The following is a 72089-nucleotide window of genomic DNA, read 5'->3' as shown; positions in this document are numbered from 1 at the left end:
ACCTTTTGCTATTGTATTTTCATCTTGGTTCTTCTGGTTCCTTCTATGGGGCCGAAGCCAATGATCACCTTGTTCTTATGTATTTTCAACAGTGGAGTTTCTACACACCATAGATTAAGGTGTGGAGCTCTGCTGTACCTCGAGTATTAATGCAATTACTATTGTTCTTCTATTCAATTCAGCTTATTCTTGTTCTAAGATATCATTTGTTCCTCAACTTGATGAATGTGATGATCCGTGACACTCATCATCATTCTCACCTATGAACGTGTGCCTGACAACCACCTCCGTTCTACCTTAGATTGAGTGGATATCTCTTGGATTCCTTAATCAGAGTCTTCGTGGTATAAGCTAGAATTGATGGCGGTATTCAAGAGAATCCGGAAGGTCTAAACCTTGTCTGTGGTATTCTGAGTAGGATTCAATGATTGAATGATTATGACGAGCTTCAAACTCCTGAAGGCTGGGCGTTAGTGACAGACGCAAAAGAATCAATGGATTCTATTCCAACCTGATTGAGAACCGACAGATGATTAGCCGTGCTGTGACAGAGCGCATTGAACATTTTCACTAAGAGGACGGGATTATAGCCACTGACAACGGTGATGCCCAACATACAGCTTGCCATGGAAAGGAGTAAGAAGGATTGGATGAAGACAGTAGGAAAGCAGAGAGACGGAAGGGACAAAACATTTCCATACGCTTATCTGAAATTCTCACCAATGAATTACATAAGTATCTCTATCTTTATTTTATGCTTTATTCATAAATCATCTATAACCATTTGAATCTGCCTGACTGAGATTTACAAGATGACCATAGCTTGCTTCATACCAACAATCTCCGTAAGGTTTATTACTTGGACGACCCAGTGCACTTGCTGGTTAGTTGTGCGAAGTTGTGATAAAGAATTGAGATTACAATTGTGCGTATCATGTTGATGGTCCCATTGATGATCACAATTTCATGCACCAAGTTTTTGGCGCCATTGCCGGGGATTGTTTAAGTTTGGACAACTGACGGTTCATCTTGTTGCTTAGATTAGATATTTTTCTTCAGAGTTCTTAAGAATGATTTCTAGAGTTTCAAGGTGATGTTCTTATCATCACCAAAGCTGATTGATTTTCATCAATTTAGCTCTTGAATGTAATGTCCTGCTGAAGCTTGGCTAGCCCTGTCTAATCTTTTTAGGCTGAAGCTTTAGACTAACATTGCATGATTCCTGGAATTCTCATTACGAATTTTGATATCCTTATTTTCTTTTTCCACATAATTTTCAAAAAAAAATCAAAAAAATTACAAATCATAAAAACCAAAAATATTTTATGTTTGAGTCTAGTGTCTCATTTTAAGTTTGGTGTCAATTGCATGTTTCTGTTCTTCTTACATTGTTCATGTGTCTTCATTGATCTTCAAGTTATTCTTGATGATTTACTTGCTCTGATCTTTAAATTCTCTTGTCTTGAGTGTTTTGTTGTTTCTCATATGCATTCTCAATTTGTTAGTGTCAGTAGTATACAAACTTCTAAGTTTGGTGTCTTGCATGCATTGTTTATTTGATCTTAGTTTCATTTTGAGTGTTCCTCATTATTAAAAATCCAAAAAAATTTTAATTTGTGTCTTTTCAAGTCAATAATACAGGGAATTGAAGATTCAGAACATTCAGTAGAGGAATTACACAGAAAAAGCTGGGTGTTCAAAATGCCCAGTGAAGAAGGAAAACTGGTGTTTAAACGCCAGCCAGGGTGCCTGGCTGGGCGTTTAACGCCCAAAAGGGTAGCGTTTTGGGCGTTAAACGCCATAATGTATACCATTCTGGGCGTTTAACGCCAGGATGGCACAAGAGGGAAGATTTTGTTTTTAATGCAAAATTTTTTTCAAGTTTTCAAAATTTTTCAAAATCAAATCTTTTTCAAATCATATCTTCTAAATCATATCTTTTCAAAATTAATTTCTTTCCATTTTTCAAAAATACTTGCTAACAATTAATGATTTGATTCAACATTTCAAGTATGTTGCCTTTTCTATTGAGAAAGGTTTAATGTTTGAATCATATCTTTTCTTGTTAGCCAAGTCATTAATTTTAAAAATCAAATCTTTTTGAATTGTTTTTTTCAAACATATCTTTTCAATCATATCTCTTTAAAACCATGACTTTTCAATCATATCTTTTTAATCACATCATTTTCAAAATAGTTTTCAATCATATCTCTTTGATTACCAATTTCAAAATCTTTTTCAAAATCACTTTATTTCTTTCTCAATCTTAGTTCTCGAAAATCAATTACCATTTTTTCAAAATTTCTTTTAATTAATTCACTTTAATTTTCGAAAATTTCTTCCCCTCTTCTCACATCCTTCTATTTATGGACTAACACTCCTCCTCAATGCACAATTCAAACCCTATCTTTCTAAGTTCGAATTCTTCTACCTCTTCCTTCTATTTTTCTTTTCCTTTGACATCTCAAGAAATCTCTATACTGTGACATAGAGGATTCCATATTTTCTTGTTTTCTTCTCTTTCATATGAGCAGGAGCAAAGACAAAGGCATTCTTGTTGAAGCTGACCCTGAACCTGAAAGGACCTTGAAGCGAAAGCTAAGAGAAGGTAAAGCACAACTCTCTGTAGAGGACCTAACAGAAATCTTCAAACAAGAAGAAGACATGGCAGCCGAAAACAACAACAATGCCAACAATGCAAGGAAGGTGCTGGGTGACTTTACTGCACCTACTCCCGACTTCTATGGGAGAAGTATCTCTATCCTTGCCATTGGAGCAAACAACTTTGAGCTTAAGCCTCAATTAGTTTCTCTAATGCAACAGAATTGCAAGTTCCATGGACTTCTATTGACCAATGGAGTTGACCCTGAGGTCTACAGACTTATGCTATTCCCTTTTGCTGTAAGAGACAGAGCTAGGATATGGTTGGACTCACAACCTAAAGAAAGCCTGAACTCTTGGGAAAAGCTAGTCAATGCCTTCTTGGCAAAGTTCTTTCCATCTCAAAAATTGAGTAAGCTTAGAGTGGAAGTCCAAACCTTCAGACAAAAGGAAGGTGAATCCCTCTATGAAGCTTGGGAAAGATAGAAACAATTGATCAGAAAGTGTCCTTCTGACATGCTTTCTGAATGGAGCATCATAGGTATCTTCTATGATGGTCTGTCTGAACTGTCCAAGATGTCATTAGATAGCTCTGCTGGAGGATCTCTTCATTTGAAGAAGATGCCTGCAGAAGCTCAAGAACTCATTGAAATGGTTGCAAATAACCAATTCATGTACACTTCTGAAAGGAATCCTGTGAACAATGGGATGAATAAGAAGAAAGGAGTTCTTGAGATTGATACTCTGAATGCCATACTGGCTCAGAACAAAATATTGACTCAGCAAGTCAATATGATTTCTCAAAGTCTGTCTGGAATGCAAGCTGCACCAGGCAGTACTAAGGATACTTCATCTGAAGAAGAAGCTTATGATCCTGAAAACCCATCAATGGAAGAGGTGAATTACATGGGAGAATCCTATGAAAACACCTATAATCCTTCATGGAAAAATCATCCAAATCTCTCATGGAAGGATCAATAGAGACCTCAACAAGGTTTCAACAACAATAATGGTGGAAGAAACAGGTTTAGCAATAGCAAGCCTTTTCCATCATCTTCTCAGCAACAGATAGAGAATTCTAAGCAGAGCCACTCTGACTTAGTAACCATGGTCTCTGATCTAATCAAAACCACTCAAAGTTTCATGACTAAAACAAGATCCTCCATTAGAAACTTGGAGGCACAAGTGGGTCAGCTGAGTAAGAAAGTTACCGAACTCCCTCCTAGTACTCTTCCAAGCAATACAGAAGAGAATCCAAAAGGAGAGTGCAAGGCCATCAACATGGCTGAACTTGGAGAGGAGAAAGAGGCAGTGAGCGCCACTGAGGAAGGCCTCAATGGACGTCCACTGGCCTCCAATCAGTTCCCTAATGAGGAACCATGGGAATCTGATGCTCACACTGAGACCATAGAGATTCCATTGGATTTACTTCTGCCATTCATGAGCTCTGATGAGTATTCTTCCTCTGAAGAAGACGAAGATGTCACTAAAGAGCAAGTTGCTAAGTACCTTGGAGCAATCATGAAGCTAAATGACAAGTTATTTGGTAATGAGACTTGGGAGGATGAACCCTCTTTGCTCACCAAAGAACTGGATGACTTGTCTAGGCAGAGATTACCTCAAAAGAGACAGGACCCTGGGAAGTTCTCAATACCTTGTACAGTAGGCACCATGACCTTCAAGAAGGCTCTGTGTGACCTAGGGTCAAGCATAAACCTCATGCCTCTCTCTATGATGGAGAAGCTAGAGATCTTTGAGGTACAAGCTGCAAGAATCTCACTAGAGATGGCAGACAATTCAAGAAACCAAGCTTATGGACTTGTAGAGGATGTTCTGGTAAAAGTTGAAGACCATTACATCCCTGCTGATTTCATAGTCCTAGAGACTGGGAAGTGCATGGATGAATCCATCATCCTTGGCAGACCCTTCCTAGCCACAGCAAAGGCTGTGATTGATGTTGACAGAGGAGAATTGATCATTCAAGTGAATTGATGTTGACAGAGGAGAATTGATCATTCAAGTGAATGAAGAATCCCTTGTGTTTAAGGCTCAAGGATATCCCTCTGTAACCATGGAGAGGAAGCATGAAGAGCTTCTCTCAAAACAGAGTCAAATAGAGCCCCCACAGTCAAACTCTAAGTTTGGTGTTGGGAGGCCACAACCAAACTCTAAGTTTGGTGTTGAACCCCCACATTCAAACTCTAAGTTTGGTGTTGGAAGGTTCCAACATTGCTCTGAGTGTCTGTGAGGCTCCATGAGGGCCCACTATTAAGCTAATGACATTAAAGAAGCGCTTGTTGGGAGGCAACCCAATGTTATATTTATCTATTTTCCTTTGTTATTTTATGTTTTCTATAGGTTGATGATCATGGGAAGTCACAAAATCAATTGAAAAAACAAAAATAGCATGAAAAATAGAAAGAAAAATAGCACACCCTGGAGGAAAACTTGCTGGTGTTTAAACGCCAGTAAGGGCAGCAAATGGGCGTTTAACGCCCATTCTGGCACCATTCTGTGCGTTTAACGCCAGAAAGGGGCACCAGACTGGCGTTAAACGCTAGGAAAGGGCAAGAAGCTGGCGTTAAATGCTAGAAATGGGCACCAGCCCGGCGTTTAATGCCAGAATTGGCAGAAGGAGCATTTTTGCTCGCCACTTGGTGCAGGGATGAATTTTCCTTGACACCTCAGGATCTGTGGACCCCACAGGATCCCCACCTACCCCACCACTCTCTCTCTTCTTCACCCATTCACCAATCACCTCAACACCTCTTCCCCAAAAACCCCTCACCTATCAAATCCCACTATTCTCTTCACCACTCACATCCATCCTTCATAAAACCCCACCTACCTAACCATTCAAATTCAAACCACTTTCCCTTCCAAACCCACCCATAATGGCCAAACCATACACCCCCTCTCCACTCCTATATAAACCCATCTTCACTCATTCATTCTCACACAACCTACACACTACTTCTCCCCTTTGGCCGACACACAAAAGCCACCTCCATCTCCTCTATTTCTTCTTCTTCTACTCTCTTCTTCCTTCTTTTGCTCGAGCACGAAATTGCAATCACACTTTTTCAACTCCGCACAACTAACCAGCAAGTGTACTGGGTCGTCCAAGTAATACCTTGCGTGAGCAAGGGTCGATCCCACAGAGATTGTCGGCTTGAAGCAAGCTATGGTTATCTTGTAAATCTTAGTCAGGATATCAGAAATTATCAGGATTGATTGTGAAAAGCAAAAGAACATGAAATGATTACTTGTTTTGCAGTAATGGAGAATAGGTTGAGGTTTGGAGATGCTCCATCTTCTGAATCTCTGCTTTCCTACTGTCTTCGTCTTCAAACACGCAAGTCTCCTTCCATGGCAAGCTGTATGTAGGGTTTCACCGTTGTCAATGGCTACCTCCCGTCCTCTCAGTGAAAGCGATTGCATATGCTCTGTCACAGCATAGCGGAATTCATCTGTCGGTTCTCAATCAGGCCGGAATAGAATCCAGTGATTCTTTTGCGTCTGTCACTAACGCCCCGCCTTCAGGAGTTTGAAGCACGTCACAGTCATTCAATCATTGAATCCTACTCAGAATACCACAGACAAGGTTTAGACCTTCCGGATTCTCTTGAATGCAGCCATCAATTCTAGCTTATACCACGAAGATTCCGGTTAAAGAATCCAAGAGATAACTACTTAATCTAAGGTAGAACGGAGGTGGTTGTCAGGCACACGTTCATAGTTGAGAATGATGATGATTGTCACGGATCATCACATTCATCCAGATTAAGAACAAGTATTATCTTAGAATGGAAGCAAGCATGATTGAATGAGAAACAGTAGTAATTGCATTAATCCATCAAGACACAGCAGAGCTCCTCACCCCCAACCATGGGGTTTAGAGACTCATGCTGTAGAAAGTACACAAAGAAGGGTGTAAAGTGTCATGAGGTCATAAGGTACAATGTCAAAAGATCCTATTAATAGTAAACTAGTAGCCTAGGGTGTACAGAAATGAGTAAATGACGTAAAAATCCACTTCTGGGTCCACTTGGTGTGTGCTTGGGCTGAGCAATGAGGCATTTTCGTGTAGAGACCTTTTCTGGAGTTAAACGCCAGCTTTCATGCCAGTTTGGGCGTTTAACTCCAAGTTTTATGCCAGTTCCGGCGTTTAACGCTGGAATTTCTGAGGCTGATTTGCCACGCCGGTTTGGGCCATCAAATCTTGGGCAAAGTATGGACTATCATATATTGCTGGAAAGCCCAGGATGTCTACTTTCCAATGCCGTTGAGAGCACGCCAATTGGGCTTCTGTAGCTCCAGAAAATCCACTTCGAGTGCAGGGAGGTCAGAATCCAACAGCATCTGCAGTCCTTTTTGGTCTCGGAATCAGATTTTTGCTCAGGACCCTCAATTTCAGCCAGAAAATACCTGAAATCACAGAAAAACACACAAACTCATAGTAAAGTCCAGAAAAGTGAATTTTAGCTAAAAACGAATAAAAATATACTAAAAACTAACTAGATCATACTAAAAACATACTAAAAACAATGCCAAAAAGCATACAAATTATCCGCTCATCACAACACCAAACTTAAATTGTTGCTTGTCCCCAAGCAACTGAAAATCAAAATAGGATAAAAAGAAGAGAATATACTATAGACTCCAAATTATCAAGGAAACATAGCTCCAATTAGATGAGCGGGACCAGTGGCTTTTTGCCTCCGAACAGTTTTGGCATCTCACTCTATCCCTTGAAGCTCAGAATGATTGGCATCTATAAGAACTCAGAACTCAGATAGTGTTATTGATTCTCTTAGTTGAGCAATATGATTCTTGAACATAGCTAGTGTATGAGTCTTGGCTGTGACCCAAAGCACTCTGTCTTCCAGTATTACCACCGGATACATACATGCCACAGACACATAATTGGGTGAACCTTTTCAGATTGTGACTCAGCTTTGCTAAAGTCCCCAACTAGAGGTGTCCAGGGTTCTTAAGCACACTCTTGTTGCCTTGGATCACAACTTTATTTCTTTCTTTTTCTTTTTCTTTTCTCTTCTCTTTTCTTCTTTTTTTTCGAAATTTTTTTTTGTATCCACTGCTTTTTCTTGCTTCAAGAATCAGTCTAATGATTTTTAGATCCTCAATAACAGTTCTCTTTTTCCTCCTTCTTTCAAGAGCCAACAATTTTTAACATTCTCAAAACAACAAATTCAAGAGACATATGCACTGTTCAAGCATTCATTCAGAAAACAAAAAGTATTGTCACCACATCAAACTAATTCAACTAGTTTCAAGGATAAATTTTGAAATCCTGTACTTCTTGTTCTTTTGTGATTAAAGCTATTTTTTATTTAAGAGAGGTGATGGATTCATAGGACATTCATAGCTTTAAGGCATAGACACTAAGATACTAATGATCATGTAATAAGACACAAACATAGATAAACATAAGCAAAAAAATTCGAAAAATAGAAAATAAAGAACAAGGAGATTAAAGAACGGGTCCACCTTAGTGATGGCGGCTTGTTCTTCCTCTTGAAGATCTTATGGAGTGCTTGAGCTCCTCAATGTCTCTTCCTTGCCTTTGTTGCTCCTCTCTCATGATTCTATGATCTTCTTTAATTTCATGGAGGAGGATAGAATGTTCTTGGTGCTCCACCCTTAGTTGTCCCATGTTGGAACTCAATTCTCCTAGGGAGGTGTTGATTTGCTCCCTATATTTTTGTGGAGGAAAGTGCATCCCTTGAGATGAATCTCTCCATCTCCCATGGCTCGGAGGTGGAAGCTTTTGCCTTCCCCTTTCTCCTTCTAGAGGTTATCCGACCTTAGGTGCCATAAATGGTTATGGAGAAACAAAAAGCAACGCTTTTACCACACCAAACTTAGAAGGTTTGCTTGTCCTCAAGCAAAAGGAGAAAGAAGAGAGAGTGTGGTGGGGTAGGTGGGGATCCTGTGGGGTCCACAGATCCTGAGGTGTCAAGGAAAAGTCATCCCTGCACCAAATGGCATGCAAAAATGCGTTTTTAGCCAATTCTGGCGTTAAACGCCGGGCTGGTGCCCATTTCTGGCGTTTAACGCCAGCTTGGTGCCCATTCCTGGCGTTTAACGCCAGTCTAGTGCCCCTTTCTGGCGTTAAACGCCCAGAATGGTGCCAGACTGGGCGTTAAACGCCCATCTGCTAGCCTCACTGGCGTTTAAACGCCAGCAAGTTCTCCTCCAGGGTGTGCTATTTTTCTTTCTATTTTTCTTTCTGTTTTTGCTTTTTCAATTGATTTTGTGACTTCTCATGATCATCAACCTATAGAAAACATAAAATAACAAAGGAAATTAGATAAAATATAACATTGGGTTGCCTCCCAACAAGCGCTTCTTTAGTGTCAGTAGCTTGACAGTGGGCCCTCATGGAGCCTCATGGAGGCTCAGAGCAAAGTTGGAACCTCCCAACACCAAACTTAGAGTTTGAATGTGGGGGTTCAACACCAAACTTAGAAGTTGGTGGTGGCCTCCCAACACCAAACTTAGAGTTTGACTGTGGGGGCTCTGTTTGACTCTGTTTTGAGAGGAGCTCTTCATGCTTCCTCTCCATGGTTACAGAAGGAGAACCTTTATAGTTTGCACTATCTGCAAGCCACGGAACTTCCTGAATAGCAAACAGTTGCTCATCCGGAAAGGTTTCAGAGATCTCAGTAGGAGGGAGGGATGCTCCTGCTACTGGTTCTATCCGGGACAGGTGATCAGCTACTTGATTCTCTGTCCCTTTTCTGTCTCTTATTTCTATATCAAACTCTTGCAGAAGCAACACCCATCTTATGAGCCTGGGTTTTGAATCCTGCTTTGTGAATAGATATTTAAGAGCAGTATGGTCAGTGTACACAATCACTTTTGATCCCACTAAATAAGATCTGAACTTGTCAATGGCATAAACCACTGCAAGTAACTCCTTTTCTGTGGTTGTGTAGTTCTTCTGTGCATCATTTAGGATACGGCTGCCATAATAAATGACATGCAGAAGCTTACCATGCCTTTGTCCCAATACTGCACCAATGGCATGGTCACTGGCATCACACATTAGTTCAAATGGTAATGTCCAGTCTGGTGCAGAGATGACTGGTGCTGTGTGATGACAAGTCATCATATACCCATTTTTCAAGCTAATTTCACTTGTTTTGTTAGCATTTATGCACTTTCTTGCATCCTAAGTAAGTGATTTGGAATAAAAATGCATAACTTCCTTAAATCAAGCAACCATCATAAATTTAATATTAAATCATGAGGTTTAAGCTAATTTTGATTGCATTTTAACTGATTTATAAGCCTCTTGAATTTAGTGATACTTTGAGTGGTTGTTTGGTTTATTATAGGTGAAGAAAAGAAAAGAAAATGAAAAGCGTGGCCTAAGAAGCGTAACAAAAGAAATGAAAAGCATGGCCAAAGAAGAGAGAAGCGTGCCGCAACTAAGTGGGGGAAGCAACCTTGCCCTCCACAAGGGCAGAATGCCCTCTAGGAGGGCAGCATTAAGTGACCAAGAAGGCATAGGCAACTCTGCCCTGCCCACTCCAAGGGCAGAGCACAAAGTGGTGCCTTGGAACCAAGAGAAGCAAACTCTGCCCTGCCCTTGTGGAGAGCAGAATCGGGCTCCATGAGGAAGAAAATCAACAAGAAAATATCAACTATGCATGCTACAAGGCTCGAGCAAGGGACCATGAGGAAGCCAAAGACTAAGGGTGACTAGCGTGCCAAGAAACCAAGGAAAATTAGTGTGGCGCATGCCTCCGCCCAGTTTCGAACACGGGCCATGAAGGAAGGGTCATTGCCCTGCCCTTGGCGCGGGCAGGGCAGAATCGTGAGTGTGCGCATCAAGAAGCACCAACGCGCGCACCAATTCCTTCCTTGGCACGATCCGTGCGCACCAACTCGTCCCTGGCGCACCAAACCAATCCTGCCCTGCCCTTGGCGCGGGCAGGGCAGCGTTTTTCATTCCTGGCAGCACCATCCGCACGCACAACGCCCCCTGGCAGCACCCAGCGCACGCACAACGCCCCCTGGCAGCACCATCCGCACGCACCTCGTCCCTGGCGCACCACACTTTCCCGCCCTGCCCTTGGCGCGGGCAGGGCAGCCTCTGGCGCATCAGACGCGCACCAAGACGCGCACCACGCAGCACCAAGACGCAACATGGCCGCACCAACTCCAAGCACCAAGCATCAATTTTCTGCCCTGCCCTCCACAAGGGCAGGGCAGCCTCCTGGGAGTGGTTTTTGGGCCAAAATTCAAATTAAAAATTCATTTGAATTCATTTCTTCACCAATCCAAAAGCCCATCCAAATCCCATTATCCAAGAATAGAAAGTGTATAAATAGGACTTAGTTTGATGTAATTAGGACCTTTAGCTACCTTTACTTTGAGCTTTGAATTTTTGCTTTCATTTTGAGCTTTTAACTTTTGTCTTTGAGGTTTCTTGAGAGATTTGTCCGAGCACCAAGAGGATCAAAGGAGAATTGATTGATCTCCTTCCTCACTTCTCTTGGGCAATTCTACTCTTCTGTTTTCTGAGCATTGGGTGTGTGAAATTGGGGAAATTCTGTCCCAATTCCCATTCAAGCTCTTTGCATTTTATTTTCTGCATAATTGAATTTCAATTCTGTTCTTCTACTGCTTTATCTTTAATTTTTTGTCAATTGCTTAGTCAATTCAGATCTGGGAAGGAAATTGGGTTTTAGGCTCTGCTACCTAAGCCCTTGGGATCCTGAGATCATAATTCACTCTTGGTTCTTCTGTGAACCTCTGCTGCATTTTATTTCAATTCTGTTTGAATGTTACTTGCTCCTGATTTAAATTCTGCTCAATCTCTTGCTACAATTTACTTCAGCTTTGTTTAGATCTTGCAATCCCATTCCTCAATTCCCTTTTATATTCAAGTCATTTATCTTTCTTGCCCTTTAAGTTACTGCAATTTAAGTTTCTTGCACTTTAAGTTTCAGTCATTTACTTTCTTGCTCTTTAAGATTCTGCACATTTACAATTCTGTTCTTCAATTTACTGCACTTTTCCCTTCCCCTTTACATTTAATGTCATTTACTTTCTGTTAAACACAAATCACTCAACCAAAACTTGATTCGCTTGACTAAATCAACCACTAAACTAAAATTGCTCAATCCTTCAATCCCTGTGGGATCGACCTCACTCTTGTGAGTTATTATTACTTGATGCGACCCGGTACACTTGCCGGTGAGTTTTGTGTTGGATCGTTTTCCACACATCAAGTTTTTGGCGCCGTTGCCGGGGATTGAAATAGATTGACAATGATTAAGTAAAGTGGAGGTCTAGATTAAGCACTTTTTCTTTTCTGTTATTCTAACTCTTACTAACACACTAACTGTTTGAGAAATTGCCTCTACTAACTCACTAACAATTTATCTCAAATAACTGCACTTAATTCTCAAGTGTGTTGTTGTTTGGTCATCCTGATTGTTTGTATACCACAGGAAATCAAGTTTCTACAGACATAGGGTATCATGACATGAAGCCACCACTCATTGCACTCATCAAGAACAATTGTTCTTATGATGGAAATCCATCAGAGGATCCTCAACAGCATATATCTACTTTCCTGAGAACTTGCAATGCGGTCAAAACTGATGGTCCAGATCAGGATACTTACAAGATCCTGCTATTCCCTTTCTCATTGAAGGGTGAAGCTGCACAATGGTTTGAAACTTTTCCCCAAGGAAGTATTACTAGCTGGAATGATTTGGTCATCAAATTTCTGGCCAAATTCACCTCATCCAAACAGATCATCCAGCTGAAAGAAGAGGGACGTCTATTCACACAAGGGGACGAAGAACCACTCTTCAAGGCTTGGGAAAGATACAAGAAAGCAACTGACAAAGTGGGCTTCCGAGCTTTCTATGAAGGATTAACTCCAGAAACAAGAAAAGCAGTGGACTACTTCTCAGATGGCTTACTCAAAGCAACAACAAATGCTCAAGGAATCACAGACTCCAATGACAAAGGAGTTAACAACCAACATCCATCTGAGAAACCACATAATGCAAGCTCAGAAAAAGAAGTGGCAAATATTGAAAAGGTGAACGCGTTCAAGGACCAAAATAAACAAATGCACCATCAACCACAGCAAAACATAGAGTTGTCTGCTACAGTGAATGCTAAATTTCCACCATGGAGACCTCATTCTTATCTGAGAATGAGGGAGCCTCATCATCAAGAACAAGGAAGTTTCCGCCAGGACAATTCCATGACCACAACCAATCAACATCCCCCACCCACTAATACCACCCAAAGCCAATACCCACAACACAAACACTTCCAAACCCATCTTAATTGGAGAAGGAGTGAGTACCAAAACCACAGACCAAGAGAATTCCATTACAACAACCCGGACTTCATAAACCATCAAAAACACCATTACAGCAATAACAACCACTGTATGCCGCCACCACACTCACCCTTCCTATCTTCAACATGTCATAACCAACCGACCCTACAAGATTCTCAGAGAATCACAAACTTGGAGATCCTAATGGAGAGAATGATGAAACATCAGGAGGAAACAACTAGGAACCAAGAGATGTTAATGAGAGGACTTGAGAAGCAGATAGCTCAAGTGGCAAAGCACTTTGCAGAAATAGGTGAGAAGAAACCAAATACTTTCTTCAAAACCAGTAAGGATAAACCAACCAATAACGAAGATGCTACAAAGAAGGAAGGATGAAAAAGGATCATAGGAGACAATGAAAAAGGAAGTACGAGCCAAGAAAAACACAACAGAGAATTCCTTCAAAGAGAGACAGCGGAGAAAACTAAAGACAAGCAGAAAATCTCCACTGGAAAGTTTTCACTAGGGGATCGAGTGATGATCAATATTCAACCCTTGAAGGTATCCCCACAGTTGTCTGATCACTACACTGTGACTAAGATACTTCCACAAGAGTGCATAGAAGTCATCAAAGAGGAAACAGGAAGGAAATTCATAGTGAAGACAGACAGGCTAAGGCACTGTGATTTCCGACCCCCATGATAAGCAAAAATGAAGATGTCAAGCTAATGACAATAAAAGAGCGCTTGTTGGGAGGCAACCCAACCTGAGGTAGTTTCTTTTCATAGCTTTTCAATAAAAATGTTGAGTAATTGTTATGCATTGCAAGGAGCTAAGTTTGGTGTTGCACACCAAAACAATTTAAGGGAGAATGAAAACTTCTAAGTTTGGTGTTTCACCAAAAATATCAATTAATACATTCTCACCGCTTGCATGATTCTAGCCCCAAGCAATCAACCACATTATTCAATTGTTAAAATTGTTTCCTAGCTTTTATTTCATTCAGCCTTTAGCAAGGATACATGGTTTTAAATATGGTTAACCTGGTACATCTGAGACAGTGGAAAAACAATTAAGTTTGGTGTTCACACACCAAAGCAAATCTTGAGACCACACTCAGTTCATACAAACTAACCATATAATTAAGGGCTTGAGAAGCAAGCAACTTTGAGGATTATGCAGGACATGAATCAACAATTGAAGACACTATGCATTTTGACTCAAAGAGGACATAGCAGAAAGAAAAATCAAAGGGCTGCAACTTCAAAGGTTGTACCTGAATTTAATCCTTACTGCTGTATTATTTCGAACATGGAAATCATTGTATTTCTTGCTAAAGTGTTTATTTAGCTACAAGTGAAATTGTTTGTGAAAAAGATAAATCTGCTTAGTGCTTGTATCCATCACTTAGCTTTAAATATTGCTTTGTTTCCCATATGCTTAAATAAAAGAGTTTGGTTTGAATTGAAAAGTAAAATGTCCAATGTTGCATGAGTATGAATGGAAGTTGGTGGTGGCATATGTGTTTGATTAAATGCATAACTCATGAAATAAGTGTTGCATAATATCATTTTCATCTAATTGTGAGTTAGCTTGCTGTTATGAAAACTCCTATCATTAATGAAACACCCTTGGTAACAAAAACAGAAAGAAAAGGAAGAAAGAAAAAGCCAAAACGGCAAGAAAAACAAAGAATAAAGGTTGGACACCAATGGCTTGAACCTTAGGATAAATGTCTGTGGTGTTCTTGTACTGAGATCTGCTTGGATGAGTAAATTCTAAGGGGTATTTTGAAACCCGGTCACTTAGATCAACTGATTTGGGATGGCCAATTGAAAATCCACAATAAAGAGCAACTCAGATACAAAGCACTTAGTGATCCAAAGAGATGCTGGGCATCAATGATCCTAGGAAGAATTAGTGAGCTAAGTGTCTGTGGTGGAAGGATGTTGAGCAAAAGAAAAGAAAATAAAGCCAAAGGCTATGCTGCAGCATTTGACACCCAATCTATAAGAGAATAACAAGCTTGTTAAAGCATTATAGACCAAGAAGAGTTACCAAGGGAGTAATCAAAAGAAGAGTCTTATAACAGCAAGTTTAGCAAACCTTTGATGCAAAATGTGTATTGTGCAGCAGCAACAATAAATGAGTTTTCATTGTCTGCATAAATGCCCCATAAATCAAGTTCTGCTATCTGCATAATAAGGATATATACACTTGTCTTATTCATTCCATTTTCTCTTAGTTTTGATGCTTGCTTGGGGACAAGCAAGGTTTAAGTTTGGTGTTGTGATGACAAGTCATCATATACCCATTTTTCAAGCTAATTTCACTTGTTTTGTTAGCATTTATGCACTTTCTTGCATCCTAAGTAAGTGATTTGGAATAAAAATGCATAACTTCCTTAAATCAAGCAACCATCATAAATTTAATGTTAAATCATGAGGTTTAAGCTAATTTTGATTGCATTTTAATTGATTTATAAGCCTCTTGAATTTAGTGATACTTTGAGTGGTTGTTTGGTTTATTATAGGTGAAGAAAAGAAAAGAAAATGAAAAGCGTGGCCTAAGAAGCGTAACAAAAGAAATGAAAAGCGTGGCCAAAGAAGAGAGAAGCGTGCCGCAACTAAGTGGGGGAAGCAACCTTGCCCTCCACAAGGGCAGAATGCCCTCTAGGAGGGCAGCATTAAGTGACCAAGAAGGCATAGGCAACTCTGCCCTGCCCACTCCAAGGGCAGAGCACAAAGTGGTGCCTTGGAACCAAGAGAAGCAAACTCTGCCCTGCCCTTGTGGAGAGCAGAATCGGGCTCCATGAGGAAGAAAATCAACAAGAAAATATCAACTATGCATGCTACAAGGCTCGAGCAAGGGACCATGAGGAAGCCAAAGACTAAGGGTGACTAGCGTGCCAAGAAACTAAGGAAAATTAGTGTGGCGCATGCCTCCGCCCAGTTTCAAACACGGGCCATGAAGGAAGGGTCATTGCCCTGCCCTTGGCGCGGGCAGGGCAGAATCGTGAGTGTGCGCATCAAGAAGCACCAACGTGCGCACCAATTCCTTCCTTGGCACGATCCGTGCGCACCAACTCGTCCCTGGCGCACCAAACCGATCCTGCCCTGCCCTTGGCGCGGGCAGGGCAGCGTTTTTCATTCCTGGCAGCACCATCCGCACGCACAACGCCCCCTGGCAGCACCCAGCGCACGCACAACGCCCCCTGGCAGCACCATCCGCACGCACCTCGTCCCTGGCGCACCACACTTTCCCGCCCTGCCCTTGGCGCGGGCAGGGCAGCCTCTGGTGCATCAGACGCGCACCAAGACGCGCACCACGCAGCACCAAGACGCAACATGGCCGCACCAACTCCAAGCACCAAGCATCAATTTTCTGCCCTGCCCTCCACAAGGGCAGGGCAGCCTCCTGGGAGTGGTTTTTGGGCCAAAATTCAAATTAAAAATTCATTTGAATTCATTTCTTCACCAATCCAAAAGCCCATCCAAATCCCATTATCCAAGAATAGAAAGTGTATAAATAGGACTTAGTTTGATGTAATTAGGACCTTTAGCTACCTTTACTTTGAGCTTTGAATTTTTGCTTTCATTTTGAGCTTTTAACTTTTGTCTTTGAGGTTTCTTGAGAGATTTGTCCGAGCACCAAGAGGATCAAAGGAGAATTGATTGATCTCCTTCCTCACTTCTCTTGGGCAATTCTACTCTTCTGTTTTCTGAGCATTGGGTGTGTGAAATTGGGGAAATTCTGTCCCAATTCCCATTCAAGCTCTTTGCATTTTATTTTCTGCATAATTGAATTTCAATTCTGTTCTTCTACTGCTTTATCTTTAATTTTTTGTCAATTGCTTAGTCAATTCAGATCTGGGAAGGAAATTGGGTTTTAGGCTCTGCTACCTAAGCCCTTGGGATCCTGAGATCATAATTCACTCTTGGTTCTTCTGTGAACCTCTGCTGCATTTTATTTCAATTCTGTTTGAATGTTACTTGCTCCTGATTTAAATTCTGCTCAATCTCTTGCTACAATTTACTTCAGCTTTGTTTAGATCTTGCAATCCCATTCCTCAATTCCCTTTTATATTCAAGTCATTTATCTTTCTTGCCCTTTAAGTTACTGCAATTTAAGTTTCTTGCACTTTAAGTTTCAGTCATTTACTTTCTTGCTCTTTAAGATTCTGCACATTTACAATTCTGTTCTTCAATTTACTGCACTTTTCCCTTCCCCTTTACATTTAATGTCATTTACTTTCTGTTAAACACAAATCACTCAACCAAAACTTGATTCGCTTGACTAAATCAACCACTAAACTAAAATTGCTCAATCCTTCAATCCCTGTGGGATCGACCTCACTCTTGTGAGTTATTATTACTTGATGCGACCCGGTACACTTGCCGGTGAGTTTTGTGTTGGATCGTTTTCCACACATCACTGTGACCAGCTTAGCTTTCAAAGTCTCAAACGCCTGCAGATACTCATTATCAAAAATAAATGGAGTGTTAGCAGCTAGCAGATTACTCAGAGGTTTGGCAATTTTTGAAAAATCCCTTATAAACCTTCTGTAGAATCCTGCATGCCCCAGAAAGCTTCTGATTGCCTTAACATTGGCAGGTGGTGGTAATTTTTCAATTACCTCTACCTTTGCCTTATCCACCTCTATTCCCTTGTTTGAAATTTTATGCCCAAGGACAATCCCTTCAGTCACCATAAAGTGACATTTTTCCCAGTTTAAAACTAGGTTGGTCTCTTGACATCTTTTCAGAACAAGTGCTAGATGGTCAAGGCAGGAGCTGAATGAGTCTCCAAATACTGAAAAGTCATCCATAAAGACTTCCAGAAATTTCTCTACCATATCTGAGAAGATAGAGAGCATGCACCTCTGAAAGGTTGCAGGTGCATTGCACAGACCAAAAGGCATCCTTCTATAGGCAAATACTCCAGAAGGACATGTAAATGTTGTTTTCTCTTGGTCCTGAGGATCTACTGCAATTTGGTTGTAACCTGAGTAACCGTCCAAAAAGCAGTAGTATTCATGACCTGCTAGTCTCTCTAGCATCTGGTCTATGAATGGTAAAGGAAAATGATCCTTTCTGGTGACTGTATTGAGCCTTCTGTAGTCAATACACATACGCCACCCTGTAACTGTTCTTGTAGGAACCAGAGCTGTCTTGTGTGTCCTTAGCACTTGAATTAGTGCTTCCTCTTCCTGTGGATTTAAAGCAGAGCTTATGATCACTAGAAAAGTGTCACCTTCTCCCAGAAATGCATATTTCAGGGATGGTGGTAGTGGCTTGAGCTCTGGTTTAGGAGGTTTGTCTTCTTCTTGAGGAATTTTCAGAATTTCTTTTATTTCCTTTAGTTCCTCCAGATCAGGCTGAACATCTTTAAAGATGTCATCTAGCTCTGATTCAAGACTTTCAGTCATATTAACCTCCTCCACCAAAGAGTCAATAATATCAGTTCTCATGCAGTCAGTTGTTGTGTCTGGATGCTGCATAGCTTTGACAACATTCAACTTGAACTCATCCTCATTGACTCTCAGGGTTAATTCCCCTTTTTGGACGTCAATGAGGGTCCGTCCAGTTGCTAGGAAAGGTCTTCCTAGAATGAGAGTTGCACTCTTGTGCTCCTCCATTTCCAGCACTACAAAGTCAGTGGGAAAGGCAAATGGCCCAACCTTGACGATCATATCCTCAATTATGCCTGATGGGTATTTAATGGAGCCATCAGCAAGTTGGAGACATATCCTGGTTGGCTTGACTTCTCCAGTCAAGCCAAGCTTTCTGATAGTGGATGCAGGTATTAGGTTGATACTTGCCCCAAGATCACATAGAGCTTTGTTGGTACAAGTACCCTCTAATGTGCATGGTATTATGAAGCTTCCAGGGTCTTTAAGCTTCTCTGGTAAGCTCTTTAATATGACTGCACTGCATTCTTCAGTGAGAAAAACTTTTTCAGTTTCTCTCCAATCCTTCTTATGACTTAAGATCTCTTTCATGAACTTAGCATAAGAAGGTATTTGCTCAAGTGCCTCTGCAAACGGAATCTTTATTTCAAGAGTCCTTAGATAGTCTGCAAAGCGGGCAAATTGCTTATCCTGTTCAGCTTGACGGAGTTTTTGAGGATAAGGCATCTTGGCTCTATATTCTTCAACCTTAGATGCTGCAGGTTTATTCCTTACAGAAGTGGTTGGAGAAGCCTTTTTAGAGGGGTTACTATCAGCACTCTTAGGTGTCTGATTCCCCATTGGCGTTTGAACGCCAGGGTTGGGTGGAAAATGGGCGTTTAACGCCAACTTTTCCCCCTTTTCTGGCGTTTGAATGCCAGAACTGGGCAAGGAATGGGCGTTTAACGCCAGCTTTCCTCCCCTTTCTGGCGTTTGAACGCCAAAAGTAATCCTCTCTGGGCTCTTACTGTCCTCAGAGGGATTTTGGACAGTGGTTTGGTTATCCTCTGTCAAGTGTTCCTTATTTGGATTTTTGCTACTTTGAGCAGTGTTATTTAATGTCTTCCCACTCCTCAGTTGAACTGCTTGACATTCTTCTGTTATTTGTTTAGATATCTGCTGTTTTGCTTGATTCAACTGCAGTTCCATGTTCTTGTTAGCAACTTTAGTTTCAATGAGCATCTCTTTAAATTCTGCTAACTGTTCTGTCATCAGGAGCAATTGTTGATTAAGCTCAATCATCTGTTCTTGAAGATTAGGATCAGTGGCTACTGCCATGACTTCCTCTTTTGAAGAGAACTCATTGCTAGAGTACAAATATTGATTTCTAGCAACAGTGTCTATAAGCTCTTGAGCTTCTTCAATTGTCTTCCTCATGTGCATAGATCCACCAGCTGAGTGGTCTAAAGACATCTGAGCTTTTTCTGTAAGCCCATAGTAGAAGATGTCTAACTGTACCCACTCTGAAAATATTTCAGAGGGACATTTCCTTAGCATACCTCTATACCTCTCCCAGGCATTATAAAGGGATTCATTATCCTCTTGTTTAAAGCCTTGGATGTCCAGCCTTAGCTGTGTCATCCTCTTTGGAGGGTAAAAATGATTCAGGAATTTGTCTGACAACTGTTTCCATGTCTTTATGCTTGCTGTAGGTTGGTTATTCAACCACCTTTTAGCTTGATCTTTTACAGCAAATGGAAACAGTAATAGTCTGTAGACATCCTGATCCACCTCTTTATCATGTACTGTGTCAGCAATTTGTAAAAACTGTGCCAGAAACTCAGTAGGTTCTTCCTGTGGAAGACCGGAATACTGGCAATTTTGCTGCACTATGATAATGAGTTGAGGATTTAATTCAAAGCTGCTTGCTTTGATGGGAGGTGTACAGATGCTACTCCCATATGCAGCTGTAATGGGGTTAGCATATGACCCCAGAGTCCTTTTGGACTGATTAATCCCACTTAAGTCCATAATGGACAAAAGGGAAATGATAATGATAGCAAGGAGATAAAATTTTTTTTTCTTATTGAATTAACGAAAAAATAGAATAAAACAAAATAAAATTAAAATAAGAATTCGAAAATCAAAAAGAAAATAAGATCAAAGCAAATTGAAAACTGAATCAATTAGTTAATTAAAAAGATTTTGAAAATAGCAATTAGAAAGATATGATTGAAAGTTTTTTTGAAAAAGATTTGATTTTTGAAAAGAGGAAAGAGAAAAACACAAAAAGACACCAAACTTAAAATTTTTAGAAAATCAAACACTAAGTTTTCGAAAATTTTTAAGGGAAAAACACAAAGAGGACACCAAACTTAGAATTTTTATGAATCAAAAGGGACTAAGAACATGCAAATTCGAAAATTAAAAGAAAAACAAAAGCATGCAATTGACACCAAACTTAAAATATGAAACTAGACTCAACTAAAAGACTCTAAACCAACAAAAATAAAAAAAAAGTCCTAATCTAAGCAACAAGACAAGCCGTCAGTTGTCCAAACTCAACAATCCCCGGCAACGGCGCCAAAAACTTGGTGCACGAAATTGCAATCACACTTTTGCAACTCCGCACAACTAACCAGCAAGTGTACTGGGTCGTCCAAGTAATACCTTGCGTGAGCAAGGGTCGATCCCACAGAGATTGTCGGCTTGAAGCAAGCTATGGTTATCTTGTAAATCTTAGTCAGGATATCAGAAATTATCAGGATTGATTGTGAAAAGCAAAAGAACATGAAATGATTACTTGTTTTGCAGTAATGGAGAATAGGTTGAGGTTTGGAGATGCTCCATCTTCTGAATCTCTGCTTTCCTACTGTCTTCTTCTTCAAACACGCAAGTCACCTTCCATGGCAAGCTGTATGTAGGGTTTCACTGTTGTCAATGGCTACCTCCCGTCTTCTCAGTGAAAGCGATTGCATATGCTCTGTCACAGCATAGCGGAATTCATCTGTCGGTTCTCAATCAGGCCGGAATAGAATCCAGTGATTCTTTTGCGTCTGTCACTAACGCCCCGCCTTCAGGAGTTTGAAGCACGTCACAGTCATTCAATCATTGAATCCTACTCAGAATACCACAGACAAGGTTTAGACCTTCCGGATTCTCTTGAATGCAGCCATCAATTCTAGCTTATACCACGAAGATTCCGGTTAAAGAATCCAAGAGATAACTACTTAATCTAAGGTAGAACGGAGGTGGTTGTCAGGCACACGTTCATAGTTGAGAATGATGATGATTGTCACGGATCATCACATTCATCCAGATTAAGAACAAGTATTATCTTAGAATGGAAGCAAGCATGATTGAATGAGAAACAGTAGTAATTGCATTAATCCATCAAGACACAGCAGAGCTCCTCACCCCCAACCATGGGGTTTAGAGACTCATGCTGTAGAAAGTACACAAAGAAGGGTGTAAAGTGTCATGAGGTCATAAGGTACAATGTCAAAAGATCCTATTAATAGTAAACTAGTAGCCTAGGGTGTACAGAAATGAGTAAATGACGTAAAAATCCACTTCTGGGTCCACTTGGTGTGTGCTTGGGCTGAGCAATGAAGCATTTTCGTGTAGAGACCTTTTCTGGAGTTAAACGCCAGCTTTCATGCCAGTTTGGGCGTTTAACTCCAAGTTTTATGCCAGTTCCGGCGTTTAACGCTGGAATTTCTGAGGCTGATTTTCCACGCCGGTTTGGGCCATCAAATCTTGGGCAAAGTATGGACTATCATATATTTCTGGAAAGCCCAGGATGTCTACTTTCCAATGCCATTGAGAGCGCGCCAATTGGGCTTCTGTAGCTCCAGAAAATCCACTTCGAGTGCAGGGAGGTCAGAATCCAACAGCATCTGCAGTCCTTTTTGGTCTCGGAATCAGATTTTTGCTCAGGACCCTCAATTTCAGCCAGAAAATACCTGAAATCACAGAAAAACACACAAACTCATAGTAAAGTCCAGAAAAGTGAATTTTAGCTAAAAACTAATAAAAATATACTAAAAACTAACTAGATCATACTAAAAACATACTAAAAACAATGCCAAAAAGCATACAAATTATCCGCTCATCAACACCCCTACACTAGAAGGGTCAACTTTGATCAAAGGTTGGACCAAGTTCTCATAGACATTTGTGAAGAGGGCGCTCAATGGAAGAGAGATTCAAGAGGGAAGCCGGATCAACTGAGAAGGCATGACCTCAAGCCCATGGCTAGAGGATGGTTGGAGTTTATCCAATGCTCAATCATTCCCACTAGCAACCGGTCCGAAGTCACTATAGATCGGGCTATCATGATTCATAGCATTATGATTGGGGAGGAAGTAGAAGTTCATGAGGTTATATCCCAAGAAATTTATAAGGTGGCGGACAAGTCCTCTACCTTGGCAAGGTTAACCTTCCCTCATCTCATTTGTCACCTCTGTTATTCAGTCGGAATTGACATAGAGGGAGACACCCTCATTGATGAGAACAAGCCCATCACTAAGAAAAGGATGGAGCAAACAAGAGATCCCACTCATGGACATGAGAAGATTCCTCATCATGAAATCCCTGAGATGCCTCAAGGGATGCACTTTCCTCCACAAAACTTTTGGGAGCAAATCAACACCTCCCTAGGAGAATTGAGTTCCAACATGGGACAACTAAGGGTTGAGCACCAAGAACATTGCATCCTCCTCCATGAAATTCGAGAAGATCAAAGAATCATGAGAGAGGAGCAACAAAGGCAAGGAAGAGACATTGATGAGCTCAAGCACTCCATAAGATCTTCAAGAGGAAGAACAAGCCACCGTCACTAAGGTGGACCCGTTCTTTAACTTCCTTGTTCTTTATTTTCCTGTTTTTTGAATTTTTATGCTTATGTTTATCTATGTTTGTGTCTTATGATCATTAGTGCCTTAGTGTCTATGCCTTAAAGTTATGAATATCCTATGAATCCATCACCTTTCTTAAATGAAAAATGTTCTTAATTGAAAAAGAGAAGAATTGCATGAATTTCAGATTTTATAACAGATTAATTATTTTGATGTGGTGGCAATACTTTGACTTCTGAATGTATGCTTGAACAGTGCATATGTCTTTTGAATTTGTTGTTCATGAATGTTGGCTCTTGAAAGAATGATGAAAAAGGAGACATGTTACTGAGGATCTGAAAAATCATAAAAATGATTCTTGAAGCAAGAAAAAGCAGTGAATACAAAAAAAAAGTTGTGATCCAAGGCAAAAAGAGTGTGCTTAAGAACCCTGGACACCTCTAATTGGGGACTCTAGCAAAGCTGAGTCACAATCTAAAAAGGTTCACCCAGTTATGTGTCTGTGGCATGTTTGTATCTGGTGGTAATACTGGAAGACAGAGTGCTTTGGGCCACGGCCAAGACTCATAAAGTAGCTATGTTCAAGAATCATCATACTTAACTAGGAGAATCAATAACACTATCTGGATTCTGAGTTCCTATAGAAGCCAATCATTCTAAATTTCAAAGGATAAAGTGAGATGCCAAAACTGTTCAGAGGCAAAAAGCTAAAGCCCCGCTCATCTAATTAAAACTGATCTTCATAGATTTTTTGGAATTCATTGCATATTCTCTTCTTTTTATCTTATTTGATTTTTAGTTGCTTGGGGACAAGCAACAATTTAAGTTTGGTGTTGTGATGAGCGGATAATTTATACGCTTTTTGGCATTGTTTTTAGTATGTTTTTAGTATGTTTTAGTTAGTTTTTATTATATTTTTATTAGTTTTTAGTTAAAATTCACTTTTCTGGACTTTACTATGAGTTTGTGTGTTTTTTTGTGATTTCAGGTATTTTCTAGCTGAAATTGAGGGACCTGAGCAAAAATCTGATTCAGAGGCTGAAAAGGACTGCAGATGCTGTTAGATTCTGATCTCCCTGCACTCGACGTGGATTTTCTGGAGCTACAGAAGCCCAATTGGCGCGCTCTTAATTGCGTTAGAAAGTAGACATCATGGGCTTTCCACCAATGTATAATAGTCCATACTTTGCCCGAGTTTTGATGGCCCAAACCGGCGTTCCAAATCAGCTCAAGAATTCTGGCGTTTAACGCCAGAACTGGCACAAGAATGGGAGTTAAACGCCCAAACTAGCACAAAAGCTGGCGTTTAACTCCAAGAAAAGTCTCTACATGTGAAAGCTTCAATGCTCAGCCCAAGCACACACGAAGTAAACCCGGAAGTGGATTTTTATGTCATTTACTCATTTCTGTAAACCCTAAGCTACTAGTTCTCTATAAATAAGACCTTTTGCTATTGTATTTTCATCTTGGTTCTTCTGGTTCCCTCTATGGGGCCGAAGCCAATGATCACCTTGTTCTTATGTATTTTCAACGGTGGAGTTTCTACACACCATAGATTAAGGTGTGGAGCTCTGCTGTACCTCGAGTATTAATGCAATTACTATTGTTCTTCTATTCAATTCAACTTATTCTTGTTCTAAGATATCACTTGTTCCTCAACTTGATGAATGTGATGATCCGTGACACTCATCATCATTCTCACCTATGAACGTGTGCCTAACAACCACCTCCGTTCTACCTTAGATTGAGTGGATATCTCTTGGATTCCTTAATCAGAGTCTTCGTGGTATAAGCTAGAATTGATGGCGGCATTCAAGAGAATCCGGAAGGTCTAAACCTTGTCTGTGGTATTCTGAGTAGGATTCAAGGATTGAATGACTGTGATGAGCCTCAAACTCCTGAAGGCTGGGCGTTAGTGACAGATGCAAAAGAATTAATGAATTCTATTCCAACCTGATTGAGAACCGACAGAAGATTAGCCGTGCTGTGACAGAGCGCATTGAACATTTTCACTGAGAGGACGGGATTGTAGTCACTGACAACGGTGATGCCCAACATACATCTTGCCATGGAAAGGAGTAAGAAGGATTGGATGAAGACAGTAGGAAAGCAGAGAGACGGAAGGGACAAAGCATCTCCATACGCTTATCTGAAATTCTCACCAATGAATTACATAAGTATCTCTATCTTTATTTTATGCTTTATTCATAAATCATCTATAACCATTTGAATCTGCCTGACTGAGATTTACAAGATGACCATAGCTTGCTTCATACCAACAATCTCCGTGGGATCGACCCTTACTCGCGTAAGGTTTATTACTTGGATGACCCAGTGCACTTGCTGGTTAGTTGTGCGAAGTTGTGATAAAGAGTTGAGATTACAATTGTGCGTATCATGTTGATGGCACCATTGATGATCACAATTTTGTGCACCATATTCCAAAGCATTAGTCTTCCAAAAGGAATATACCTCTTCAAAACAAGTGTTACCTTTACTGCCCAATTGGCTAAAGCGTTGGTCTATGCTCTTGGTAATTGGGTATCTCCTTTTTAAAATCTTTTTCAAAAATAATTTTTCTTTGATTGAATCTTGTGCTAAACTTCAAGTTTGGTGTTTTCTTGTTAATTTTTTATAATTTTTTTAAAATTTTATTGAAGTTTTCTAAAAATTTTAAGTTTGGTGTTCTTTCTTTTGTTCTTGTTGTTCATATGAATCTTCAAGTGTTCTTAAGTCTTTCTTGTGTTTTGATCTTAAAATTTTTAAGTTTGGTATTCATTGATGTTTTCCCTCCAAAATTTTCGAAAACAAGGAGCATTAGATCTAAAAATTTTAAGTCTTGTGTCTTTTGTGTGTTTTTCTCTTTCATCATAAAATTTAAAATTCAAAAAGAAATTTATCTTTTCTAACTATTTTCAAGCTATATTTTCGAAATTTTTTTATAAAAATTCAGATTTCAATTTCAAAATTTTTCAAATCTTATCCTTTTAAGATTTAAAAAAATTATTATTATATCTTTTTCGAAAATATCCTAACCAATTTCTCTCTCCTCACTTTTTTGAAAATATTTATAAAATATTTTCAAATTCTTATTATTTTTTTAATTTTAATGTTCGTATTTTATCTTATTTTTATTTTGGTTTTTTATTTTATTTTATTTTATTTCAAAAATCATTTTCTTTTATTTATTTATAAAATAAAAATTTAAATCCACATTACTCCCTTTACTCCAACATGGACATAAGTGGAAATGAATAGTCCAGAAGGACTCTGGGGTCATATGCTAACCCCACTACTGCTTCATATGGGAGTAGTATATGTATACCCTCCATTGGAGTTAGTAGTTTTGAGTTGAACCCTCAGCTCATTATCAAGGTGCAGCAAAGTTGCCAGTATTCCGGTCTTCCACAGGAAGAACCTACAGAGTTTCTGGCACAGTTTTTACAAATTGCTGACACAATACATGATAAGGAGGTAGATCAGGATGTCTACAGATTATTACTGTTTCCATTTACTGTGAAAGATCAAGCTAAGAGGTGGTTAAATAACCATCCTAAGGACAGCATAAAGACATAGAAACAGCTGTCAGAAAAATTCCTGAATCACTATTTTCTTCAAGGCTGAGCATCCAAGGCTTCAAACAAGGAGATGATGAATCTCTTTATGATGCTTGGGAGAGATACAGAGAGATGCTAAGAAAATGCCCCTCTGAAATGTTTTCAGAGTGGGTGCAGTTAGACATCTTCTACTATGGGCTTACAGAAAGAGCTCAGATTTCTCTAGACCACTCAGCTGGTGGATCTATACACATGAAAAAGACAATAGAAGAAGCTCAAGAGCTCATTGATATAGTTGCCAGAAATCAGCATCTGTACCTAAGCAGTGAACCTTCCATGAAAGAAAAGGCTAAAATAGTAACTGGTGAACTGAGTCCTACAGAACAAGTTACTGAATTCAATCAGCAACTGGATTTTCTAACAAAACAGCTAGCCGAATTAAAGGAAATACTACAAGAAACAAGAATGGCTAATATGAATATGGAAGCACAGTTGAAGCAAATAGAATAGCAGTTATCAAAACAAATAACAGAAGAGTGCCAAGCAGTTCAATTAAGAAGTGGGAAAACATTAAAACCTTCACTTCAAGATAGCAGGAAGACAAGAAATGAGCAAACTAACCAAAATCTCTCTAAGGACAGTAAGAGCCCAGAGAGGAATAATTCTGGCGCTCAAACGCCAGAGAATGGGTGGAAAGCTGACGTTGAACGCCCAAACCATGCTCAGTCCTGGCGTTCAACGCCAGAAACAAGCAAGGATTTGGCGTTGAACACCCAAAGGGAGCATAGTTCTGGCGTTCAGACGCCAGAAACAAGTAAGGTGTTGGCGTCTAACGCCACTCCAGCTTCCACCCCTAGCATTCAAATGCCAGTGGGGGATCAGACACATACAAGTGCTGATAATAACCCATCTAAAAAGGCTCCTCAAACCACATCTATAGGCAATAAACCTGCAGCAACTAAGGTTGAGGAATACAAAGCCAAAATGCCTTATCCTCAGAAACTCCGCCAAGCAGAACAGGATAAGCAATTTGCCCGCTTTGCAAACTATCTCAGGACTCTTGAAATAAAGATTCCGTTTGCAGAGGCACTCGAGCAAATACCCTCTTATGCTAAGTTCATAAAAGAGATCTTAAGTCATAAGAAGGATTGGGGGAAACTGAAAAAGTTTACCTCACTGAAGAATGCAGTGCAATCATTCTGAAAAGCTTACCTGAGAAGCTTAAAGATCTTGAAAGCTTTATGATACCATGCACATTAGAGTGTACTTGTACCAAGCAAGCTCTATGTGATCTTGGAGCAAGTATCAACCTGATACCTGCATCTACTATCAAAAAGCTTGGTTTGACTGAAGAGGTCAAACCAACCCGGATATGTCTCCAACTTGCTGATGGCTCCATTAAATACCCATCAGGAGTGATTGAAGATATGATTGTCAAGGTTGGGCCATTTGCCTTTCCTACTAACTTTGTGGTGCTGGAAATGGAGGAGCACAAGAGTGCAACTCTCATTCTAGGAAGACCTTTCCTAGCAACTGGCCGAACCCTCATTGACGTCCAAAAAGGGGAAGTAACCCTAAGAGTCAATGAAGATGAGTTCAAGTTGAATGTTGTCAAAGCTATGCAGCATCCAGACACCGCAAATGACTGCATGAGCATTGATATTATTGACTCTCTGGTAAAAGAGATCAATATGACTGAGAGTCTCGAATCAGAGCTAGAGGATATCTTTAAAGATGTTCAGCCGGATCTGGAGGAATCAGAGAGAATAATAGAACCTCTGAAAATCCCTCAGGAGGAGGAGAAACCTCCTAAACCCGAGCTCAAACCATTACCACCATCCCTGAAATATGCATTTCTGGGAGAAGGTGATACCTTTCCTGTAATCATAAGCTCTACCTTAGAGCCACAGGAAGAGGAAGCACTAATTCAAGTACTAAAGACACACAAGACAACTCTTGGGTGGTCCATCAGTGATCTTAAGGGCATTAGCCCAGCCAAATGCACGCACAAGATTTTATTGGAGGGTGACGCTAAGCCAGTGGTTCAACCACAAAGGCAGCTGAATCCAGCCATGAAGGAGGTGGTGCAGAAGAAGGTCACTAAATTACTAGAGACTGGGATTATTTATCCTATTCTTGATAGCCCCTGGGTAAGCTCTGTCCAAGTCGTCCCTAAGAAGGGTGGCATGACAGTGGTTCATAATGAAAAAAATGAACTGGTTCCTACAAGAATAGTTACAGGGTGGCGTATGTGTATTGATTATAGAAGGCTCAATACAGCCACCAGAAAGGATCATTTTCCTTTACTATTCATAGATCAGATGCTAGAAAGACTAGCAGGCCATGAATACTACTGCTTCCTGGATGGATATTCAGGTTATAATCAAATTGTAGTAGATCCCCAGGATCAAGAGAAAGCAGCATTCACATGTCCATCTGGAGTACTTGCATACAGAAGGATGTCATTTGGCCTGTGCAATGCACTTGCAACCTTCCAAAGGTGCATGCTCTCAATTTTCTCTGATATGGTGGAAAAATTTCTGGAAGTCTTCATGGATGACTTTTCAGTATTTGGAGACTCATTCAGCTCCTGTCTTGACCATCTAGCACTTGTTCTAAAGAGGTGCCAAGAGACTAACCTGGTTTTAAACTGGGAGAAATGTCACTTTATGGTGACTGAAGGAATTGTCCTTGGGCACAAAATTTCAAACAAGGGAATAGAGGTGGATCAAGCTCAGGTTGAGGTAATTGAAAAATTACCACCACCTGCCAATATTAACGCAATCAGAAGCTTTCTGGGGCATGCAGGATTTTATAGGAGGTTTATAAAAGATTTTTCAAAAATTGCCAAATCTCTAAGTAATCTGCTAGCTGCTGACACACCATTTATCTTTGATAAGGAGTGCCTGTAGGCGTTTGATACCCTGAAAGCTAAACTGGTCACAGCACCAGTCATCTCTGCACCAGACTGGACATTACCATTTGAATTAATGTGTGATGCCAGTGACCATGCCATTGGTGCAGTGTTGGGACAAAGGCATGACAAGCTTCTGCACGTCATTTACTATGCCAGTCGTGTTTTAAATGACGCACAGAAGAACTACACAACCATAGAAAAAGAGTTGCTTACAGTGGTTTACGCCATTGACAAGTTTAGATCTTATTTAGTAGGATCAAAAGTGATTGTGTACACTGATCATGCTGCTCTTAAATATCTACCCACAAAGCAGGATTCAAAACCCAGACTCATCCGATGGGTGTTACTTCTGCAAGAGTTTGATATAGAAATAAGAGACAGAAAAGGGACAGAAAACCAAGTAGCAGATCACCTGTCCCGAATAGAACCAGTAGAAGGGGCGTCCCTCCCTCTTACTGAGATCTCTGAAAACTTTCCAGATGAGCAACTCTTTGCCATCCAGGAAGTGCCATGGTTTGTAGACATTGCAAACTACAAGGCAGTAAGATTCATACTCAAAGAGTACAGTAGGCAGCAATCAAAGAAATTGATCACAGATGCAAAGTACTATCTTTGGGATGAAGCATATCTCTTCAAGAGATGTGCAGACGGAGTAATCCGTAGATGTGTGCCTAAAGAAGAAGCACAGAAGATCCTCTGGCACTACCATGGATCATAGTATGGAGGACATTTTGGAAGTGAGCGAACAGCCACAAGAGTCCTCCAATGTGGCTTCTACTGGCCTACTCTCTATAAAGATTCCCGAGTGTTTGTACTTAATTGTGACAGTTGCCAAAGATCTGGTAATCTGCCTCACAGTTATGCCATGCCTCAACAAGGGATCTTGGAGATTGAGTTGTTTGATGTATGGGGTATTGACTTCATGGGGCCTTTCCCACCATCATACTCAAACACTTATATTCTGGTGGCAGTGGATTATGTATCCAAATGGGTGAAAGCTATTGCAACACCCACTAATGACACTAAGACATTGTTAAAATTCCTCCAGAAACACATCTTCAGCAAATTTGCTACCCCTAGAGTATTAATCAGTGATGGGGGCACTCATTTCTGTAATAAACAGCTTTACTCTGCTTTGGTTCGTTATGGAGTTAGCCACAGGGTGGCTACTCCATATCATCCACAGACAAATGGGCAAGCTGAACTCTTAAATAGAAAACTTAAAAGAATCCTGGAACGGACTGTGATTAACCGTAGAAGGGATTGGGCAAGAAGCTTGGATGATGCTCTGTGGGCATACAGAACAGCATTAAAGACCCCTATAGGGACCTCTCCATACCAGCTTGTGTATGGAAAGGCATGTCACTTGCCAGTGGAACTGGAACATAAGGCCTACTAGGCAACCAGATTCCTGAACCTTGACGCCAAGTTAGCTGGAGAAAAACGATTGCTCTAGTTAAATGAGCTAGAGGAATTTAGACTCAATGCTTTCGAGAATGCAAAAATTTACAAAGAGAAAGCAAAAAGATGGCATGATAAGAAATTATCATCCAGAGTCTTTGAGCCAGGGCAGAAAGTTTTGCTATTTAATTCTAGGCTCAGATTATTCCCCGGGAAATTGAAGTCCCGGTGGAGAGGACCATATGTGATTACAAGTGTGTCACCATATGGATATGTAGAGCTCCAGGATAATGATTCTAACAAAAAGTTCATTGTTAATGGACAAAGAGTCAAACATTATCTTGACAGCAATTTTGAGCAAGAATGCTCAAAACTAAGACTTAACTAAAGCTCAGTAATAGTCCAGCTAAAGGCAATAAAGAAGCGCTTGCTGGGAGGCAACCCAGCCATTTACAAAGCTTATTTGTTAATTAATTGATTTTTATAGGTATATGTCCAGTATCTTCAAGGTAAAATAGCAACTGCTTAAGTTCAGAGTTATAGAAGAATTCAGAGGATAAAACAGCAAAAAAAGGAAGCTCACTGGTGCGAAAAAGCCAGTAAAAGCTGTTTTGGGCGTTGAACGCCCAAAAGAAGCACCTACTGGGCATTCAATGCCAGTAAGGATAGCCATCTGGCCGTTAAACGCCAGAAAGGAGCATCTTCTGGGCATTGAACGCCAGAAAGAAGCACCTTCTGGGCGTTCAACGCCAGATTTGCAGCGTCCTGGGCGTTCAAAAAAATGCCCAGTGACATAGGACTTCCTGGCGTTCAACGCCAGAAAGAAGCAACAGCTGGGCGTTGAACGCCCAGGAGAAGCTGCACATGGGCGTTAAACGCCCAAAACATGTAGCATTTGGGCGTTTAACGCCAGGATGGTGGGGAGGAGGTAATTTCGTTTTCAATTCAAATTTTTTCCAATTTTCATGTTTCAATTCATGATTTCTTGCATAAACATGTTACAAACTCTCATCTTTCAACTTCAATTTCAAAATTTTTTTTTCCTAAACATATTTCTTGATTTTTCTTTAATTTCTTTTCAAACCTTTTTCAAAACTCATCTATCTTTTTGAATTCTTTTCAAATCTTTTTTATTTCTTCTCATATCTTTTTCAACTCATCATATCTTTTGAATTTCGAAATTGCCTCTCCTTCTATTCCTCTCCTTTCCTTTCTTTTGCTTGAGGACAAGCAAACCTCTAAGTTTGGTGTGATTTCCCATGATCACTGAGCTAAAACTCATCAAGATCATGGCAACTAAAGGAACAGAAAGAGCAAGGATGTAACTTGAAGGAACTGAAGCGTCAGAAATTATCTCTTGAAGGACCAAGCACCCCACAGACTAGAGGAACATCCACTTCCCAAAATAAAGGTTGTTGAGTCCTAATCTTTGCCTTAACTCTATGATAATTGTTCTTATTATGAATTTACCTTAGAAGTTATATATTAGTAGTAGTAATTAGTATCTCTATTTTGATTTTATTTCCAATTGAGTTATAATTTATTTTTCTCATCATCATCAAACATGAATAAAATAGTAGATTTTTAGAATAAAGAGGCAATTTAACTTTTTTTGAGTTCTTAATAAGGAAAATTCTAATTATTTATATGTGGTGGCAATAATTTTTGTCTTCTGAATGAATGCTTGAACAGTGCATATTTTTTATATTGAATTTTATGAATGTTAAAATTGTTGGCTCCTGAAAGAATGATGAACAAGAGAAATGTTATTGATGATCTGAAAATTCATGAAATTGATTCTTGAAGCAAGAAAAAGCAGTGAAAAACAAGCTTGCGAAAAACAAAACAAAACAAAACAAAAGAGGTAGAAAAAGCCAATAGCCTTTTAAACCAAAAAGCAAGGGTGAAAAGGATCCAAGGCTTTGAGCATCAATGGATAGGAGGGCCCAAGAATATAAATCCAGGCCAAAGCGGCTAAATCAAGCTGTCCCTAACCATGTGCTTGTGGCATGCAGGTCCAAGTGAAAGGCATGAGACTAAGTGGTTAAAGTCGTGATCCAAAGCAAAAGAGTGTGCTTAAGAACTCTGGACACATCTAATTGGAGACTCTAGCAAAGTTAAGTCACAATCTAAAAAGGTTCACCCAGTTATGTGTCTGTGGCATTTATGTATCCGGTGGTAATATTGGAAAACAAAGTGCTTAGGGCCACGGCCAAGATTCATAAAGTAGTTGTGTTCAAGAATCAACATACTAAACTAGGAGAATCAATAATACTATCTGAATTCTGAGTTCCTATGGATGCCAATCATTCTAAATTTCAAAGGATAAAGTGAGATACCAAAACTGTTCAGAAGCAAAAAGCTACTAGCCCCGCTCATCTAATTAGAATCTGAGCTTCACTTAAAACTCTGAGATATTATTGCTTCTTAATTTATTTTTATCCTATTTTATTTATCTAGTTGCTTGGGGACAAGCAACAGTTTAAGTTTGGTGTTGTGATGAGCGGATATTTTATACGCTTTTTGGGGGTAATTTCATGTAGATTTTAGTATGTTTTAGTTAGTTTTTAGTATAATTTTATTAGTTTTTAGGCAAAATTCATATTTTTGGAATTTACTATGAGTTTGTGTATTTTTCTGAAATTTCAGGTATTTTCTGGCTGAAATTGAGGGAGCTGAGCAAAAATCTGATTTAGGCTGAAAAAGGACTGCTGATGTTATTGGATTCTGACCTTCCTGCACTCAGAATGGAGTTTTTGGAGCTACAAGAGTCCAATTGGTGCGCTCTCAATTGATTTGGAAAGTAGACATCCAGGGCTTTCCAGCAATATATAATAGTCTATAATTTGCATGAAGATAGACGATGTAAACTGGCGTCCAACGCCAGTTCCATGTTGCAGTTTGGCGTTCAGCGCCAGAAACAAGTTACAAGTTGGAGTTCAACGCCAGAAATAGGTTACAACCTGGCGTTCAACTCCAGAAACAGCCCATGCATGTGAGAGGCTTAAGTCTCAGCCCCAGCACACACCAAGTGGGCCCCAGAAGTGGATTTTTGCACTTTCCATCTTAGTTTACTCATTTTTTGTAAACCTAGGTTACTAGTTTAGTATTTAAACAACTTTTAGAGATTTATTTTATATCTCATGACATTTTTATATCTGAAATTTGTACCTTTTGGCAGCATGAGTCTCTAAACCCCATTGTTGGAGGTGGGGAGCTCTGCAGCGTCTCGATAAATTAATGCAATTATTTCTGTTTTTCCATTCAAACATGCGTGTTCCTATCTAAGATGTTCATTCGCGCTTAACTATGGAGAAGGTGGTGATCCGTGACACTCATCACCTTCCTCAATCCATCAACGTGTGTCTGACAACCACCTCCGTTCTACATCAGATTTAATGAGTATCTCTTAGATTCCTTAATCAGAATCTTCGTATTATAAGCTAGAATTGATGGCGGCATTCATGAGAATCCGGAAAGTCTAAACCTTGTCTGTGGTATTCCGAGTAGGATTCTGGGATTGGATGACTGTGACGAGCTTCAAACTTGCGAGTGTTGGGCGTGATGACAAACGCAAAAGAATCAATGGATTCTATTCCAACATGATCGAAAACAGCTGATTAGTCGTGTTGTGACAGAGCATTTGGACCATTTTCACTGAGAGGATGGGAAGTAGCCATTGACAACGGTGACACCCTACATAGAGCTTTCCATGGAAGGAACTTTGCACTTTTGCATGAGAAGAATATTATGTTACAGGAATTCAGAAGACAAAGCATCTCCAAAACTCCAACATATTCTCCATTATTGCACAACAAGTAATTATTTCACGCTCTTTTATTTTTTAGTAATTCAAACTGATAATTATAATTGATCTCCTGACTAAGTATAATAAAATAACCATAGCTTGCTTCAAGCCAACAATCTCCGTGGGATCGACCCTTACTCACGTAAGGTATTACTTGGACGACCCAGTGCATTTGCTGTTTAGTTGTGCGGATTGCAAAAGTGTGATTGCAATTTCGTGCACCAATGTTCATAATGGGTTATTCAAAACCCCGCGTGAAATGATCGCTCTACCCCTGCCTTTCACGCTTCTTGGGTTAGTTTCTTTTTTAGTTTTCCATTCAGTTCTGCCTTCCATTTTCTTACCATCACCCTGTTCCTTTCACATTCACCTTCTTCATTCTCAAATTCCTCGCTGCAATTCCTTAGTTCGCTCACGTCTGCTTATGCTTTTTGGCTTTTTCAGATCAGTACGATTGTCTTGGTAGGTTCTATTCCTCACTCTTTAATATGCATAGCTTTATTTCGTTGTTCATGCCGCTCGCTTTTCCTATTTTGCTTCTGTATGCATGCTATTTTTCTGATTGGATTGCATGTTGAACGACTTTGGTGTTAGGTAGATGTACTAGGAGGGTTACCATTCCAGAATGTTAGTTTTTAGGATTTACTTTGGCCATAGATTTATCCCCTGTTTGGTTGTAGACATCAAATAGGCAAACTGTAGTTTCTGGGCCAGCTCCGATCTCCCGATCTCTTAGACTAACTGTGAGTGGTGCCCACACTATAGGTATAGCCCAACGTTCTGTTGCACGGGCTCCCGTTGCGAGAGTGCCCTACGACCGGTACGCCTAGGTAACCTCGGACGTGAAATATTCCCCTAACCAGATAGGTATAGAGGAGCTTATCGAGTTCCAGCATGCTGAGTACTTGTGCGGTGGGATTGACGAGGAACCATTTATGAGGTTTTCGTCCCCGCCGCTCACGAGCGGATATATCAACTCAACCTACACTCACCCCGAATTGCCGATTGGATTTAGTTCTATAAGGCGATGTTCACCTAATTGGGGGTTCGTATCCCCTTTTCCCCCTTTCAAATGGCGCTGCTCAATTGATGTGATGTGGCGTCGTCTCAGTTGCATCCGAACAGTTGGGCTTCTATCCACTGTTTCGAGATGGTATGTGAGTACCTAGAACTACTGGTCTCCGTCGAGGTGTTTCTCTTCCTTTTCACCCTGATGAACCCCTCTAAAGAAGGAAAGGCCAAAAAGGGTTTCATGTCTTTCTGGTCTGCCCAAGTCGGAGGATCTTTGGTTTGTTTGAGGATTCATATCATGGGTTCAAAGACAAATATTTTAAGGTTCTTGTTAGAGGTCGGCATCCCTTTTGGTTGACGTTGGAAGGGGAAAGACGCATTCCAACCTATTGGAGCTTAGGGGCGGGAGCCAATGCCTTTACCAAGGTTACTTACAAGGGGCTGACTCCCGAGAACAAGAGGGTTGCCGACGTGTTGTTGGCCGTTTTCGGGAAGAATCATGTTAACCCCCATCTCCTCATGGGTGATCAGGTCGTGGCTAGGAATTATATACGTGAGTAGTTTTTTGGCGGTTTTCATGTATTTACTATTGTCTTTATTTATCCTCCTGATTTGGCGACTAACGGACTTTGGTGTTTTGTTGCAGTGTCAATGTCTGCCGAGGTAACACGAATTAATGCTTTGTTCAACACATTTCTTGCTTGTGAAAGTGACGATGAACTGGTTACTGATAATGAGGAGGTGCCTCCAGAAAATAGTGAGAATCAGGAGGTGCCTCCCCATAATACCACCGATGTGCCACCCCCACAATGCCGCCGAAGTCTAGACTCCGTCCTAACTTACCCAGGGTGAAGTGATCGGGACAAGCGGTGGTTCGGGTCCTCGGCCAGACTTCGAGGAGGATGAGGTGATTGTTGTTAACAACCCGAAGAAGAGGAAACCGTCTTCTAGCCCCGAGGGAGTCCTCACAGTAATGGAGAAGAACTTCGATTCTGGGAACTTTATCGATTCTCAACTACTTCCCGGCATAGAGGACTTCTTCCATGGCGGGGACTTCTCTTCGAAGGTGAGGTGGATGTATCGTACCTTGCTCTATGGAGCCGCCATAGCGAGGAAAGCAGAATTCGCCCTAGCGGGGACACAGTCATTGCAGAACAGGCTCGAGTCCTCTATTCAAGCCAATAATAAATACAAGGTTGAAGTTGAGTTGCTTCAGAAGCAACTAGCTAGCGCAGAGGAGAAGGTCAAGACTACCAAAGAAAAGGTCAAAATTGCTGAGGAGAAGGTCAAGACATCTAATACTATTGTTTCCCGCCTTACCGAGCGAGAGCTTACCTTGGAGGGCCAGCTCAACGCTGCTCAAGGTCGGGTGGCCGAGTTGGAGAAGGAACGCGATGAAGCCCTCTCATCGGCTAAGACTGCTCAGGCTAAAGCTGCTGAATTTAAAAAGAAGTATAAAAAAAACCATGAAGCAGGGCAAGAATGCCATCTTGATGACCGAGGAGGCTCTTAAAGCTCAAGTAAAGTTGGTGGCTCCTGACATGGACACTTCGGCCGTTGGAGTCTTCAAGACCATTAGGGATGGTAAGATTGTCGACATGTTGAAGAAGTAGCTTCTCATCTCTTGTAACCTTTTATAAACTTTTGAACATTAGTGTTCTTAGGGAATATGTTTGTTGTTTGGTCAGTACGTAACAAACGGTTTGTTTCCTGCTTTGTTGGTAATCATTTTTCCTTTATGCTTTCTTACCGTTTGCTGGTAATCAGCTAGTCGCTTATACTTGTTTACCGTCTCGCTAGTAATTAGTGAAACTAGGACGTGGTTCTTGTACTTGTTTAACGCACTGACCATATTATGAGGGTTCCTAAGGTGATTAGTCCCGGGATACCGTGTTGTTCTGACGTTAATTATTTGGCGAAAAATTTGGTTTGAATCTTAGATATGAAACCAAGAAATTACAACTTATCGATAAACAGTCAATTGAAGAAGATTTAACGATAAACGATAGCATAATAGTATCATGAGGTAATGCCAAACAAAGGGTAATGACTTGAAGAAAATTTAACGACAAACGATAGCATAATAGTATCATGAGGTAATGTCAAACAAAGGGTAATGACAAACATGAAATGGCATGGGTCTTACTAAACAAGTTCGGTCGGTGGGACGCTTGCTCGCCTAGTGTACCTCTGTTGCTAGGAATAGAATCTCCTTAAGTTGCTCACATTCCATGTCCTCGAAAATTCCTTCTGTCCAACCATTCTAGTTTGTAGGCACCCTTGCTGAGGACCTCTTTCACTCTGTATTGGCCTTCCCAATTCGTCGCCAGCTTTCCTTCCCCTGGGGTCGGGAGTCCAACGTCGTTTCATCGTAGGACCAGGTCGCCTTATTCAAATTCTCTTCAGAGTACCTTGGCGTTATAGCATAGGGCTGATGAATCCATATTTGACGATATATTTAGGTTTGATTTGAGTGGATTTCATCACTTAAACCCACATTTATCCATGTAAATAGCATGCTTTTGTGTTTTCTCTCTAAATTCTGCCTAATTATAATAACATGCTATTTTGAGCTTAAATTAGTGATTTTAATCCCACTTTTATACCATTCGATACCATGACATGTTTGTTGAGTTATTTTTGGTCCTAGAGGCAAGCTTGGCAAGGCCAAAGTGGAAAGAAGCATGTACAAAGGGAGAAAACATGAAGAAAACAAAGGAGAAGCACACATTGGAGTGTGCGTGTGCACAACCATTTGTGCATACGCACAAGAGCCATAAAACCATGTGTGCGTACGCACGACATCTTGTGCGTACGCACAAGAGGAAATCAGCATGTGTGCGTGCGCACACACTTGTGCGTACGCACAGGTCCCAGCGCGTGACTCATTTAATGGAAATTGCTGGGGGCAATTTCTGGGCCTCCAGAGCCCAGTTTTTGGACTTTCTGAAGCTGATTCTTCCTATATTAGAGAAGGCCTCATTCCATGTGGGGGGGAATTAGGGTTAGTTTAGCATTATGTAGGTTGTTTTCTAGAGAGAGAAGCTCCCCCCTCTCTCTAGAAATTAGGGTTTTTAGTTTATTTCCTTTATAATTCCCCCTTTTTAATTCTTGTTTTAATCTAGTTTCTTCTACCTTTCCTTGTTCTCTTATCTTAATTTCATCACTTTATCTTGTCATTTTCTCCATTCTTGCCATTTTTATGTATTTGCTCTCTTGTTACTATAATTTACATTTAATGCAATTTTATGTTTCATGCATCTTTTATTGCTTTATTGAGTTGCTATCTTTATTTTCCTTGCTTGCTAGTTGTAGCATTTACTATTTCTTGTCATTTACCATGCTTTCTTTTCATACCCTCCAAGTGTTTGATAAAATGCTTGGTTGGGTTTTTACATAGTTTTTCTCACTCTTGGTTGGGAAATTGTGTGGTTTGGGTGAACTTGAGTGGTGGATGTCTATTCCATATTGTGTGAGGGTTGTTAATTAACTTGGTTTCCACTAACGCTAGTCTTTCACTAAGTTAATTAGTGAGTTGGCTAGGACTTGTGGAGTGAGGTTAATTATGCCATTTTGACTTATTCTCGATATAGGATTGACTAATTGGGATTAATCCACACACACTCACCATGTTTGTGGTCCACAACTAGGATAGCAAGCCCTAATTACCCAAACCTAACCAAGAGCTCTTTTAGTATTTAAGTCCCAATTGCGTTGCTTTTACTTGCATGTTCATTTTAATTACTTGCATATCAAGTTACTTTCTAGCATATTTACATTTCTTGCTATTTACATTTCCTTGCCATCATCCAATCCCCCTTGTTCCCTCATAGCCAATAATGACACTTAATTGCAATTACTAGGGAGAACGACCCGAGGTTGAATTACTCTCGGTTTAAATTAGAAATATTAAACTTTGATGTTTGGGATTTAATTTGCCGGTTGGTCTATACTTGCAACGTAAGTTATCTTGAGTGCAAAAATCCAAACCGGTGAAAAATCTCGACTCATCAAGGGCCATCCTTTGCTTCAACCCTGCTTCCGTCAAGTGGGCCATCTCCCTAGCCTCGTCTACTAGGTCTTTTTCTACAGCCTCCTCCACTCCCCCCAAAAGTGGCCGTGGGGACGGTTCGCTGCTCCTTTCTTATGGTCAAGTCACTTTTTGAGGCCTTGTAAGATTACCTTGTTTGCAGCCTCGACTTGGCCGTTAGTTTGGGGGTGTTCAACTGACGAGAATATTTGCTTTATGCCCAAGCCAGCTAGAAACTCTCTAAACTTTTTGTTAGCGAACTGAGTGCCGTTGTCCGAAATGACGACCTCCGGGATCCCAAATCTGGTTATCACCTGCCTCCACATGAACTTTCGGCAATTGGCCGAGGATATACTAGCCAGTGGCTCGGCCTCCACCCATTTGGTGTGTAGTCGATAGTAACAATTAGGTATTTCACCTGTCCGGGTCCCACCGGAAAAGGCTCCAACAGGTCGACTCCCCATTGCGAAAATGGCCGAGAGGCCATTAGAAGGCACAGTTCTGCTGCCGGCGCTTTGTGGAAGTTGGCATTCTCCTGACACCTCTTGCATCTTTCCACGAACGCTTTGAAGTCTGCCATCATTGAATGCCAGTAGCAGCTAGCCCTGACAAGCTTTCGGGCTAGAGCTTTCCCCCCGATGTGGTGGTTGCAGCAGACCTCATGGACTTTGCTATGCATGTAGTCCGTTTGGTCAGGATGCAGGCACTTCATTAGGGGTTGGCTAAGCCCTTTCTTAAATAGTTGGCCTTGTATTACGATGTACTTGGCTTCTTCTCCCCTTAACCCTTTTGCTGCTTTGTCATCGCTAGGGAGTTTACCATTTTCAAATAAATCAGTGATAGAATCCATCCACGAGGGACTTGAATGGGCAAAGTGTAGAGTCACTACTGATTCCTTCATTAGGCCTTGAATAGAGATCGGTTGCCCGTTCCTGGTTTCGTGCTCGCCAGCTTTGGTAAGAGGTTAGCCCTTGTGTTCTTCTCCCTATGGACGTGCTATACAACTACCCCGTCAAATTCCTTGCTTAACCTCCTTACCCGTTCCAAGTACTTTTGCAGCAGTGAATCCCTAGCTTGATATGCCCCATTGACCTACGATGTGATGATCTGGGAATTACTACACACCTCTACTCTTGTGGCCCTGACCTTTCTTGCTAATTGGAGGCTGCCAAGGAGAGCCTCATACTCTGCTTGGTTATTGGACACAGAGAAATCGAACTTGATCGATTGCTCGTACACAACTCCGGTAGGACTTTTCGAGATAATTCCTACTCCTCTGAATGTTTGGTTGGAGACTCCGTCTACGTGGAGCTTCCACCGTGTGTTCGGAGAGTCGAGAAGGTCCCCTGTCACCGCGACTAGGAAATCTGCCATTGCCTAGGTTCATACTGCAAGTCGTATTAGGACAACTTGATTGCCCAGGTCATCATCCTTCCTGCCAGGTTGGGTTTTTGTTGTATCTGTAGAATCGGCTGGTCTGTCCTAATTGTTATCTGGTGCCCTTGGAAATATTGCCAGAGCCTACGGAATGAGGTCAGGAGTGCATAAGCCAGCTTTTCAAACTTGCTATATCTCAATTTTGCTCCTTGCAGCACCTTGCTTACAAAGTAGACTGGTTGCTTAAACTTCCCTTCTTCACACACCAAGACAGTTACCAAAGCCTCGTCCATCATTGACAGGTATAAGAATAGCATTTCTCCGCCTTTAGGTTTACCGAGGACAGGTGGTGACGCGATGATGCTTTTGATGTGGTTAAAGGCTTCTCGCAAGCCAGAGTCCATTCAAACGCTATCTTTTTTTTCATCAAGTTGAAGAAAAGGAGGACCTTGGCTGCCGACGCACTGAGGAATCGAGATAGTGCGGTTAACCTACCTGCAATCCTCTGCACATCCTTTACGTTTCCAGGGCTTGTCATTCATAGGATTGCTTCACACTTTTTTGGATTGGCTTCTACCCCTCTCTGGGTTATCATAAAGCCCAGGAATTTCCCGGCCTCCATGGCGAAGGCGCACTTGAGCGGGTTCAGCATCATACCGTGCCGCCGAAGAGCAGCGAACACACTTTCCAGGTTACTAATGAGGTCGTTGGCCTTGATGGTCTTTACTAGAATGTCGTCCACATAAACCTCTACCGTCTTATCGATGAGATCACAAAATATCTTGTTCATTAGCCTTTGGTATGTAGCTCCCACGTTCTTCAGTCCAAACGGCATCACCTTGTAGCAGTATGTTCCCCCTGGCATTATAAATGCCGTTTTTTCTTCACCTGGTCGGTGCATCGGAATTTGGTTGTAGCCGGAATATGTGTCCATGAAGCTCAGGTACCGGTATCCCGAGGCCGCATCAACCAGTGCATCAATATTGGGGAGGGGGAAAGAGTCCTTGGGGTATGCTTTGTTGAGGTCAGAATAGTTTATGCACGTTCTCCATTTCCCGCTAGGTTTCTTGACCCGGACAACATTTGATAGCCATGTTGAGTATTCCAGCTCTCGGATGAACCCCGCCTCCAAGAGGCTGGCCGTCTGCCTGGCCACTTCATCGGCTCTTTCTTGGGACATTTTCCTCTTCCTCTGTGCCACTGGCATAGCCTCCGCTCTCACTGCTAGATGGTGTGACATGACCTTGGGGTCAATCCCTGGCAAGTCGGCTGGTGTCCAGGCGAACAGGTCGCCATTTTTCTGGATTATCTCTACCAGTGGTTCCTTTAACTCATGGGGGAGGTTCTTGTTTACGAAGGTGAACTTTGCTTCCGAGTCACCAACCCTAAATTTCTTGAGGTCTCCCTTGGGCTCTGGCCTGGGCTTGTCATCGACTCTTGCATCCAGGTCGGCTAAGAAGACCCGGCTGCTTCCTTGAATTTCTTTCTTAGGGAGAGGCTGGCGTTATCGCATGCGACCGCCGTTTCTAAGTCTCCCTTGATAGATCCAATCAACCCATTATCAGAAACAAACTTCATTTCCAGTAGCTTGGTATAGATTATCGCTCCAAGCTCATTGATGGTCTATCTGCCCATGATGATGTTGTAAGCCGTTGAGTCCTTCAAAACAACGAACTCCGCCATTATAGATCTCTTTTCCCGGCCACTTCCTATGGAGACCGGCAAGGAGATTATCCCATTAGGCTTAATGAAATTGTCTCCAAGACCGACCACACCGTGCTGGTGGGTCTTTAGGTCGGTATCTCGAAGACCTAGGGCATCGAATACGTTGCGGAACATGATGTTCAAATCCGCGCCGGTATCCACTAGGATTCGCTTAGCTAGTCCGGTTTCCACCCTAGCTGTGATCACCATAGGAGGGTTTTCCGGCATGCTTTCAATCCATTGGTCTTCAGGTCCAAACGAGATTAGTGGTACTTTCCTAGGGGAAGGCGTGGCACTGGATGAGGATGCTGCCAAGCCTTTGGCGTCCTTTCTACATGCCGATCGTGACCTAGGGGGCGACATTCCTTCCAACTACAACGTTCATGACCGTGAGTCCTCGTTCACTGTCTTCCTCGGGTTCCCGTCTTTATCTCATGGCCTGGTCCTTGTCATCATCAGGTCGGTCCCTATCCCGCCTTCTCGGTTCTCTTATAAGATGGGAGAGTTCCTCCAGCTTGCCATCTCGGATTGCCTATTCTAGGGTGTCTTTGAGATCAAAATAGTCTTGGGTCTTGTGACCAAAGCCCTTATGATAATCACAATAGAGGTTTTTGTTCCCTCTGGTCCTGTCCTTTAGAGGTCGAGGCTTCGACAGAATACCCTTGCCGGCGATCTGCTGATAAACTTCCATGATCGGGGCTGTTAGGGGGTGTAATTGGTAAACTTCCCAACCCGGGGAAATGGCTTAAAAGTCTTGGCCGAAGCTCCTTCCTTGGAGTGCTCCTTTGTCCTTTTCCCGCTAATGGGATGTCGAGCTTGCTTGTCTGCGGGTTGCCGCTTATTGGCCGCCACGACCTGGCTAACCTCTTCATCATTAATGTACTCCCTGGTTACGTTTTGGATTTCTTGCATCGTCCAAACGGGTTTGGTGGTGAGGTGATTTCTGAAATCCTCGTTTAGCAACCTATTCGTCAAGCATAAACTGGCCACCGAGTCAGTTAGGCCGTCGATCTCCAAGCACTCGTTGTTGAACCTGTCCAAGTATTTCCTGGTCGATTTGCTGGCCTTTTTATGTTACCCCAACAGGTTAATCGGGTGCTTCACCTTTGCGATGCGTGTAGTAAACTGGGCTAGGAAGGCGCGGGTGATATCCGAGAACAACGCTACCAAGCCTTCCGGGAGGCTGTTGAACCACCGAATTGCGGGCCCCGCCAAAGTAACCGGGAAGGTACGACACCTCACTTCGTTGCCTACCCCTTCTAAGTTCATCCTGGCCTTGAAGGCCGTCAGATGCTCTTGTGGGTCTTGGGTCCCACCATACCTTATGTCTGTTGGCCTATCGAAGTGCTTCGGTAGCCAGACCTCGAGGATAGAATGATGGAATGGAGTTGCTCCCACAATCACGGGACGTCGAGTTCTCCTTGGTCTTTCTCTGTTTTCTTCTTGGTTATCCACTGTGGTTTGTCTCCCCGTGGGTCAGGTGTAAATCACGGGATCACGTCGTCTTCTTGGCCTCTCTCCGCTCTCCTCCTGATAACTGTCCAATTCTGACCGGGGGTTCTGTGTGCGTCTGGAGCGGCTTCTTTGGGGACTCCTACCCCTTCTTTGAGGAGATCAGGAGCAATCTTGTTTGGGAGTGGGTTGACGATGCCCCCGGCTCGGTATCTCGCGTTCCAGGTTTTTCACCCTACGTCGCAGTTCCTGCATTATTCTAGCACTGTTACTACTAGTTCCCCCAAAAGAGCATCTCTCTTGGGAGTGCGAGGACAGCTCAAGTTGCCATAGAGGAGACCTCGTACGTTCGCGGGAGGAAGCCACGGAGGCGGCCCTACCGCTTTGGGTTGCCATTTCTCCACTACACACAGCTCCGTCGCCTGCTTCCACAGGACCCATCAGAAAGTTCATTCAGGCCGGTCCCCACAGACGACGCCAATGTTCGGTTACTCGGGGTCCCGGACGGATTGGAGAGGTTCTTCAGGTGATGAGGTGGGAATCGATCTTAATTTGGGTATGGGGCGTGAGAAGCGCGAGCAGCCGACTGTCCGAGCTCTTCGAGAGGTGAGGGGGTGCCACCTACAAGGATACTCTGACGCTCAAGTCAGAAAAGGTGCAGGTGGTAGGAGAAATAGGGATATTGTCACGTACCTTGGGGGAGGGGTAGGGCCCTCCCCATTTATACCCTGTCAGTAGGGTGGGCCCCTCGAGGGCAGACCCACCTTCCTGGAACTTTCCTAATCCCCAGCTATCAATAGAAGGTGAGGTGTTTGGGTCAGGGTCCGAGCATACGGTGCCTCGCTGACCATCCGCTTGGGTCGGGTCGAGTTGGGTGTTGGGCTGAATCAGCTATGAGGCCAGCCGGGTCGGGCCGCAACAAATTTAAATATTTAACTTTTTTTTATGAATTCAAAAATTAATTTAATTATTTCTAATTATTGAATTAGAATATTTATTTGAAAATAAATTTTAAGTTGATAATTAAATAGTATTTTTATAGATATTATTATTGGATTAAAATTAGTTTTTAATTACTCTGTTACCCCTAATTTTATTAAAATTACCTAAACTACCCAAACCGTAACCCTAAAACTCAACACACACAACTTTAACCCTAATTTCCCTTTCCAGCCACTGTCATATCCCCTTTGTTACACACCCATATGGTAGAAAGGGAAAGAAAGAAAGAAGCGAAGAAAGAAAGAAAAGAATAAGGGGGTTCCGAAAGAAAAGGGAAATCGGGAAGGGAGAGAGTGACTGCGCCGCATACTACCGCCGCGCCACCATTGCCGGAGAGAACCGAGGAGAGAGAGAGAGAGAGAGAGAGCCAGAGGGAGCTGCTACAAGCTCACCGTCGGAGGAGTCGTCGTCGCGCCCAGCCATCATCGTCATTGTTCAAGCCGTTGGACTATTGCATACAAGGAGCTTTCTGTTTCACTGTCATCGTGTCACACAGGGGGAGAGAGTGCCGTTGAGAGAAGAGATGCCATGACAGAGAAAATGTGCCATAAAAGACGAGACTATTGTCGCCGAGGCTCCGCCCACCGCTGTCTCCAAAGCCTGTGACACTGTTGCGGTGGTGGTGTGGACTTTGTAGAGAGAAAAAGATGGCTCAGAGAGAGAGGATGCAATGAGGAGGAGCTAGGTCCGTTCCTGCTGTCACTACCGGGGCCAGCCACCGTTGCCGAGTTCCACGCTGCCGCTCTGGTCGCCAAAGTCAACAGTTGGAGGTGCGGCTACTTAGTACTAGGTTCCTTCTGTGTATTGGTTGAGCTTTGGAGGTTGCATGTAGCAACTAGAGTTGTTGCGGTTGTTGCGGAAAAGGTATGGAGCTAGAGTTGCAGCTGCCGCTGCTGCAGGTCAGTAGAAAGGGGTTTTGATGCGTTTGATTTTGTGAGTTTCGATGAGTTAAGTTACAGGTGATCTCATAAATTCAATTTACTATCAAGAATTGTTACAGTCGATATTAATGCGAAAAAATTATTTTTATGACTTTTGTAAGTCTTATGGTTTGAATTGAATTATTTTGGATGACTCTAATCGTTTATTTGATTGAATTATTGATTAGTTATGGTGGCTTGAAATTAAGATTCTTAATTGATTATGTTGAAGTTGGTTTAGATTGTGATTTACTAGAACTGGTTTGATTTTACTGGTAGTGAATGAAGATTTGGAAATGATTTGAAAAAAGTTTGAAAAATGGTTTAGATGGGACGCGAGAAGGATGGCAAAAGGCCGAGTTTTAGAGTAAATGCCACCAAAATTTTATGAGAAATTGGAGGTTTTGTTTTGTTTAATTTGATTAAAGAATTATTTTACTTGATTTTGGTTTTACTAAAGAAAGGAGTATGTTTTGGAGGAGTTTTAGTGAATTTAAAAATATTCAAATTTGATTTAACAAAATGGAATGGTTTCTGAATTTTTGTGGGAATGTTTCAAATTTAAGAATGAATTTCAAATGGAGAATTATGGAAGTTGGCTCAATATCTTTTAAAGTGATTATGATTTTTAAGTATGATTAATATGTGAGTATGATTGATGTTGTGAGGACGGTGGTCTTGTCCCGCTCACGGAATTAGCAAGTTGAGGAAGAAGAATTATCTCTCTTGTCATGGTATGGATGTGGGGAAGGTGGTAAGGTACTCTCCTTCATATTGTTTTCCCTTACTATTGAGACCGAACTCATTGGAGGAAATTAAAAAGAAATTTCCAGTGTTCATCCTCAAAGTGTCCTAGAAGATGGTTTTTAACAAAATCTTTCAATTCTTTCGGAACCTAGTTGGTGGCGATGTTTATAAGGCAGTGCAGAGCTTCTTTACTAGTGGAAAGGCAATACAGAGCTTCTTTACTAGTGGAAGAATGTTTAAAAGTTTTAACCATACTCAGATTTGCCTCATTCCAAAAGTACCTGACGTTACAAACATATCTCAAATAAGACCAATCAACCTCATTTTAGTTGTGTACAAGGTTATCCCCAAAATCATTCCAAAAGCATTGTTAGTAAGTTTATTATTAGCCCGAACTAGAGCACGTTTCTCAAAGAAAGACTTATTTCCGATAACATCCTAATTGCTCATGAATGCGTGCAAGATATGAAATAAAAGAAGTGGATTAGAGAAATCAAGCTAAATATGAGCAAAGTGTATTGATGAGCGGATAATTTGTATACTTTTTGGCATTGTTTTTAGTATGTTTTTGGTATGATCTAGTTAGTTTTTAGTATATTTTTATTATTTTTTAGTTAAAATTCACTTTTCTGGACTTTACTATGAGTTTGTGTGTTTTTCTATGATTTCAGGTATTTTCTGGCTGAAATTGAGGAACCTGAGCAAAAATCTGATTCAGAGACCAAAAAGGACTGCAGATGCTGTTGGATTCTGACCTCCCTGCACTCGAAGTGGATTTTCTGGAGCTACAGAAGCCCAATTGGCGCGCTCTCAACGGCGTTGGAAATTAGACATCCTGGGCTTTTCAGCAATATATGATAGTCCATACTTTGCCCAAGATTTGATGGCCCAAACCGGCGTTCAAAGTCACCTCAAGAAATCCCAGCGTTAAACGCTGGAACTGGCACCCAAATGGGAGTTAAACGCCCAAACTGGCACTAAAGCTGGCGTTTAACTCCAAGAAGAGTCTCTGCACGAAAAATGCTTCAATGCTCAGCCCAAGCACACACCAAGTGGGCCCGGAAGAGGATTTTTATGTCATTTACTCATTTCTGTACACCTTAGGCTACTAGTTTTCTATAAGTAGGACCTTTGACTATTGTATTAAAAATCTTTTGATCTTTGGAACCTTTTTCTTTAGATCTTTTGATCACTCTGGGAGGCTGGCCATTCGGCCATGCCTAGACCTTATGCTTATGTATTTTCAACGGTGAAGTTTCTACACACCATATATTAAGGTGTGGAGCTCTGCTGTACCTCGAGTATTAATGCAATTACTATTGTTCTTCCATTCGATTCCGCTTGTTCTTTATCCAAGATATCACTTGTTCTTCAACTTGATGAATGTGATGATCCGTGACACTCATCATCATTCTCACCTATGAACAAGGTGACTGACAACCACTCTTGTTCTACAAGCATAAGAGGCTCTAGTGAATATCTCTTGGATTCCTGATTGCACGATGCATGGTTGATCGCCTGACAACCGAGTGCTCGCCTGACAAACGAGCCAACCATTCCGTGAGATCAGAGTCTTCGTGGTATAGGCGAGAACTGATGGCAGCATTCAAGAGAATCCGGAAGGTCTAACCTTGTCTGTGGTATTCTGAGTAGGATTCAATGACTGAATGACTGTGACGTGCTTCAAACTCCTGAGGGCGGGGCGTTAGTGACAGACGCAAAAGAATCACTGGATTCTATTCCGGCCTGATTGAGAACCGACAGATGAATTCCGCTATGCTGTGACAGAGCATATGCAATCGCTTTCACTGAGAGGATGGGAGGTAGCCACTGACAACGGTGAAACCCTTGCTTAAGCTTGCCATGGAAAGGAGTAAGAAGGATTGGATGAAGGCAGTAGGAAAGCAGAGAGACGGAAGGAAAGGCATCTTCATGCGCTTATCTGAAGTTCCTACCAATGAATTACATAAGTATCTCTATCTTTATCTCTATGTTATTTTCGTTCATCACCCATATACATTTGAGTTTGCCTGACTAAGATTTACAAGATGACCATAGCTTGCTTCAATACTAACAATCTCCGTGGGATCGACCCTTCCTCGCGTAAGGTTTATTACTTGGACGACCCAGTGCACTTGCTGGTTAGTTGTGCGAAGTTGTGTAATGCCATGGTATTGAGCTACCACGTTTTTGGAGCCATTACCGGGGATTATGAGAGTTGTGAAAAAGTATTGTTCACAATTTCGCGCACCAAGTTTTTGGCGCCATTGCCGGGGATTGTTCAAGTTTTTAGCAAGCTTTTGGTAATATCAGTGCCAAGATCCGGCAACAACACCAAATTTTTGGCGTTATTGCCCGGGATTGTTCTAGTTTGGACAACTGACGGTTCATCTTGTTGCTTAGATTAGGTATTTATTTTTTTTCGAAATTCTTAAAGATGAGTTCTAGAGTTTCATGATGATTTGTTGAAGTCTGGCTGGCTGAGAAGCCATGTCTAATCTCATTGGACCGAGGTTTCAACTTATCACCACAGGAGCTTGTTGAATTCTATCAATCTTGCTCTTGGAGCAGTGATCTGCTAAGGCTTGGCTGGCCTCTGGCCATGTCTAGTGTTTTGGACCGAAGCTTTCTTTGAAAGCTTGGCTGGCTGTGAAGCCATGTCTAATTCCTGGACCGGAGTCTTAGACTAGCATTGCACTGATTCCTGGAATTCTCATTGAGAATTTTGATATCTTTTTCTATTTAATTTTCGAAAAACACAAAAAAATTTACAAAATCATAAAATCCAAAAATATTTCTTGTTTGAGTCTAGTGTCTCATCATAAGTTTGGTGTCAATTGCATGCATTCATGTGTCTAAGTGATCTTCAAGATGTTCTTGATGATTTACTTGCTCTGATCTTTGAATTCAATTTGACTTGATAGTTTTGTGTGTCTCATATGCATTTTCATCCTGTTAGTGTCAGTAGTATACAAACTGCTAAGTTTGGTGTCTTGCATGCATTGTTATTTGATTCTTGTTGCATTTTGGTTTGTCCTTATTATTAAAAAATCCAAAAATATTTTTAATTTGTGTCTTTTCAAGTCAATAATACAAAGAATTGAAGGCTCATAACATACTGCAGAGGAATTGCATAGAAAAAGCTGGGCGTTCAAAACGCCCAGTGAAGAAGGACAGACTGGCGTTTAAACGCCAGCCAGGGTACCTGGTTGGGCGTTTAACGCCCAAAAAGGTAGCATTTTGGGCGTTAAACGCCAGAATGGATACCATTCTGGGCATTTAACGCCAGGATGGCTAGAGGGGAAGATTTTGTTTTCAAATCAATTTTTTTTCAAGTTTTCAAAATCTTTTCAAAATCAAATCTTTTTCAAATCAATTTTTCAATCAAATCTTTTTCAAAACCAATTTCTTTCCATTTTTAAAGATACTTACTATCAATTAATGATTTGATTCAACATTTCAAGTATGTTACCTTTTCTGTTGAGAAAGGTTTAATGTTTGAATCATATCTTTTCTTGTTAGCCAAGTTTTTAATTTTCAAATCAAATCTTTTTAAAATGTTTTCCAAATCATATCTTCTCAATCACATTTTTTTAAACTAATCATATCTTCTTAACCACATCTTTTCCAAAATAGTTTCAATCAAATCTTTTTTATTTCTAATTTCAAAATCTTTTTCAAAAATCACTTTATTTCTTTTCCCTTTTCATTTTCGAAAATTAAGTAATGTTTTTCAAAAATGTTTTCAAATTTCCTACTTAATTTTCAAAAATCACTTCCCTCCTTCTCACATCCTTCTATTTATGGACTAACACTATCCCTTAATGCAAAATTCGAACTCCATTTTCTTTGATAAGTTCGAATTTTCTACTCTTCTTTTCCTCTGACACCTAAAGGAATCTCTATACTGTGACATAGAGGATTCCACATTTTCTTGTTCTCTTCTCTTTCTTATGAGCAGGAGCAAAGACAAAGGCATTCTTGTTGAGGCTGATCCTGAACCTGAAAGGACCTTGAAGAGAAAGCTCAGAGAAGCCAAAGCACAACTCTCTTTAGAGCACCTAACCGAATTCTTCAAAGAAGAAGAACAAATGGCAGCCGAAAACAACAACAATGCCAACAATGCAAGGAAGGTGCTGGGTGACTTTACTGCACCTACTCCCGACTTCTATGGGAGAAGCATCTCTATCCCTGCCATTGGAGCAAACAACTTTGAGCTTAAGCCTCAATTAGTTTCTCTAATGCAACAGAATTGCAAGTTCCATGGACTTCCATTGGAAGATCCTCATCAGTTTTTAGCTGAGTTCTTGCAAATCTGTGACACAGTCAAGACTAATGGGGTTGACCCTGAGGTCTACAGACTGATGCTATTCCCTTTTGCTATAAGAGACAGAGCTAGAACATGGTTGGACTCTCAACCTAAAGAAAGCCTGGACTCTTGGGAAAAGCTAGTCAATGCCTTCTTGGCAAAGTTCTTTCCACCTCAAAAATTGAGTAAGCTTAGAGTGGAAGTCCAAACCTTCAGACAGAAGGAAGGAGAATCCCTCTATGAAGCTTGGGAAAGATACAAACAATTGATCAGAAAGTGTCCTTCTGATATGCTTTCTGAATGGAGCATCATAGGTATTTTCTATGATGGTCTCTCTGAACTGTCCAAGATGTCTTTGGATAGCTCTTCTGGAGGATCTCTTCATCTGAAGAAGACGCCTACTGAAGCTCAAGAACTGATTGAAATGGTTGCAAATAACCAATTCATGTACACTTCTGAAAGAAATCCTGTGAACAATGGGACTAGTCAGAAGAAAGGAGTTCTTGAGATTGACACTCTGAATGCCATATTGGCTCAGAATAAAATATTGACTCAACAAGTCAATATGATTTCTCAAAGTCTGTCTGGAATGCAAAATGCACCAAGCAGTACTAAAGAGGCTTCATCTGAGGAAGAAGCCTATGATCCTGAGAACCCTTCAATGGAAGAGGTGAATTACATGGGAGAACCCTATGGAAACACCTATAATCCTTCATGGAGGAATCATCCAAATCTTTCATGGAAGGATCAACAGAGACCTCAACAAGGTTTCAATAACAATAATGGTGGAAGAAACAGGTTTAGCAATAGCAAGCCTTTTCCATCATCTTCTCAGCAACAGACAGAGAGTTCTAAGCAGAATACCTCTGACTTAGCAACCATGGTCTCTGATCTAATCAAAACCACTCAAAGTTTCATGACTGAAACAAAGTCCTCCATTAGAAATTTGGAAGGACAAGTGGGTCAGCTGAGCAAGAAAATTACTGAACTCCCTCCAAGTACTCCCCCAAGCAATACAGAAGAAAATCCAAAAGGAGAGTGCAAAGCCATCAACTTGGACGAATCCTGGGAGGGAGGAGAGGCAGTAAACGCCACTGAGGAAGGCCTCACTGGGCGTCCACTGGCCTCCAATGAGTTCCCCAATGAGGAACCATCGGAATCTGAGGCTCAAAATGAGACCATAGAGATTCCGTTGGACTTACTTCTGCCATTCATGAGCTCTGATGAGTATTCCTCCTCTGAAGAGGATGAGTATGTCACTGAGGAGCAAGTTGCTAAATACCTTGGAGCAATCATGAAGCTAAATGACAAGTTATTTGGAAATGAGACTTGGGAGGATGAACCCCCTTTGCTCACCAAAGAACTGAATGACTTGTCTAGGCAGAAACTACCTCAGAAGAGGCAGGATCCCGGGAAGTTTTCTATACCTTGTACCATAGGCACCATGACCTTCAAGAAGGCCTTGTGTGACTTAGGGTCAAGTGTAAACCTCATGCCCCTCTCTGTAATGGAGAAATTAGGGATCTTAGAGGTGCAAGCTGCAAAAATCTCACTAGAGATGGCAGACAACTCAAGAAAACAAGCCTATGGACTTGTAGAGGATGTTCTAGTTAAAGTTGAAGACTATTACATCCCTACTGATTTCATAGTCCTAGAGACTGGGAAGAGCATGGGTGAATCCATCATCCTTGGCAGACCCTTCCTAGCCACAGCAAAGGCTGTGACTGATGTTGATAGAGGAGAGTTGATCATTCAAGTGAATGAAGAATCCTTGGTGTTTAAGGCCCAAGGATATCCCTCTGTCATCATGGAGAGGAAGCATGAAGAGCTTCTCTCAAAACAGAGCCAAACAGAGCCCCCACAGTCAAACTCTAAGTTTGGTGTTGGGAGGCCACAACCAAACTCTAAGTTTGGTGTTGAACCCCCACATTCAAACTCTAAGTTTGGTGTTGGGAAGTTCCAACACGGTTCTGAGCATTTCTGAGGCTCCATGAGAGTCCTCTGTCAAGCTAGTGACAATAAAGAAGCGCTTGTTGGGAGGCAACCCAATGTTTTATAATTAATTATTTTCTTTTGTTATTTTATCTTTTTTGTAGGTTGATGATCATGAGAAGTCACAAAATTAACTGAAAAAGCAAAAACAGAATGAAAAACAGGAAGAAAAATAGCACACCCTGGAGGAAGATGCTGCTGGCGTTTAAACGCCAGTAAATCTAGCAGTTGGGCGTTTAACGCCCAGTCTGGCACCATTCTGGGCGTTTAACGCCAGAAAGGGGCACCAGACTGGCGTTAAACGCCAGGAAAGGGCAAGAACCTGGCGTTAAACGCCAGGAATGGGCACCAGCCCGGCGTTTAACGCCAGAATTGGCTCAAAACATGAATTTTGATGCCATTTGGTGCAGGGATGACTTTTCCTTGACACCACAGGATCTGTGGACCCCACAGGACCCCACCACCACTCTCTCTCTTCTTCTCCCATTCACCAATCACCTCAACACCTCTTCCCCAAAAACCCTTCACCTATCAAATCCCATCTTTCTCTTCACCACTCACATCCATCCTTCTTAAATCCCCACCAACCTCACCCTTCAAATTCAAACCACTTTCCCTCCCAAACCCACCCATAATGGCCGAACCATTACCCCCCCTCTCTCCTATAAATTCCCTTCTTCAACCCTTCATTTTCACACAACCTAAACACCACTTCTCCCCCTCTTTGGCCGAACACACCACCATCTCCCTCTTCCTCATTTCTTCTTCTTCTACTCTCTTCTTTTGCTCGAGGACGAGCAAACATTTTAAGTTTGGTGTGGTAAAAGCATTGCTTTTTGTTTTTCCATAACCATTTATGGCATCCAAGGCCGGAGAAACCTCTAGAAAGAGGAAAGGGAAGGCAAAAGCTTCCACCTCCGAGTCATGGGAGATGGAGAGATTCATCTCAAAGGTGCATCAAGACCATTTCTATGAAGTTGTGGCCTTGAAGAAGGTGATCCCCGAGGTCCCTTTTTCACTCAAAAAGAGTGAATATCCGGAGATCCGACATGAGATTCAAAGAAGAGGTTGGGAAGTTCTTACCAACCCCATTCAACAAGTCGGAATCTTGATGGTTCAAGAGTTCTATGCAAATGCATGGATCACCAAGAACCATGACCAAAGTGTAAACCCGAATCCAAAGAATTATCTTACTATGGTTCGGGGGAAATACTTGGATTTTAGTCCGGAGAGTGTGAGGGTGGCGTTCAACTTGCCTATGATGCAAGGAGATGAACATCCTTACACTAGAAGGGTCAACTTTGATCAAAGGTTGGACCAAGTCCTCACAGTCATATGTGAAGAGGGCGCCCAATGGAAGCAAGATTCAAGAGGAAAGCCGGTTCAATTGAGAAGGCATGACCTCAAGCCCGTGGCTAGAGGATGGTTAGAGTTCATACAACGCTCAATCATTCCCACTAGCAACCGGTCCGAAGTTACCATAGACCGGGCTATCATGATCCATAGCATCATGATTGGAGAAGAAATAGAGGTTCATGAGGTTATAGCTCAAGAACTCTATAAGGTGGCGGACAAGTCCTCTACCTTGGCAAGGTTAGCCTTTCCTCATCTCATTTGTCACCTCTATTATTCAGTTGGAGTTGACATAGAGGGAGACACTCCCATTGATGAGGACAAGCCCATCACTAAGAAGAGGATGGAGCACACAAGAGATCCCACTCATCATGAGATCCCTGAGATTCCTCAAGGGATGCACTTTCCTCCACAAGACTATTGGGAGCAATTGAACACCTCCCTAGGAGAATTGAGTTCCAACATGGGACAACTAAGGGTGGAGCATCAAGAGCACTCCATCATCCTTCATGAGATTAGAGAAGATCAAAGAATCATGAGGGAGGAGCAACAAAGACAAGGAAGAGATATTGAGGAGCTCAAGCACTCCATAGGATCTTCAAGAGCAAGAAAGAGCCGCCATCACTAAGGTGGACCCGTTCCTTGATTTCCTTGTTCTTTATTCTTCTGTTTTTTTCGAATTTTATGCTTATGTTTATCCATGTTTGTGTCTTGTGATCATTAGTGTCTTAGTGTCTATGCCTTAAAGTTATGAATGTCCTATGAATCCATCACCTTTCTTGAATAAAAATGTGCTTAATTGAAAAAGAAAAAGAATTGCATGAATTTTGAATTTTATAACAGTTTAATTAGTTTGATGTGGTGGCAATATTTTTGTTCTCTGAATGTATGCTTAAACAGTGCATATGTCTTTTGAATTTGTGGTTCATGAATGTTGGCTCTTGAAAGAATGATGAAAAAGGAGACATGTTACTGAGGATCTGAAAAATCATTAAAATGATTCTTGAAGCAAAAAAAAAAAAAAAGGCATTTCTATTCAAAAAAAAAATCGAAAAAAAAGAGAAAGAAATAAAGAGTTGTGATCCAAGGCAAATAAGAGTGTGCTTAAGAACCCTGGACACCTCTAATTGGGGACTTTAGCAAAGCTGAGTCACAATCTGAAAAGGTTCACCCAATTATGTGTCTGTGGCATGTATGTATCCGGTGGTAATACTGGAAGACAGAGTGCTTTGGGCCACAGCCAAGACTCAATAAATAGCTATGTTCAAGAATCATCATACTTTACTAGGAGAATCATTAACACTATCTGGATTCTGAGTTCCTAAAGAAGCCAACCATTCTGAATTTCAAAGGATAGAGTGAGATGCCAAAACTATTCAGAGGCAAAAAGCTAAAAGCCCCGCTCATCTAATTAATACTGATCTTCATAGATGTTTTTGGAATTCATTGCATATTCTCTTCTTTTTATCTTATTTGATTTTCAGTTGCTTGAGGACAAGCAACAATTTAAGTTTGGTGTTGTGATGAGCGGATAATTTGTATACTTTTTGGCATTGTTTTTAGTATGTTTTTGGTATGATCTAGTTAGTTTTTAGTATATTTTTATTAGTTTTTAGTTAAAATTCACTTTTCTAGACTTTACTATGAGTTTGTGTGTTTTTCTGTGATTTCAGGTATTTTCTGGCTGAAATTGAGGGACCTGAGCAAAAATCTGATTCAGAGACCAAAAAGGACTGCAGATGCTGTTGGATTCTGACCTCCCTGCACTCGAAGTGGATTTTCTGGAGCTACAGAAGCTTAATTGGCGCGTTCTCAACGGCGTTGGAACGTAGACATCCTGGGCTTTCCAGAAATATATGATAGTCCATACTTTGCCCAAGATTTGATGGCCCAAACCGGCGTTCAAAGTCACCTCAAGAAATCCCAGCGTTAAACGCTGGAACTGGCACCCAAATGGGAGTTAAACGCCCAAACTAGCACTAAAGCTGGCGTTTAACTCCAAGAAGAGTCTCTGCACGAAAAATGCTTCAATGCTCAGCCCAAGCACACACCAAGTGGGCCCGGAAGAGGATTTTTATGTCATTTACTCATTTCTGTACACCTTAGGCTACTAGTTTTCTATAAGTAGGACCTTTGACTATTGTATTAAAAATCTTTTGATCTTTGGAACCTTTTTCTTTAGATCTTTTGATCACTCTGGGAGGCTGGCCATTCGGCCATGCCTAGACCTTATGCTTATGTATTTTCAACGGTGGAGTTTCTACACACCATAGATTAAGGTGTGGAGCTCTGCTGTACCTCGAGTATTAATGCAATTACTATTGTTCTTCCATTCGATTCCGCTTGTTCTTTATCCAAGATATCACTTGTTCTTCAACTTGATGAATGTGATGATCCGTGACACTCATCATCATTCTCACCTATGAACAAGGTGACTGACAACCACTCTTGTTCTACAAGCATAAGAGGCTCTAGTGAATATCTCTTGGATTCCTGATTGCACGATGCATGGTTGATCGCCTGACAACCGAGTGCTCGCCTGACAAACGAGCCAACCATTCCGTGAGATCAGAGTCTTCGTGGTATAGGCGAGAACTGATGGCAGCATTCAAGAGAATCCGGAAGGTCTAACCTTGTCTGTGGTATTCTGAGTAGGATTCAATGACTGAATGACTGTGACGTGCTTCAAACTCCTGAGGGCGGGGCGTTAGTGACAGACGCAAAAGAATCACTGGATTCTATTCCGGCCTGATTGAGAACCGACAGATGAATTCCGCTATGCTGTGACAGAGCATATGCAATCGCTTTCACTGAGAGGATGGGAGGTAGCCACTGACAACGGTGAAACCCTTGCTTAAGCTTGCCATGGAAAGGAGTAAGAAGGATTGGATGAAGGCAGTAGGAAAGCAGAAAGACGGAAGGGAAGGCATCTTCATGCGCTTATCTGAAGTTCCTACCAATGAATTACATAAGTATCTCTATCTTTATATCTATGTTATTTTCGTTCATCACCCATATACATTTGAGTTTGCCTGACTAAGATTTACAAGATGACCATAGCTTGCTTCAATACTAACAATCTCCGTGGGATCTACCCTTACTCGCGTAAGGTTTATTACTTGGACGACCCAGTGCACTTGCTGGTTAGTTGTGCGAAGTTGTGTAATGCCATGGTATTGAGCTACCACGTTTTTGGAGCCATTACCGGGGATTATGAGAGTTGTGAAAAAGTATTGTTCACAATTTCGCGCACCATGTATGATAGGATTGAATGAAGTTTTCTTTAGTTTATGCTTGAAAAGATAAGTTTTATTACCAGGTGGATATTGATGCCAGGGGATCTTGGCTAGTTTTACAAGCCATTTTTAGTGTATTTTAGGTTAGTTTCATGTATTTTCTTAGTCAATAAGTAAGCATTTGGATGAGTTATGTATGCATGTCTTGATTCAGTCAAACATTGGGAATTATAAACATTTACATGAGATTTATGCAAATAACAAATTGATGTAATGAATGATGCATTATCTTGTGATTAAAGTAAGGCTTTGATGCAATTGTTTAATTGATTTCAAGCAAGGAAGAAGTAGAGACAAAGTGTTGTTGGTGGCCAAGTTAGGCACACTAATGCCAGCACCAACATAGACCAAGCAAGGATAAGTGGCGTTAGTGACCAAGTTAGGCACACTAACGCCAGTAACAACGTGGCTAAGGGAAGGCTTGGTGGCGTTAGTGGAACCACTAACGCCAGCATCAACATTGGGAAGTGATGCGTGAGCATCTTCTCTATCTTTTTCTAGTGAATTTGCACTTGAATTACTAAGTTTATTCAAGATTTAATATATTTTAGCAACTATGAATTCTACTTTGAGTTGTGTACAATTCTGTTTATTTCATGTGGCATTTTGGACAAATTTCGCAGAGTTTAAGCCAATGATAGAGAATGGAGAAAACAAAGAATTGATGCTATCTACTCCACGTTGAACTTGGAATTTTCCAAGTTCAACGTGGAGCACTAGCCCTCCATCCAGTCAAGTTCGACCCTGTCCACGCTGAACTTGGGACACGGACTCAGGGAAATCCATATACTATCCCACGCTAAACTTGAGAATTTCCAAGTTCAGTGTGGATGCAAAAGAGACGCATGGAAGCAATACGGCCTCTCCCACGCTAAACTTGGAAATTTCCAAGTTCAACGTGGATCTGATAATACTAGTGGTCCCCAATCTTCTTCCAAAGGCTGCACGCATAGTTTAATTAATTTTGTTTAAATTTGTATTTTATTTTAAAATAGAAAAAGATATCATTTTAGTTTTAGAAAATAGATTTTAAATTAATTAGGATTATATATAAAAGGGAAAAAAAACTTCCCTTCTAATCTGTCTCATCCCAAAAATTCATAGTTTACTAGAATCCTAGTTTTCACTCTTTTCCATGAGCAATTAAACCTCCACTATTAAGGTTAGGAGTTCTGTCTATTGTATGGATTGATTCTGTTCCTTGTTTTTTCTATTTTAATTTATGTACTGATTTATATTTCAAGAATTGTTTTCGTTCTTTATTTTATGAAATTGGGTGGAACGGAAGTATGACCCTCTTTCTAATTGCGTTCTGGTATAACTTAGAAAAGCTCTTTACTTGAATAACAGCTTGAAAATAATTTCTCCTAAATTCTAATTATCTGGACTTAACGGGATACGTGACATATAATCCTCTTATGTTTGGATAATTAGGATTTTTGTGGTATAATAACTAGAATTAAACTTCACCCTCTAATTAGAATTAATTGACCAAGGAATTGGCAGTTGATGAATTTTAGAGGAGACTAAAAAGCTCTAAAGAATTAGGGTTTAGTCATATATGGTTTGCCAAGAATTAAATCTTGCATGATTAAAATAAATTAATAAGAAAAGTCAATCCGGAAAATAGATAACTCTGAAGCCTTAACTTCTTTCTCTATATTTTATTCCCAACTTATTTATTGCCTGTTTTCTAATATTCTGAGTTTCCTATTCAATGCTTTTTGAACTCTTAAACACCATTTTCTGTTTGTCTAACTAAGTAAATCACTTAACCATTGTTGCTTAGTCCATCAATCCTCGTGGAATCGACCCTCATTCACTTGAGGTACTACTTGGTACGACCCGGTGCACTTGCCGGTTAGTTTGTGGGTTGTAAATTTCGCATCAGGAAGCAAGGGCAAAGTGGCGTTAGTGGTGGCGTTATCCACCCGCTAACGCCAGCGATGGTTCAAATGCAAGGGAGGAGTGGCGTTAGTGGCAACGTTAGTTCCATTAACACTAGTGCTAACGTGGAGAAGGCAAGCTGGTGGCGTTAGTGGTGGCGTTAGTGCCACTAACGCCAGTGACAAGGGCTATAAGGCAAGATTTGGTGGCATTAGTGGCCACGTTAATGCCACTAACGCCAGGAAAAACGTTGGCTGAGGCAAGGTGTGGCGTTAGTGGCCACGTTAGTGCCACTAACGCCAGGAGTAACATGGATTCAAGAGGTTTGCAACGTTAGTGACCACGTTGGTGTCACTAACGTCATCGAGCCATGCAACTAAACATGACGTTACCCACACTAATGCCAACAGTAACGTGACTGCTGCCTCAACTAAAACCTTCCAGAAAGCTGAGAAAAGCCCAAAGAATTTGTTAACTGCTTCAACTAAGTTCAAGGGCCCACATCCAGATACTTGAAGACTCACCTGAGGATCAGAGAAGTAGTATATATAGGAGTAGTTTTGAACTAGATGGGATTGGAAATCCGGGAATCCAGAATTGTAAACACTCATTTACTCTTCTCTATAGTTAGTTTACTTTGGATGGACTTTACATTTCTAATTTCATTTCCCAGAGCTATGATCAAGTAAACCCCACTTCACTGGGAGAGGGAGCTCTGCTGTAATCCAATGGATCAATAATAGTTCTTATTGTTCTTCTTCTATTCATTCTCTTTGATTTGCTTGAAAGCTTTCGAACTTCATCCAATTGTGCAATTGTCTCAGAAGAGAAATTGTTCATACTTGGATTCCCTCGGAACCTTGGAAGAGAAATGAGAAAATCATGCTAGAAATACTTTCTCATGCTGGACTAAATTGGGGATTGGTCAGATATAGTGACATATAATCCTCCCGATGCTTTGATTTAGAAAAGTATGTGGTATAATCGGTGATCGTACTTCATCTCTTCCCATGAGCAATTAGATCAAGGAATTGGGCAATTGTTCAAGCTTAGAGAGATCGAATTGCCAAGGAATTGGGATTCAATCACTTAAGATTTCCAAGAGATTAATGAGTTGCATGGATGGAGGAAGAGATGAGAATGAACTTGATCCAGAGAATACAACATCTCCTGAACCCAATGAGCTTCCCCATTCTTATTTTCCCATTCTCTATATTCTGTTTACTTTGAGGTTCATCACCCCCATTCCCATTTAATTTCTTGCTATTTACTTTCTACACTTTACATTCACCAATTTACATTCCAGTAGTTTAATTCAGCTATTTACCTTTTCTTCATTTATATATCTTGCTATTTACGTTTTCTGCCATTTAAATTTCTACAATCTCAACTCAATTATGTTTAGTTCAACTAGACCATCCCTCTGATTAAATTTGATCAACCAATCAATTCCTGTGGGATTCGACCTCACTCTATTGTAAGTTTTTACTTGACGACAAATTTGGTATACTTGACGAAGGAAGTTTGTAAAGATACAAAATTCCACGCATCAAGTTTATGGCGCCGTTGCCGGGATTGATTTTGCATTGACAATGATTAAGTCAAGGGATAACTAGAATAAACATTTTTCTTTTCTTTTGTTGATTAGTTTAATTTCAATTGGTTTACTTTCATTTTCAGCAGTTTCAATTACTTTTCATTGTGTATTTACATTCTTGTGCACACTAATCCACTAACTGTTTGCAATTTGCATCAATCACTCTAACCACACTCTTTTCACATGGGTGGATTCCTTCATTGTGCTCTTTGTATGTTGCTATCTTGTGTATGACAGGTAGAAGAAGAGGAGCTTCAACCTCTTTTGAGTCTGAACCTGATAGGACTCTCTTTAGACGAAGGAGAGAAACAAGAGGCAAGAGGGTTATTGGTGCAGAAAAAGAGGAAGAGGATCTGGATATAGACATGGCTGATGATATGAATAACCATCATGGAGAAGATATTGACAATCATGTTGGAAAGGGTGCTGGTAATCATGTAGTATATGAGAGAAGAGTTCTAGGCCTTTTATTAATCCCAATCAGGGGAATTATGGAAGCAGCATTCTAAAACCAACCATTCATGCCAATAACTTTGAGCTAAAACCTCAACTCATCACCCTAGTCCAGAATAATTGCTCATTTGGAGGGAGTGCCCAAGAAGACCACAACTAACATTTATCTACATTCCTGAAAATCTGTGACACTGTGAAAGCCAATGGTGTTCACCCTGACACCTATAGATTGCTCTTGTTTTCCTTTTCTCTTAGGGACAAAGCATCTAAGTGGCTTGAATCATTTCCCAAGGAAAGTCTTACCACCTGGGAGGATGTTGTCAACAGGTTTCTAACAAAGTTCTACCCTCCACAAAGGATATTCAAGTTGAGAACGGAGGTGCAAAACCTTCTGACAGCTAGATGGAGAAACCTTATATGAAGCCTGGGAAAGATATAAGGAGCTAACAAGAAGATGTCCCCCTAATATGTTCAACGAATGGGTGCAATTGCACATTTTCTATGAAGGCCTTTCTAGAGAAGCAAAGAAGGCCCTCGATCACTCTTTAGGAGGCTCTCTCAATACCAAAAAGACCATAGAAGAGGCCATAAATATCATTGAAACTGTGGCTAACAATGAGTACTTCTACGCCTTAGATCGGAGCACCAATAGAGGAGTGATGGAGTTAAGCCAAGTGGATGCTCTGTTAGCGTAGAACAAACTAATCACCAATTAATTGGCAGTTCTCACCAAGCAAATAGAGAAAATCAAGTTGTAGCAATCAACACCCAACCAACAGTTCAAGAAGAAAGCAACATAGAGGAAGGATATGATTGGGAACAAGCTAATTATGTTGGAAACTCATCAAGACAACCCTATGATCCCCACTCCAAAACCTACAATCCTGGTTGGAAGAACCACCCAAACTTTGGGTGGGGAGGCCAGCAAAGCCAAACCCAGGATCACAAACCACAAAAACCCAACCATTAGAACAACTCTAACCATCAACCCTTCAATCACAAACCATACCAAATCTCACACAATACCCCCTTTTAACCATCAATATCAACCACCAAATAACTATTCTCAACCTCAACATCCCAATCCACCATCACATCCTCCCTCTGAGGATAGATTATCAAGAATAGAAGACTTGCTGGGAAAGCTTTTGGAGGAGTCTAAGGACAACAACGCTTTCAAGGAGGAAGGTCCAATATGCAAAACCAATGAGCTGCCATGAAGAAGCTTGAATCCTAAGTGGGATATCTCTCTCAGAAAATCCCTAAACCTACACTCTGACTGAATTCCTCAACCTTATCCTCCAGTTCCTCAATTTTGAACTGAAGTTCCCTTTTCTTCTATAGAAAAGAGGAAGTTGACGCTTCTAATAGAGCAAAAAGCAATAATCATTACCGACAAGCCATTAGCAGAGAAAAGCAAACGAAAAAACTTTGAATGATGAGAAAATATAAAATTAAAAGAAAAAAATTTACAACTTCAATTGAGTTAAAAGGGACACCGTAGAAGATGGATACACAAGTCAAATCCTAAAAGAATCCTTTTAATAATTGCGTCAGGATAGTAAAAGAGCAGGGAGAATCATGGTGCTAAAGAGGATCCCAGAAGAACTGAAGAGGCTTATACAACCATAGAGGCCCGTCCTTGTAAGAGACAACCTTGAGAGGCAATCCATACTAAATTTGGTTTCTGTGAACAGTTTTAAGGGAGTCGTCACGGTCGCCGGTGATGCCCTCATCAACAAAGAGCAGAAAGAGATGAAGGGCATATTCATTAACTCATTATGTGTATCCACAAAGAAAGAGGAAGAAAAAGAGGGTATAGGAAGAAGCAGAGGGTCATCACGAGGAGGAAGAAGTAGCACGCAGCTGAAATGAGGGCTTAGTTCACAAATTTTATATGAGGCCAATTTTAAAATTTCAAAAGACTTAGTATTTTTTAGGGTAAATTTTAATAAATTGTTAATAACTTAAATATAAACCATTAGATTGTTTATCAATTTAATCTAATGCTTTAAATTTTATGGTACATTAGATAAGCTCAAAAGATTTGGACTGATTTTAAATAGATTTCTTTTTTAATGAATGAAATAATCTATCTTTGAAAAAAAAGTATAATTTTTTATTATTTAACATTTTCTCACACGTGTTTTTTCTTAGTCTACTTAAAGGGGTATGTCTAAAATGAGCACAACAATTATGTGCTTATTGGATGCACCACATTTATATAGACCATTAGATTTGATTAGATGAAAATCAAAGGCTAATATAAAAGAAGAGCATTGATGTACTATAATAAATACAGAATATCCTGGTACATAAATAAATACTTTAAATGGAAATACTTTAATACACAATACTTTAAATGACAACAAAATCTTTTATTCTTAAATAATTAAATATAAAACATATAAATACAAAAATATGAGTATTTTTTATTCAATAACATTAGTTATTATAAAAGAAATTTTTATAATATTAAAAAATTATACTAAAATAAAATTTTAAATTATAACATAAAAATATAAGATAATTAAAATTTTATTTTATATTACCTAACAAATAATTAGATTATTATACTCAAAATTTATTAATTAACAAATTTTGTTAAAGATATTATTATATAAAATAATTTTTCATCAAAATATTTCGAAAATATAATTTATTTAAAATATTATATATAATACATGAAAATATTAACCTTTTATTTTTTTCAATTTTTTTTAGAAAAATGGAATAAAAATAATATAATTCTAAATACATACCTATCACATTATATATTTATTTATATTAGTAAGATCTAAACTAATCAAACTTACGTAATTAAAATTTAAAACATAGAAATATAAAACATATAAAACATATAATATTTAAAAGTATATATTTATAATAAGATCATTTTTTTATTATTTCTAAGTATTTTTTATTGTTTTAGTTAAAATTATATATATATATATATATGAAAAATTAGTGTATAAATGTCATAATATTTTTAAAATACTTTTATTTTTTTGTATTTATATATTTTATATTTTTAATTACATAAGTTTGATTAGTTTAGGTCTTACTAATATAAGTAAATATGTAATATAATAGGCATATTTTTAGAATTATATTATTTATTCTGTTTTTTAAAAAAAATTAAAAAATAAAGAGGTTAATATTTTCATGTATTATATATAATATTTTAAATAAATTATATTTTTGAAATATTTTGATGAAAAATTATATTATATAATATCTTTAATAAAATTAGTTAGTTAATAAATTTTGAATATAATAATTTAATTATTTGTCAAGTAATATAAAATAAAATTGTAATTATTTAATATTTTTATGTTACAGTTTAAAATTTTATTTTAATATAATTTTTTAACATCATAAAATTTTTTTGTATAATAATTAGTCTTATTGAATAAAGAATACTCATATTTTGTATTTATATATTTTATATTTAATTATTTAAGAATAAAAGATTATGTTATTATTTAAAGTATTGTGTATATATTAAAGTATTGTCATTTAAGACATTTATTTATGTATTAGGATATTTTGTATTTATTAGAGTTCATCAATGCTCTTCTTTCATATTCACCTTTGATTTTTATCTAATCAAATCTAATAGTCTATATAAATGTGGCGTATCCAATAAACACATAATTATTGTGCTCGTTTTAGACATACTCTACTTAAAGAGTGTACGCTAACAGATTGTACTTTATAACATCAATTGGGAAGAAAAAAAAAGAGGATTCATTCCCTTTTACATTGATTGAAATAATGTCATTGTTTGTACACAATAACTCATTGATATGAGGCGCATGATAAATTTTTATTTTTTCTTTCTCATTTTTAACTTTTTTTGTTGTAGTTTCTCTTTTATTATTAAATAAATTGAATATCTTTAAATGCAAACTTTTTTTTCTTTTTTTAATTTATTTTTCGTAGTTTCTCGCAAGATTAATACCTATCTTTAAGGCTATGGATTCGTTACTCCTACTATTAGGTTAGAGTAACATTAGCCAACATAAAAATATTTATAAATAGAATCCCACTCTTTTATTTTTGAAAAATTAATAATTAAAAACTTGCCCCTATATTTTTGCTATTTACACATTCTTCATTTTTTTTATTTTAATGGCGATGAGATGAGATGTTTGCCTCTGCTAGGGTTCTTCCCATGTTATCGTCCCATCCCCGTAGCTACTATTGTGGCGGCCGCTACCGCCTCTTGCCCTCAGCACCGTCACCATTCTTTCTACTGTCGTCGCACCACACTTTGCGGTCCCTCTGTGTTGTTATGCTTTGTCTCTGCCCCTGCAAACTACCTAGATTCCATTTCACTTATATTTATTTTATTGCTTTTTCTATGAAAATTTTTATGAATTTGGATGTTTTTCTGCTGTCTTTACATCACACTTTTTATTATTTTTTATACTTCGGCCCCCTTTGTTTTGCTTTTTCTTAAAGAAGTTGCTATATGTCCTTGAAACAATCTTAATACATTTTGTGAGACATGAATCTGAGGGATATATCATGTAAAATTGGTCTTTCTTTATCAATTGAAAGATAAATTTTGTTTTCTATTGGATTATCAGGCTAATTGACTAATTATTATTTTGTCATGTGAAGGATTCATTGACTGAACATGTTATATGAGAATTGAAAATTTTAATTTCTTCTAAGCAAAAAACTATCTTAACTAATTTTGGATTTTTTTCATAGCATTTTCCTTTTAGTATTACACAATAATATACTTCATGTTATCCTAATGTATGTGTAGAGTTGTATTCACTGTTAAAAAGGAAGAAAACAGGAGGGGAACATACATTGTTCAGCCTTTGTATTGCTAGTTTATCGTTTTCTATTAAACATTAACTATTTTGTCGAAACTATTTATATCTGAGATATACTTTGAATTTTTTTAATCATGCTCCTGAAGTTCTAATTTTTCACCCTTATTTCTTTGGTTCATTTGTTAATTACAATCCATTAATGGGAAAAGATTTGAAATAACATCTTCTTGGTCTATACGACTTTTTTGTGTTTCTCAAGTTTATATCGACTAAGTTTTTAATACAACCACATGTATTTCTTTTGTTGGAAATGGTGGTTTGATGCAGGTTTTGTGGTCTTGAAGAAAATTTATGGAAAATACAAAGAACAAGTTAAAAGAGAGTAGCACCTCCAATTTGAAGTCTTCAAAATAGATGGCGGTTTTTGAGTTTTTTGCTAGATTATTTTAACAAATGATGTTGGTTTTGGAGTTTAATTTTTAATAAATATCCACCATCAAGCTCATTTGATCTGGTAATCTATCCAATTGTATCTTACACGTGTGCTGCTTATTTAACTGCCTATTCACGTGGCACTACGCTAAATTAGTCATATAGCTACACTAAATTTGTGACCCTAATTCTAAGGATTTCCATTAATTAACATTGTGACACTTATAATATAATTTTTTTACCGTCAGCAATAGAGTTTATATCTCTCCACTTTTCTTTTAAATTTCCATTTCTTCCAAAATTTTGTTTGCTGCCGTTTAAGATGAAATGAGAAGAGACGAGAAACAGAGAAAGTAACACCATTACCTTCACCGTCGCTGTTCGCATTCACCGTTCGCCGTCGCAATTTGTGTTCGCCGTTCACCGTCGCTGTGTCGCAGTTCGCTGTTCACCGTTGCGGTTTGCGCTCGCCTTTCACTGTTCATCGTCGCCCACGTCCTCCTTTCTCTTTCCCTCTTTTGTGTGCGAACCCTAATTCCCCATTTGGAGACTTTTTTTTCTTCTCTTCTAACCCTACTGAACACTGATAGTGAGTATTTAATTGTTTTTCTACTAAATTTTTTCCTGCAATTTCTTTGTTGTTGCTGCAATTTATCGTTATGATTATATCCTCATGTTCATACTTGCGATTGTTTCTTTGAATTCTCTTATATCATTTTAATTTTACCTGCACTCAACATGTTTGATGAAATTCATCAACCAGATTTCTTTAAATGCTCTATTTGTTATTTTTTTCTCTTGATTCCTTTGATGTTTTTGTGCCTTGATGGCATAATGAAATGGTTAATTTTCTTCTTAAATTATGTAGGTGATGGTGATAGCTGAAGCTGGAAATGAGCAAGCTGAGTCTGCAGTTGACGGGTTTCTAAGCACAGTTGGTAGGTTGCAAGCTGAACAACATAAACAGGTACTTTATTGATGTCTTGATGGTTCTATATTTTATTATAGGGTTATGCACATGTTGTTTTGTAACCATGTTCTGCATATATTCAATATTTCTTTTTAATTTTACTAGCACTCAACATGTTCGATGAAATGCTTCAACTAGATTTCTTTGAATGCTTTGTTTCTTATTTCTTCTCTTAATAATTATGGTAAAATTGTAGAAGTTTGAATCAATGCAATGGTAGTATGGTTGAAGTAAATGCCTATTTCCTAATATATAGGTAAGTGATGCTATGGGACAATGATGTTGCTGTTTAATCTATTTGATTTCCCACTTGCATCATAGATAAGGTTCCCTCCATCATGCTTCTTAATGCTCTCACCTAAAAGAATCAGGTTAGCATCTAAACCCCTAATCAAATAATCAAAATTTCTTCCAACTCTTTTTTGATTATGTCAAGTGCTAAGGTTGTCATCAATTTATTCCAGCTTGTCCTGAGCTAGATTTCTGAGCGTGTTTTTCAATTTTTTGTTTTACATATATGTATTAAAATTTTCCTTCAAAGTCAGAGATTTAGATCCTGTAATCATGGTCTTATGTTCAAATATACAGACTTGCATTGAGAACCCAGATCCTGTAATCAAAGTTCTTGGTTGCAAGGGCTTGCCCACCTTTGTGAAGCAGATGTGATCGGTACTATCAACTTTGTCTTTTAATTACATCTTCTGAAATAATACAGTATCAAGACGTATTAAAGCATTTTAATGGGATATGTTTTGTTGTTGATTTAGATTTTTACACTGCCTGGGGTGTCATTGCCAAGCATGTGCCAGGATACCATTCTGATCCTGTTCTTACACATAGGTAAGCATGTCTAAGGTTCTAAGCATATTCTTGTATTGTTTTTACTCTTACTATACCAGTGATGGGGGTATTTTTATTTTTTCCAAAAATAGTTGACAGGTTAAACAGAATAGTTTTTACCCTGAGCTTTTGCATCCCAACTCTTATCAAGTAGCATTGACAAATTTGGTTCTGTCTACTATTGGAAACCTTGTTCTTCTTTTAGCTACTAGATTTGCATTAGAAGTATTTGATGATAGTAACGTAACCTTGTCTATATTTATATTATTGTGGTTTCTTGTTTTCCGTACAGGTATCACTTAGAAGTATTTGAAGTTGCAAAGAAGAGGAATACAATAGTAGTACTGGATACAGGTGCTGGTAAGACCTTAAATGGGTGGGCATGGTTTGGATTTTTGTAAATCCAAACCAGATCTATTTTCGAACCAGTTTTATGGTTCATAAAACCAAACCAGAACTGGATTGAAGAGAGAAACCGGTTCTAAAGCGGTTTGAAAAAATAAAAACCGATTTTAAACCGGTTTTATAATTTAAATCCGGTTTTACTTATAACGGTTTTAAATCCAGTTTTACATATAAAACCGGTTTTAAATCCGGTTTTTTTAAATCCATATCTAAAATCCGGTTTTTTTAAATCCAAATCTAAAATCTGGTTTTTTTTATAAAATCCAGTTTTAAAACTAGATTTTTGAAAATCCAGTTTTAAAACCAGTTTCTTCAACCAAAAATCCAATTTTAAAACTAGTTCCAGAACTTCCCTAAACAACAATAACATGAAATAAAACTAAGATTCATATAAAAACCAATAAATAATAAAACCAACCATCCATCTACAAACTAGGAAACTTAGGCAACTAAATTCGAGACAGCTTAAACTACAAAGTTCTTAGAGTTTTTTATGCAACCAACTAGACTTCTTAGAGTTCCAGGACAAATTAGTTCTCTTATCACTTTTCATCATTTAATCTCAGCCCCAAGTGTTTGATTAGCATTCAATCATCACAATATAAAATCACATATTCAGAAGATCAATTAAACATTCGCCACAACATAATCAAGCACAAATCCAACAACACAAACTCAACCAATACAGCTTCATAATTTCAGTTTATATATCATATGATTGAGCTTCTAACTATCCTAACCCTTATTCTTAGTAGCTGATTTCTCTTAGTATAATTCTCTTGGTCTTAAATTACAAAGAACCTGAAAATTCATTGTTTTCAAATTTTTAATCACTCAATTAAGATAAATACTTAAAATATATATAAGGAAAAATTTGCTACATGATAAACTAACAATATAAATAAGGAAAAATAAATGCATGCATAAACAAAAAAAGCAAAGGCACACGTGATAAAACTATAAAAAAAGATAATATAATATTTGAGATAAGTCATAAAATTGGAGAAGTTGGTCTAAGCGTCCAACCAGTTCAATTAGACCAAAATAATGGAAGAGGCTTCTATTGCTTCAACTGAACAGTTGAAGAGTATACAGATTCTAAAATTTCTATTCCAACAGTTTCTCATAAAATTCTACATTTGATATGGCATTAACACAAATACTTGATATGTATAACAGCATAAGCAATCAAACCTTGTTCAGTTTTTCAAATTGTTGGAATGGAACAGAACAGAAAAGGACATGGAAGCAACTTTGGCAATTTCAACTATATAATCACAAATGTAGTAAATCCCTATCTACCACTCAATTCCTTTTTTCAGATGATAGATTCACTCTGTGGTTCTTCTCTGTTGCTTCACAACATTTCAATCTACCAAATTAATTTACTTAATGGTAAAACTATCTAACCTTGAGGGAACCCAGAGAATGGAGAAGAACAGAGCTGGGTCACAGCGAGAAAAGGCGGACGACGGAACCGTGGATGGCGGAACAGAGCAGTGGTGCGACGCGCTTGTAGTGCTGGTGGCAGCTACGAAACTGCAGTGTCAGTTGCCTGCTCTGGTGTCGGCTGCGGCAGAGGAGAAGAGGCGAAAGAGAAAAGGATTCGTGCGAGAAGTGTGATTGGTTCACGGTTCACCAAATCAGAAATTCAGATTTAGGGTTTTTTGGAGATTTGGATCTTAATCTGGATCTGGATCCGGATCCGGATTTAAAATTGTTTAAATGGATTGGATTTAAAACCAAATTATAAAATAAATTTGGTTTGGTTTGGATTTTTTTGTTTAAAACTGGTTTTTTTTTAATGGTTTGGATTTGGATTTGGATTAAAATCCAAAATTTGGATTTTTTGCCCACCCCTAACCTTAATAGCTGTGTTGCTTATGAAGAACCTTGGTCAAGCTATCAGGTCCAGTAGCTCCAAAAAGTTGATTATTTTCTTAGCTCTGACCATTCATCTTGTCAACCAGGCTTGTTCCCCGAGATTTTTCTCCCCTTTTATGGTTTTTCTTTTCTTTTCTTTTCTCTCTTGGCAGGTTAAATTTATTTGCTATTTTGTTTCTCCTTGTAGCAATATAAGAATATAAGAGATCTTACAGATTTTCAAGTTCAGGAGTATTATAGGGCAAAAGGAGTGGACGCATAGGATTTAAGTATCTGGGAGAAGGAAATTAGTGAAAATGAGGTATCTTTTTATGACATGCTCCTAATAATGCTACTTATGTTTGTCTTCCTTCAGTCATGGTTGATTTCATTTTCAGTAATTATTATGGTCTTTTTTGCTTGTGATGGCCTTATTGGGAAAGATTAGTTATTTTTATATGAATTATCTGTATATGCTGCTATAATTACTTAAAGAGTCTATGAATTTTTATATCAATGTGAATCTTTGAATGGCTTTTGGTGATCTCAAATCTCAATGACGTTTTACAAACAATTGGTTTGGTTAATTATGCTGATAAACTCATGAATACTCTTGGCCTAGCTCTATTGTTTTTATAACCGTGATATTTGATGTCTTATAGGTATTGGTTATGACACCCCAACTTCTTTTGGATGCTCTAAGAAAGGCTTTCTTGAAGATGGAATCAATATGCTTGATGATTATTGATGAGTGTCATCAAGCAATTGGTAACCATCCCTATGCA

The 72089-nt window shown here is 39.7% G+C and overlaps 2 protein-coding genes and 1 non-coding gene across 3 annotated transcripts; all 3 read right to left on the bottom strand.

Moving 5' to 3' along the window:
* Positions 1–40222: 40222 nt before the first annotated feature.
* Positions 40223–40813, bottom strand: LOC140184847 (uncharacterized). Its single transcript, XM_072238034.1, has one exon. It carries the CDS (start codon positions 40811–40813, stop codon positions 40223–40225), a length of 591 nt encoding a protein of 196 aa, XP_072094135.1.
* Positions 40814–41312: 499 nt separating this feature from the next.
* On the bottom strand, positions 41313–41693 carry LOC140184846 (uncharacterized). The gene has a single exon (XM_072238033.1). The coding sequence runs from the start codon at positions 41691–41693 to the stop codon at positions 41313–41315; it is 381 nt and encodes a 126-aa protein (XP_072094134.1).
* A 9917-nt stretch (positions 41694–51610) lies between these two features.
* Positions 51611–51718, bottom strand: LOC112804918 (small nucleolar RNA R71). Its single transcript, XR_003203534.1, has one exon. It is a non-coding gene; the product is annotated as a small nucleolar RNA R71 (small nucleolar RNA).
* Positions 51719–72089: the final 20371 nt, after the last annotated feature.

The sequence above is a fragment of the Arachis hypogaea genome, chromosome 5 (assembly GCF_003086295.3).
Source record: "Arachis hypogaea cultivar Tifrunner chromosome 5, arahy.Tifrunner.gnm2.J5K5, whole genome shotgun sequence".
Taxonomy (NCBI): domain Eukaryota; kingdom Viridiplantae; phylum Streptophyta; class Magnoliopsida; order Fabales; family Fabaceae; genus Arachis; species Arachis hypogaea.
This window is presented reverse-complemented; position numbering and strand designations above follow the sequence as displayed.

Bases quoted from the DNA above. Each gene is read 5' to 3' on its own strand.
- LOC140184847 (XM_072238034.1), bottom strand. From the start codon at position 40,813: ATGAAGGAATCAGTAGTGACTCTACACTTTGCCCATTCAAGTCCCTCG.
- LOC140184846 (XM_072238033.1), bottom strand. From the start codon at position 41,693: ATGGACTCTGGCTTGCGAGAAGCCTTTAACCACATCAAAAGCATCATC.